Source organism: Drosophila miranda (genome assembly GCF_003369915.1).
Source record: "Drosophila miranda strain MSH22 chromosome Y unlocalized genomic scaffold, D.miranda_PacBio2.1 Contig_Y1_pilon, whole genome shotgun sequence".
In the NCBI taxonomy this organism is placed as follows: domain Eukaryota; kingdom Metazoa; phylum Arthropoda; class Insecta; order Diptera; family Drosophilidae; genus Drosophila; species Drosophila miranda.
Window position 1 is genome coordinate 49,630,454 of NW_022881603.1, and position 72,089 is coordinate 49,702,542.

Here is a 72,089-nt window from a genome sequence, read left to right on the forward strand (position 1 = left end):
CGTTTTCTCGGACAGCCAAGCAGCTATTAAAGCTCTAGGCTCAATATCGTCGAACTCAGCGACTGTAAATGACTGCCGCAGGTCTCTGCACGAGATCGCAGATCAGTTAGACCTTTTCCTTATATGGGTCCCAGGCCACAAGGACATCGAGGGGAACGACGCCGCCGACAAGCTAGCAAGGCAGGGTACTACAATTCCTCTCCTTATGGGGAGGGAGCAGGTAGCGATGCCTCTGGCTACGTGCAGGCTCCTCACGCACGAATTGTTCGAGCAAAATGCCAATAGGAGATGGCAGCAAACCGTTTCCTGTAAAATCTCAAGATTGATATGGCCATATCGATCGAAGAAGCGCTCAGCCGAGCTGTATAGGCTCAGCAGAGCACAGTGCTATGCAGTTACTCGAGCCATTACGGGACACTGGCAGATTGACACTCATGCCTCTAGACTGTCAATCCCTCATAACGACTTCTGCAGGAGTTGTCGCGACGAGGAAGAGGAGGAATCGGTCCCCCACTTCTTCTGCCACTGCCCGGCCCTTGGAAATCGTCGTCTTCGTATTCTCGGGGCCGCTTTCCTCACAGACATTTCGGACCTGTCCAGATTCATCCAAGCCTCCGGATGGGACTGCCCTTAATTTGCAACAGCCTGTTTCTCCACGGGTTTTTAGGCACTGGGAAGGGGCACACGCCCATGCGGCACCACAACGGACCTTTTACAGGTCCAAGTGAGCTTGGGAGGGTTTCATCACTCCCCCAGGCTACCGCCTGAACCTAACCTAACCTACTACTATAGCGAGGGTAATAAGTTCCAACATTCCTACGATTGTTATTTCCGTTTCTTGTGTGTTCGTGATTCTTGTTATCAGTTACGAAATTTTCGTAGATTCCTAACTCTTGAGCTGATTTTTCTAGATTAGCCATAGTAGAAACGTCTTTCTTTGCTAAAATGATGAACAGTTTATTGGGTAGAGCATCTTCTATGGTATGTCTGGTGGCATTTGCCAGAGCGTTTTTCAAGATTATCTTATTTTCTGGGCTAGTCTCCAGATATAGTTTACTTACTATAACATCTGACTTAAATTCTAGTTCCTCTACGAACTTACGAATATTCCCATTGAATTTGGTGTCGTGTAATTGTTGTAGCAGCGTTTCGTATGGAGTGTGGTTGTTGAATTTGCTTATTAGGGCTACTTTTAGGCTTTGTGATAAAAGTTGTGCTCGTCTGCTTTGTTGCCGGATGTCTTCTGTTGGGTACAATTCGGAGATGTACTCAATCCTGCTTATGAACGAGCTTATGCGTTCTTGGCATCCGTCGTATGGTGGAATTTGCCTGATTGACTTCAAGGCTTGGTTCAGGTGTATTTCTGTTAGCGGCATGTTGATTTCTTTTTATTTATTTATTTTTTTCTAATATTAATTGAGTTTTAATCGTGTGTAGATTCTTTGGCGAATCTCTTTAGTATTAGCGTTACTTTTTCTCTGATCACTGTAGGTTATTACGCACTGTAACTGTCACTACGCCAATTGATAGTCTTAAAAAAAGGATTCACTTTTAACTGAGATCCTACCGACTGCGCCAGTTAAATATGCGACACTTCAGTTTACGTTTTAAAAAAGGTTTTATTCTTTCACTTAAACTTAGCGTACATTGTTTAGTTATTTCCCCGACGATGACTGAGGTCTGATGTCTTGAACGGAATTAACTTTGGTTGAATTCTCCGACGGTGTCGCGATTGACGTTTGTCTTGAACAGAACTGAGTTGGCTTCTTAGATGTAGACTATTTATATTATGATGCTCGGTTTGGGATTCGGATTTGGATTCGTAGGCGTTGGCTTCGACTTCGGAGATGGAGTACGTGACTCGATCGATATGTGGGAAAGGCGGCTTTTGATGAAAGGCTTCCGCTGCGTATGAGCGGTGTTGCATTACTTGGGGGTGGCTGAGAACAAGGCCTCTGGTTGGTCAGCTAGGATGGTGTGATTCTTGAGAATCGATTAGTAATTGATCTCTGAAGAGTGGCGTGATTCTGGTGCGGCTGGATTCTAGTGCGGCTGGATTCTAGTGCGGCATCTATTGTTTTATGTTCAACTTCCAGTTTAGGGTGTTTGTTTACATTGCCTGCAATCGGCTACGCGTGGTCCATTTCGAGCGTGAGATTGTTTATGAGGGTTCGAAGCTGAGGGTGTCGTATTGTTTATAGTATTGTGGGTGCAGGGTAATAGACATAGACAAGGGTATGCGGAGCATGGACTATAGATATGTCACTATATATATATAATATACAACATGCTTAAAAATTTCGTAACAATTTAAACAACTTATTAATCATAGTCTTACAACCCTCAACCATATGTAGTTAAAGCAGCACTATTAAATTAATTAAAGTACCAAACAGCATGGACTGCGATATGCGTTCAAAATGTCGATGTAGACACATATAACACAATGTCATATGTATCGCTACTACTAAATGAGTATATTGGAAATATAATTAATATAAACATATAATATATGTAGGAAACGAAGGAAAGAGAGAGACACGAAGCGGTCGTGTTTTCGTCGTGTCGTCGGGATAGAGCAGTAATCGGCTCTGAGAGAGCCGATAGCAAGAGAGAGAGATCAGTCAGTTGTCAGTTCAGCCACGCATCAGACGTACACGCATATAATTATTCACAAACATACTTGTAAAACTTGGAGCTGTTATAATTTTAAGTCCAACATACTTATCAAATAAATGTTACTCGTTGCCATCAAGCAACTTAAACTACTACAAATTGGGGGCTCGTCCGGGATAAGCCCAAGACAACAACATTTGCAAGTGAGATTTGTGCGTGTATTTGGAAATTTTGGCGAACACGAGGCTAGAGCTACAAGGAGACAAGCGGCACAGAGACGACAATTTGAGCGCGTTCGTTCCAAAGAGAGCAGAAGCGACAAAACGACGGCAGACGGCAGCAAACACAGCAAGAATCAAAACCTTCGTTGTTGTTGTTGTGCATTGCGTCTGAGAGGCTAGAGCTACAAGGAGACAAGCGGCACAGAGACGACAATCTGAGCCCGTTCGTTCCAAAGAGAGCAGAAGCGACAAAACTACGGCAGACGGCAGCAAACACAGCAAGAATCAAAACCTTCGTTGTTGTTGTTGTGCATTGCGTCTGAGAGGCTAGAGCTACAAGGAGACAAGCGGCACAGAGACGACAATCTGAGCGCGTTCGTTCCAAAGAGAGCAGAAGCGACAAAACGACGGCAGACGGCAGCAAACACAGCAAGAATCAAAACCTTCGTTGTTGTTGTTGTGCATTGCGTCTGAGAGGCTAGAGCTACAAGGAGACAAGCGGCACAGAGACGACAATCTGAGCGCGTTCGTTCCAAAGAGAGCAGAAGCGACAAAACGACGGCAGACGGCAGCAAACACAGCAAGAATCAAAACCTTCGTTGTTGTTGTTGTGCATTGCGTCTGAGAGGCTAGAGCTACAAGGAGACAAGCGGCACAGAGACGACAATCTGAGTGCGTTCGTTCCAAAGGAAGCAGAAGCGACAAAACGACGGCAGCAAACAGCAAGAATCAAAGAACATTGATTGTTGTTGTGTTGCACTGCGTCGGACGGAGACTACAACTACAAGAAAAGACAAGCAGCAGTTCATTTTGTAACAGCAGAAGCAGCGACGATTCGGGAAGCGACAACGAGTTATCGGCGAACGGCGAGAGCAAGGCAAGGCAACAAAGAGAGGACGGCAACAGCGACATCGACAGGCAAGCGAGATCTGGATGTGGTGGTGTGTGTGCGTCAAATTTGGAGTCTGGGAAGTTCTGCGCAGAAGCGAGAGTTAACAAGGGTAAACCCATAGTAAGGTGAGCGTTAACAGAGAAGCGATCGTTAACAGTGACGACTTTAAAGGCGTTTTCGAAATCGATGTTAACTGGAAAATTGTTAACAGGCCAGCAGTAATAAGGTTGTTTAAGTTGATTTAATTACATTTTCTTAGATATAAGCTAATATCAATTATTTTGTATTTAAATCGTCACGATGCAAGTTGAAGAGATAATGACACTGAGAGTCGCAGATTTGCGAGAGAAGTTAAGAGAGCTTGCGTTGCAGACGACGGGACGAAAGCGCGATTTGCAAGATAGACTATTAATACATCACGGCTTTCCAGTTGAGGATGAAGAAGAGTCAGAGGATGAGTCCGTAGTAACAGCAGAGGATGATACCGTAGCAGTTCAACCAGGTACGCGACAGGCAGAGTATAAATCTTGGTTTACGCTAAAAGACGTGGAAGGTAGTGTGTCACAATTTTCTGGTTCTAATAACCCCGACATCAATCAATGGATAGAGGAATTAGAAGAATGCGCAGCTACTGTTCAATGGAGTCAATTACAATTATTCATTTATGCCAAGCAGTTGTTAGTTGGTGCAGCAAAATCTTTCGTTCGTAGTTTGCGTGATATTCGTAACTGGAATTCGTTGAAGGCAGCTCTGTTGGATGAGTTTAGTGTTAAACTGTCGTCCGTAGAAGTACATAGAATGTTGCAAAAGCGCCAGCAGAAAAAAGGAGAGTCGTTGCATGAGTTTTTATATGCGTTAATGGAGATAGCCAAGCCAATTAATCTAGATGATGAGAGTTTAATCGAATATTTTGTGGATGGTATACCAGACGCTAGGGCAAGTAAGGCAATGCTGTACCAAGCTAGAAACTTAAAGGAGCTTAAATTTCAGATCGATGTTTACCAGAAAGCTAGAGGCGGATCCAAGCCGATGAGTAAGAATTGGCCGCTGAGTAATAAAAGTGAGAGTTCGGTGAAAGGGTCGATGGCAGAGAATTTTAGGAAATGTTTTAAGTGTGGAGACAAATCGCATTTGAGGAAAGATTGTCCCAAAAATGATTTTTGTTGTTTCAAATGTGGCCAACCAGGACACCGTGCTGCAAGCTGTAATGTCAAGGTCGAAACCAGACAAGAAAAGAGATCGAATACGAACATTATTCGAGATAAGAAAGTCGTCAATAAGCCGTCAGGTATTTTCACTCCATCAGGTTTGGAATTAAAGGATATTAAGTACGCGAATTTGGTATTCCAAGGTTTGATTGATACTGGAGCAGATTTGTGTTTAATTCGCAGGAGCATATTTTTGAAATTTGGAAATCTTGAACTGATCGGCCAGGAGAAATGTTTAACAGGTATTGGAGATAGTCAAGTTGTAACTTTTGGTAGCTTTTCGATACCAGTGAAAATCGATGAGATTGGAATGGAGGTAGAATTTCATGTCATTCCAGACGAGGATATTGGTTTTGAAGCCATTTTAGGAAGGACTATTCTGGATCATGTGGACATGCAAGTTTCTAAGACAGGAACAAGATTTGTTCGTAGAGTTTGTGGCGAGGATAAAGATAAGAAACTTGATCAGGTAGCATCGTCCTCATGCGTGGAATTGTTTAATGAATATAAAGGCATTTGCATGTCAAGTATTGACGAAGTTGAGAAGGAGTTTTCAATTGATGTTGGTCATCTCAGTGAAGCACATGCTAGAGAGGTTAGGGGTATGGTAGGAAAGTACCAACCTCAGAGAAATGTAGATGCGCCGATAAAAATGAAAATTGTATTAGTGGATGAGATACCAGTTTTCCAGCATCCGAGACGATTACCGTTGTGTGAACAGGAAATCGTGGACAAGCAAGTGGAAGAGTGGCTGGCTCAGAAGATTATAAAGCCAAGTACATCGGAGTATGCATCACCAGTAGTGTTGGTACCGAAAAAGAACGGTAGCAAGAGACTATGCTGTGATTACCGAAAGCTGAATGAGAAAATAGTTCGCGATAACTTTCCAATGTCACATATGGATACAGTGTTGGAGAAACTGCAGGGTGCAAAGTATTTCCCCACGTTGGATTTAACGAATGGTTTTTTCCATGTGCCTGTAGAAGTCGAGTCTCAAAAATATACGTCTTTTGTGACTCAGAATGGTCAGTTCGAATTTTTATATGTACCATTTGGAATTTCAAATTCTCCAGCGGTGTTTACCAGATTTATAATGGCTGTGTTGAGAGATTTGGTAAAGAATAATGAAGCAGCAGTCTATATGGATGACGTTATTATTTGTAGTCAAGATATAGAAGAGGGTTTGTTAAAGTTGAGAAAAGTACTGAAGATAGCGGAAATGAATGGGCTACGTATAAATTGGAGAAAGTGTCAGCTGTTACGACAAAAGGTTAATTTTCTGGGGTATATAATAGAAAAGAACACGATAAGACCAAGTGATGAGAAGACGAGGGCAGTCGAAAAGTTCCCAGTGCCAGTTGATAAAAAAACAGTGCAGCGTTTCATAGGATTGACTTCTTATTTCCGAAAGTTTATTGAGGGTTATGCTGTTATTGCAAAACCATTGACAGATCTGCTGCGGAAGGATGTTAAATTTGAATTTAAGGAGATACATCAGGTTGCGTTTGAACAACTAAAGGTAGCATTGATTAGTAGACCTGTTTTAGAAATGTACAACCCGAAGTTGGAGACAGAAATCCATACTGATGCATCAAAATGGGGGTATGGAGCCGTGTTACTGCAAAAGAGTTTGGAAGACAGCCAATTCCATCCAGTTCAATATATGAGCCGTAGGACTAAGCCATGTGAAGAGAAATATCCTGCTTATGACCTTGAGGTTCTGGCAATTATCGAAGCTTTAGCGAAATGGCGTGTATACGTTTTGGGTATAAAGTTCAAAATTGTCACAGATTGTAATGCATTTACAATGACGATCAAAAAGAAAGACGTTCCTTTGAGAGTAGCACGTTGGGCCATGTACCTACAAGATTTTAATTATGTTATAGAACATCGCTCAGGAACGAAGATGAGGCACGTTGACGCGTTGAGTCGTGTATCTTGTTTTATGGTGACCGAAAGTATAGCTCATCGTTTGAAAGAAGCTCAGCTAACCGACGATTGGGTTAAGGCTGTTAAAAGTATTGTGGAGGACAAGGAATATGAGGATTATTATATTCAGAATCAGATTTTGTTTAAGGATCCGGATAAGGAGCTCATCGTAGTACCAGCTCAGTTGGAAAATGAGATTATATCAATAGCACATAAGCAAGGACATTTTTCAGTTAAAAAGACACAAGATATCATTGAAAAGTCGTATTATATTCCGAAGTTAAAAGACAAAGTATGGCGCGTAATAAATAGTTGTGTCGAGTGTATCATTGTCAATGAAAAGACAGGAAAACGTGAGGGTTATTTGCAACCAATAGACAAGGGTGATAGGCCGTTACAAACGTATCACATTGATCACGTTGGACCAATGGAAATGACTAAAAAACAGTACAATTATATACTGGTTGTCGTTGATGGATTTTCTAAGTTTGTTTGGTTATATTCTACACGTAGTACAGGTGTTGAAGAGGTCGTTAAGTGTTTGGAAATTCAGGGGACTAGTTTTGGTAATCCGAACAGAATAGTGACGGATAGGGGTGCAGCGTTTATGTCCAATTTGTTTCGTGAATATTGTGAGAGAGAGAAAATACAGCATTTAATGATTGCCACAGGCGTTCCACGTGGGAATGGTCAAGTCGAAAGGATGCACAAGATAGTGGTGCCTATGTTGTCGAAATTGTGTCAGGGTAATTCCGGTAGTTGGTATAAGCATCTAGGAAAAGTACAGCAAATGATCAACAGTGTTGAGCCGCGAAGTACCAAGGTAACACCTTTCAAGATATTGACTGGGCTAGACATGCGTATAGGAATGGATCCAAAAATAAAAGAAATATTGGAAGAATCACTTATCGAAGAGTTGAACAAGGACCGCGAAAAAATTAGAAAGGAAGTAGTTGAAAACATTGCACGGTTACAGCAAGAAAACAAGAAGAGTTTTGACTTAAAAAGGAAACTAGATAGACAGTATGAGGTTAATGAGCTAGTAGCTATCAAGCGTACTCAGTATGGTACTGGATTAAAGCTAAAAGGAAAGTATCTAGGGCCGTATAAGGTGGTTAGGGTAAAGAATCATGGAAGGTACGAAGTCGAGAAGATTGGGGATACTGAGGGTCCCTATAAGACCTCTACAGTTTCAGAATATATGAAACCTTGGCTAGACCCATCCGAGGCGAATGGTCCGTCAGGACAGCCGAATGTAGGAAACGAAGGAAAGAGAGAGACACGAAGCGGTCGTGTTTTCGTCGTGTCGTCGGGATAGAGCAGTAATCGGCTCTGAGAGAGCCGATAGCAAGAGAGAGAGATCAGTCAGTTGTCAGTTCAGCCACGCATCAGACGTACACGCATATAATTATTCACAAACATACTTGTAAAACTTGGAGCTGTTATAATTTTAAGTCCAACATACTTATCAAATAAATGTTACTCGTTGCCATCAAGCAACTTAAACTACTACATATATACAACTGAATATATTTTATTTTACAATTATGATTTTATAAAAACATATTTTGTTTGGTAAATTGGCAATATATATATATTTTTGTTTACGGTAGAAACATACAATAATGGTCCTTTCGCTGGTTCACCTACGGAAACCTTGTTACGACTTTTACTTGCTCTAAATACTCAAGTTCGGTCAACTTTTACGAAACAACCGTAACACGCAAGGCGTCACAGTGATCACGTCCGGATACCTCACTAAATAATTCAATCGGTAGTAGCGACGGGCGGTGTGTACAAAGGGCAGGGACGTAATCAATGCGAGTTAATGACTCACACTTACTGGAATTCCAAGTTTCAGTTCACAATCCCAAGCATGAAAGTGGTTCAGAGGTTTACCCGGACCTCTCGGTCTAGGAAATACACGTAGATACTTTCATTGTAGCGCGCGTGCAGTCCAGGACATCTAAGGGCATCACAGACCTGTTATTGCTCAATCTCATTATTGCTAGACGCAATTTGTCCATTTAAGAAGCTAGTGTCCTTATAATGGGACAAACCAACAGGTACGGCTCCACTTATATAAACACATTCAAACACAATAAACATTTTACTGCCACCATGAATGAAGGCTATATAATCCATAATCCTGAAGATTTCTATTTAATATATTTGAGTCTCGTTCGTTATCGGAATTAACCAGACAAATCACTCCACGAACTAAGAACGGCCATGCACCACCACCCATAGGTTCGAGAAAGAGCTATCAATCTGTCTTACACACTTATGTTCGGACCTGGTAAGTTTTCCCGTGTTGAGTCAAATTGAGCCGCAGGCTCCACTCCTGGCAGTGCCCTTCCGTCAGTTCCTTTAAGTTTCAGCTTTGCAACCATACTTCCCCCGGAGCCCAAAAGCTTTTGTTTCCCGGGAAGCGACTGAGAGAGCCATAAAAGTAGCTACACCCAATTGCTAGCTGGCATCGTTTATGGTTAGAACTAGGGCGGTATCTGATCGCCTTCGAACCCCTAACTTTCGTTATTGATTAATGAAAACATCTTTGGCAAATGCTTTCGCATAAGTTAGTCTTACGACGGTCCAAGAATTTCACCTCTCGCGTCGTAATACTAATGCCCCCAAACTGTGTAGTGTACCAGAGTTTAAATATATAGTTAAATATCTGCAACTCGAAATTTAGTTTTTAAAAAAGATTTTATTTTTAGTACTTAATTTCTTTATGTCATAAGATTGGTTGAATTCCCCGACTTAACTTTACGTCTGCTTGTCTCAAACGGAACTGATCTCTCTCTGCTGCTGGCTAGTTTCCATGAGCCCTTCTCTTGGAACTCCCGACTCTGGCTTCGGGCGTTGCTTGCCTCGGCTGCATCTTCGTGTCGGTGGCGTACGTGCCTGGATCGATATTTGGGGATGCGTCGGCTTTGATGAAAGTCATCCACTGCTGGCGATCGGTGTTGCATTACATGACGGAGCTAGGAATGTGATACTCCTTGGTTTTATGTCTAGCTTTGATTGGTCCTCATGAGTGGCGTGATTCTAAAGAATCGATTTCTCGAGAGTGGCGTGATTCTAATGTTCATGAAACAATGTGGTCCATTGTTTATATTATGGGGGGCCCTAGCTTGGAGTATGGGAAGAAACAGTTATTGATTCTTGAGTGGGGTCCTGTTACTTGTGTGGATGGGGTGGATGAATTGTACATAATCATAATGCGTATGGGATGTGGGGAATTATGGATATGTCACTCCCCCAACGTTTGTTATTAGCCTGTCCCTAGGCGATTACCCTCGGTTATAGTGACGGGGTGTCAAGTGCGGTGGCTGAGGTTGGTTCCTCTTCTGCTTCTATTATAGGGTTAATACATTTAACCGTGACTCTTTTAGAAGTTTTCTTAAATTTAACAGCTACATAACTTAGTAGTACTAATATAATTATGACAAATGAAATTAGTAGACTTATTTGTAATAGGTTACTATATTTGGTGTATTGCATAATTATTTCATTAGTTTGGACATACGACAGTGGTTTTATTTTAGTTATGTTGTTGTTGACATAAACATTCTGGGCAAAATCTAACATTGTGTTTGATATTGTAAATTCATTTAATTGGATTGAACAGTTGTAAATTTTTATAATGGTATTTCCTTCCGCTATGATTTCTTGGTTTACACAATTCTGGTTTAGCGTTTTTTTTGGAAGATTCCATGTGATTAGTATTTTGGGTTCAATAAAGTTTATTTGAAAGTTTTGAAAAGTTTTGGAATATGGACATTTAGTGGGAATTTGCATTAAAATTCCTTTTATACAATTGTCATTGGTTTTCAATCTAGTTTCTTTAACAAATACTTCTTCATTTTTTATGTAGTACTTGTCGTATGTCATATCTGTTAACATGTTATTTAATTCGTCTGGATACGGAACGATTTTATAGATTGGTACTTTTGTAATGTCTTTGGGAATGTTGGAAATTATTAGAATTTCGTTGGTATCGGATTTTAGCCATGTGGAGGTTTTTATATTTAGTATTTTCTCAGAATTTATTTGTTCCAGGTAGTCTTGTTTTAATAATTTTGGATTAAATATACCGAGCCTAGTTAATTGCATACCTAGTTCTATATCTTCGCTATATTCTGTGAAATGTTGTAGATTGAATATCAAAATTTCTATTTGTTGATTCCTGTCTTTTTCTTCATTTAGTTTGTTTATAACGTTTATTCCGCTATTAACTGCATCTATTACCAAATTTAGTTCATTCATTTGAATGCTATGGCTGGCTAAATTTTCTATTTTTTGTTCCAAATCGACTTTATATTTTCTGATCTAGTGTTCCAAAGAGATATTTGTAGGCTGTTCCTACTATATTGATTAGGCCTCTTTTGGTTATTTTTAGCCGGTTCATTTCTCTTTGCAATTTGTCTACTAGATATTTTATTTGGATTATGTCCTGGAATTTAGTGGCTTGCATTAATACATTTTGGTATAGTTCTTCGGTTTTAGTTACATTAACAGTTAGATAATGGTATTCGTAATTTATAGGTATGTTAATCGATCCAGTTTTGAATATCATATATCCGTTTTGGGATTTTATAGGATTTATTTCTATGTTTTGGCCCTGTGCCATTACGATGGTAATTATGAGGAAGATGAGGATTTTAATTGTGTTGAAGTTCGCCGATTCCATTAACTTCCTCGGTTTCTCTGGAATTATTATATTTGCTTCTATTAGATTTCTTCTTTTTCTTGAATTTTGATTTATAATGAGTTATTTTCCTATCCCTATTCTTTTCTTCATAATGTTTTTCGTCTACCTGTCTAATTTCGCCCGTCCTTTTGAAAGGATTTGTTACCTTAGACTTAACTAGAGGTGATAGTTTATAGCGGGTATCTACTTCATACTCTATGCGGTTTTTATTTAATTGAGTGATTTTATTCACTTTATTTAGTTGGGTGTCATAATCAGGTGAGCCTGCATAAATGAATATATCAGCTGGTGTCCTATTTGTGGTATTATGTTTGGTTTTATGATTATAAGTATAAAGAATTAATTCAAACTTCGCATATCTATCTTCTGGGTTATCCTCGCTAGATATTATTCTTAATTTTTCATTTACTGTTTTATGAAATCTTTCTACGTCAGATATTCCATTTTTGCTGGAAGTGATCTATATTTTGACGTTTTCCGCATTCAGCCATGCTTGCAATGCTGTGCACATAAAAGCTGAATCTTTATCGGCTTTGATTTCAATTGGTTTGCCCATCTCGTTAAAAACTTTCATGATGGCTCTTTTTGCTTCTAACCAGTCACGACTTTTTACTTCTACAAGAGTGGCAAACTTCGAGTATACGTCAATACATGATAGGAACTGTTGGTTACCAACCATATAGAAATCTATGACGTATTTCTCTCTGATGTTCAGTATTTCCGGTGTAGTTTCGAATGCCAACTTCGTATTTCTATGCTCTGTTTTGGCAATATTACAAGTGGGAAATTCGTTTATGATGTTTTGGATTAGTTTTTGATAATCCGGGTAATAGTATTTTCCCCTAAACCAATTGACGGTTTTCTCTATCCCTGGATGGAGTAAGCCTTTATGATTCTTAAATATGGTTTCTTTAAATTCAGCGTAATTCTGAATATCTAGGAGTTTCGTGCTTGATTTAATAGCTTTGGTTATATTGTTAGAATTAATGATTTCTAAATAGGCTTTTTGGAATGGAGAAAAATCTATTTCGTTATGGAAATATAATGCGCTCTTTTTGGTGCATAGTGTAACGGACCTGCTTCTTGGTTCGCTTGAGTTTGCTGGGCTCGCTCAGCGGTCGGCCGATTCGTCGCAACGTATTTTTATTGTTGCCCCCAACGACAAATAATAAGACCTTCTTTTTCTTTAATCGAATCTCTCTTTATTCGTACTTATATTAGGACTTAGGGCTAGATGCTACAATTCAGCTTATCTATGGATCTCCACCACGTGTGGGCTCTCGTCGGGTGTGACAGCGTTGAGGCTTTTGATTGGGGCAGTTTGACCTCCGCTATTGCTTTGGCCCGCCACGCCAATCCGCACTCTACGTCTCGCACTCCCCTCTTAGCTTCCGCCGGCAACTGTGGATCACCTCTTAACTTAGACTCACTCTGGGGGCAGGCGGGGCCTGTCTTCCTGTTGCTATTCACTTCACTGCACTTCTTCGAACCGTACCGGGTATTACTTTTACGTTTCGGCGGGGTTTCAACGTGCGCGCGCGATCACTTCTCCACGGAAAAAGAGACCCGCTTCGTTGCCGCAGCCTCCTTTTATAGCCCCTTGACGGGCCCCGGCTCGGCGTTGGTAGTTTTCCATCGCCGTCTCCTGGTTTCCACGGCCTTCGTAACGGGGCCTGGCCGGTGGCGTGATCCCATGCCCATATTTGGTCATGCGTCGGATCGCTGCCGGCCCGATCCCGCCGTCTCCTCTGCCTCTCGCGTTTCTCTTGCTCCGAGAGCGGGACACTTCTCCTCTCGGGGCCCTTGGCCTCTTCGCCGCACCCGGATATCCGTGGGTATCTGGGCTGACCTTCGCCTTATCCAGCCAGCCATCAGCCTTTATCCGGCCGTCCCACCGCCTTTATCCGGCTATGCTTTGGTCGAATTCGGCCTCTGGGAGCCACGGTTCCTCACACCCCCCTCTTTCTTCCCGCAGCGGAATACTCCCGTTTTCGAACGGCCCCATTTTACGCGCGCTCCTTACGGCATCTGGGATCACGGGCGCCCTGGCGCCCTCTGGCGCCTTTGCTCGGGCGGCGCTGCCAGCCCTTGCAATTTTCTGGCTGTGGCCGAATCCCCGCCTATCGATAAGGTGTAGGGGCGTTTAGGCGATCCACTCGATATCTCTCCCCAGTAAGTATTCCACTTTTCTCTTTTTCGTCTCTCTTTCTTCATTTTCTTCCCGCGTGTTTCGCCCTTGATTTTTTTCTTTTCTTTTCCTTTTGCTCTTTTTTTTCCTTTCCCCTTTTTTTTCCTTACTTTTGCTCGCGGAACACCTCCGTGCGTGTGGCCGACATCGCAATGCGGTACCGGGTACCCCGCTCGCTCTGGGTCTGCGCGCGGACCACCGCCGCCGGCCACTCCTCCCGCGGGATCGCCGTCCAGTGGACCGTGGCTGCTGGTGCCGAGCTCTGCCGTTGCAGGGCCGGTCGCTTCGGTCCTGCACAGGGCTCCGGGCAGGAGGCCTGCCGCTTCAGAGCCGGGCGCTCGGCCGCCGTCGACCTCTCCGGTGCGGGCCACACCCACGGTCCGCGCTCCCACGCCTCGAGTTCCACCTCCGTCGGTGCTGTCGCCGCCGTCGCCGTTTCCGCGGCCCGCGTCTCTGCTTCTGCCGCTGCCTCGGCCGTCGCCGTCTGGGCCGCCGTCGCCGTTTCCGCGGTCTGCGTCCCTGCTGCCGCCGTCGCCGCCTCTGCCGCTGCCTCGGCCGTCGCTGTCTGGACCGCTGTCGCCGTTTCCGCGGTCTGCGTCCCTGCTGCCGTCGTCGCCTCCACTGCCGTTCGCATCGACGCCTCCGCCGTCGCCGTGGCTGCCGCTGCTTCGGCCGTCGCCGTCGGGACCGCCGTCGCCATTTCCGCGGCCTGCGTCTCTGCTGTCACCTTCGCCACTTCTGCAGTCCGCATCGCTGCCTCCGCCGTCGCCATTGCTGCCACTGAGGTCGTGGGGGCGGGTCCGGGGTCCCTCCTCCGCGGGTCCCTGTTGTTGCTGCCGCGTGGACTCTCCTCCCACACCCGGAGGCCGGCCTCTGGCTGGGCTTCGCTCGTGGCGGGCCCCGAGGCCCACGTGATGTGCAGGGTCTGGTGGTGCCACACCATACCCTGGCGCACGTAGGTCCGCACCTCCTGCGATACATACGGTCCCATTACGGCCGCCTCCGGTCCCCTCCACTGTGGTTGCTGCTGCCAATGCTCCTGCCCCTGCTGCTGGTGCTGCTGCTGCTGGTGCTGCTGGTGCTGCTGCTGCTGGTGCTGCTGCTGCTGGTGCTGCTGCTGCTGGTGCTGCTGGTGCTGCTCCTCCTCGGCCTGCGGCTGCCGCCTCTCGGGGCCCTCGTCATCCTCGGCCGGTGGCGTAGGTTGCCACAGCTCGCCTTCCTCCTCCTCGGCCTGCTGCAGCCGCCGCTGCCACTCGGCCTCTGGGTTCGTAGCCTGCTTGCCCGTAGCCTGGGGCGGCGTTCCCTCGGTCTCCGCCTCGTCGGTCCGCGGCTGCATCGGCGGCAGCACCACCCGGAATGGTGGGGGTGGCGGCGCCTCGTCGCTCTCTTGGCCGTGCTCCTCCGTACTGGCGGCTCTTTCCGCCTGTCGCCGCCGCGCCTCCATCCGCTCGTCCCTCCGCCGCCTGATCGCCCGCGCCCTCTCCAGCACTTGGTGCATCCGGCGATTCTCCTCCGGCGTCGCCGCCTGAAACCTCCGCCTCACCGCCTCGATTTTGTCGCGCAGGGTCAGCGGCCTTCCATCCCTCGTCTCCGGCTCCGCCCTTTGCTGCCGTCTCCATCTGGCCTTCTCCTGAGCGGTTGGCGCGCGCGGGCCGTCGGTGCATATGACCTCGTCGTCGTCCTCCTCCTCCTCATCCGATGACACCGTCGGCGACACCGAGTCGTGCCCCGATGGCGCCGGTGACACCAACGGCGGGGCCAGCAGTTGAAGGAACTGGCAGCCATCGCACCAATCCTCCTCGTCGCTACGCGAGAGCAGAGACGCCCGTCGCTGACGAGAAGTACCGGCGCGATAGCCCCCTCTGCCACGATCGCCTGTTGCTCCTCCAGGAAGGCCCTCATATCATCCATCTTCTTCCTGCCATCCTCGTGGTTGAGCCCGCGTTTCATCTCCATTTTTTTTTTCTTGCTTTTCTTGCGTTCTTTCTGGTGATAATTACCTTCAAGTGTTCGCTGTTCCGTTTTCCACCCGCCTATATACACGCGTTGCATTGCCAATCGTTCCCTCTACCGGTGCCGGTGCTCCGTGTTTCGGTCTCTCCCGCCTGGTTCTAACGGTTGTTGCGTTTGTACTCATGGCCGTCAGCCTCGTCTCTCTGCCGGCCGCGCTCTCTAACGGCATCTTTCCCCTGGTTGTGTGAGTGCCGTCGCGCTCTCCGCTCTCTATCCGATTTCGCCTTATCCCTTTTTTTTGGATACTGTTGTGTTCTCGCCGCGTTTCTCTGTTGGCTCATGGATAAAACTTTTCCATCTTTGATGGACCCACCCCCTTCCCGTTCATGATTATTTTGCTTTTTATTCCCCCATTTTATTTTTGCTTATTCACAACTTTTATTTAGCCCTTTATTCTTGTTTATTTTAATTGCTATTTAATGGATTAATGGATTGCTAATTATTTACTTTTAATCGTTATAAAAATTGCTATTTATTCTTACCTGCCACCGCCGACCTGTCTTCTTCATCCCGTGCTGCTCGGACCCTCCTTGGCCTGGGTGAGTTATCCCGACCCGGATGACTTTTACTCCATCCTTTCTCCCTTTCCAGCTCGCCCTCTGCCCTCAATGCGGGCCGCTTGCCGCGGTTCCGCTCGTGAACAATGGGTCCTCCGACCCTCCGCCCGGGCTGGAATCTTGGGCTCACACCCCAGGGCAACTCCTATGCGCCACCGGCCGGACTCTTTTGACAGGTGTCTCCCTCACACAGTGGCTCGGACCCGAGGATCATCCGACTCCTCGCCCGGTAGTCCACGCATGAGCGGCACCCGTCGTTCCGGCCCGACGCTCGTAGTTGCCCCGTGAGTCCGCGTTGAGGCGTGAACCTGGCCCCTGGGTTTTTCCTGGTCATCCGCTGTCTGAGATTACACTCCCCGACCCTGGATTCGCCTCCCAGCTTTGGGTGACGCGTTTCCTGTTCAGGTTTGCTGAGCTTTTCCTCTTCTCGTTTTATTTTCCTTTCTTTTTACTAATTTTCGCTTTTTTTTCCCCCAGATTTCTCCAACCACAGTTTTCCTGTTCGCCTTTTTTTTTAATCTAAGTGCACAAGTCCATCACCCTGCGTGCTGACGAGTCTCGTGCGTGTCCTGCGCGGCACCCTTCCCCAGTGTCCTGCGTGGCACTCTACCGTTCCTGGTCCTGCGTGACCCTTTAGGGCGACCTATTACAGCCATTCTCCTTCACCCCTGTGTCTCTCGCTCCTCGGGTTGGGGTTTCAGATCTCGCATGTGTGCAGAGAACGGCCCTCCTGTCGCCCTCCTTTCTTAGGTTGCAGATAACCGGGGATATAAAGTCCTCTATCTGGTATGGCCCCTCGTACCTTGGTGCCAGCTTCGCGGCGAATCCCTCCGCTGCATTGGAAAGGTGGTGCTGTTTGGCCCACGCGACCTCTCCCACTTTGGGTCTCCACGGTCTTCTTCTCAGTTTGTAATGCCTGGCCTGATCCTGGGCGGCCCTTTCCAAGTTGCGTCGAACCAACTGAAACAGCTCCTTTAATTTCTTCGCATTTTCATCCGGCGTCTCTGTGCCTTGTCCCGTGCCTACCGTCTCCTCGTCATATAGGGCCTTTGGCAGCCGGGGTTCCCTTCCTTGCACCACGAACGCCGGTGAATATCCCGTTGTATCCGACACTCCCGAATTCATGGCCAGCATCAGCTCCGGCCATTTTTCATCCCAACACCTTTGATCACCCTCGGTGAACTGAGCTATCATGGTCTTTACCGTTCTGTTCGTTCGCTCTGTCGGATTCTCTTGCGGCGTGTATGGCGCCGTAAACTGGTGGCGAACTCCTAGCTGCTCCAGGAATCTTGTAAATGCCCTGCTTGCAAACTGCACCCCATTGTCCGTAATGAAGACTTTGGGCGTGCCAAAACGGGCTATTATGCGCTCTCGACAGGCCTTTATTAGTGCCTCTGCTGTGGCCTTCCTCAGCGGCACCAACTCGGTCCACTTGGAGAATCGGTCGGGGATTCTTTTCTGATCTTTTCTACCATGCCCTCTAACCACTTGCAGGGCGGCTCGCCTACTGGTTGTGTTCCCTCCTCACTTCTTATCCGACGGCCTCGCTCCTCCACCGGTTGTCCTGAGAGTGCGTCGGCTACCACGTTGAGCTGTCCTTTCCTGTACGCGACTTCAAAGTCGTACTGCTGTAGCTCTAATGCCCATCTCGCCTCTCTTCCCGACGGCCTTTCTATGCTATTTAGCCATTTCAGAGCCATGTGGTCCGTGACCACCTTGAAGCGATATCCTTCCAAGTATGGCCTCAACCGGCGGATGGCCCATACAATGGCAAGACATTCTTTCTCGGTCGCCGAATAGTTCCTTTCGGGTCCATTCAGCGTCCTGCTAGCATATGATATTGCCCGTTCGCCCCCTTCCGCCCCCTGCGTGAGAATCGCACCCAGCCCGTAATCACTGGCGTCTGCCTGCAGAATGAACTTCTTCGAGAAGTCGGGGCACGCCAGCACGGGGTCCGCCACTAGTCGTCTTTTCACCTCCTCGAACGCTTCTTGCCGTTCTTGTGTCCAGACCCATTCCGTCTTCTTCTTGAGGATCCCGGACAGGGGCTGCACGAGGGTGGCGAAGTCGGGCACGAACCTCCGGTCCCATGAGGCCACTCCCAAGTACTGTCTCAGCTCCTTGACATTTGTCGGCGGTTTCAATTCGGATATGGCTGCGACTTTCTCGGGGTCTGTACATATCCCCTCGCCGGTCACCTTGTGGGCGGTATCTACCGCAGCTCTTTCCTAAAGAACTCGCACTTGTCTGCGTTCAGCCGCAGGTTCGCCAAGCGCAGCCGTCGAAACACCTCTTTCAGGTTTCTTCGGTGTTCTTCCTCTGTTCGCCCGATGACCACTATGTCATCCTGGTACGCGAATGCGTGCGGCATCATTTCTGGCCCAATCACTTGGTCTAACGCCCGTTGAAAGGTGGCCGACGCGGAGTGTAACCCAAACGGCATCACCTTCCATTGGTATAGCCCCTTTCCGGGCACCGTGAACGCCGTGATCGGCCGGCTGCTCTCGGCCAGGGGGATCTGCCAATATCCATCCTTCAGATCTAGGCTACTTATGAATTTCGCTTCCCGCAGTTGATCGAGGATGTAATCGATCCTGGGCATTGGGTACGCGTCCTTTACTGATCTCGCGTTAACTTGACGAAAGTCCACGCACAATCTCCATTTGCCATTTTTCTTCTTTACCATCACTATAGGCGAACTGTAGGGGCTCTTTGACGGCTCTATGCATCCCATTTCTAATAGTTCGTCCACTTTCTGGTTAATCTCGGCCTGCATTTTGGGGTTCTTCGGGTAATATCTTTGCTTATCGGTTGCGGGTCAATCATGGTGATTGTGTGCACCGCCACATTAGACACCCCCTCGATCTTGGAAAATGACTCTAACTCTCGGGCTAAGAATTCCTCCACTGGCTCTTCCCTCGCCCCCTCATTCTGCCTCATGCCCGCTGACACCCCTCTGGCGACCACTCTTAGGGTCGTGTCCGTTTCGTTGTCGGACTCCGGAGCCGTGTCTCCAGCTTCGGCCTTCGCCACGGACAGTCTTTCCTCCTGGTCTCCTCGTTCCCGATCTTGGGCAGGGATCACCACCCTGTGCCCTGCACAGGTCACCACTGCCCCGACCGCGCGGAGAAAATCCCATCCCAACACTAACTCATCAATCACACCCGGCAATACGAGTAGCACCATTGGGATCTCCTTGTTCAATCTGGCACGTGACCTCCTGGCTATGGCCATCCGCCACCCTCACCCTTTTCCTTGCCGCCGCCTCCCGGCCTTCACCCTTTAGTCGGTCCGCCAGCTCGCGGCTCACGAAACTGCTGGTAGCTCCTGTATCCACCGTGGCTTGCAGCTCCATGCCCGCGACCTCCACTACTGCGGATAACTGTTCCTCCTCGCTGGTCAGCCTACCGACTAGGCTTGAGGGACCGTTTCTTGCGACCCTGGCACGGCCCTCCGCGGCGTGGGTCGCGGGGCGTTTCCCGTCTTCCTGCAGCATTGCCATGCCGAGATGCCCACTTTTCCGCATCTCCAGCAGTAGGTGAGAGGTCGGCCGTTGCACTCCCGGCTCCAATGATCCGCGCTCCCACACCTTCGGCACGCCTGGGCCGGATTCTTGACATATCCGTTCTCGATATTGCCGTTGGTCGGTGTCGGCATAATGACACGCGCTCCCCTCTCCTCCCGTGCTGCTCCGTCCAGCGGGCCGTCCTTGCGACCTGCTCCAAGAACTCGAGAGGCTTCGTCGTCCCGTCGAACCGGAACGACCACTCTCTCACCTGTTTTGCCACTCTAGCGTAGTCCAGGTGTGCTGGCCGTATTGTGGCTGGTTCGGTTCTCCCTCTTTCGGTCTCTCGGCTTCGATCCCTTCCTTGGTGGCGGGGCCTGCTAGGCGTCCCCGTGTGCGAGCGTTCCGGTATTGGCACTGAGAGACTCGCGATCAATTCTCTCTGTATGTCGACTGGGGACCTCCACAGCGCCGCCGCGGTTGCGCCGGGTGGGGGTGCCAGGTGCTCGTACGCGGCTTGTTTGTCGTCCGCCCGGGGTGTCGGCGAGGACCTGTCCGCCCGGGGTGTCGGCGAGGACCTGTCCGCCCGACACTCCCATACCTCAATCAGATCGGCCCACTCCGACTCATCTTCGTGTTCCCTCATCCACTCCTTAAATGTTCTTCTCATTTCGTCCACTGTGCCCTCCAGCCGCACGCCGAAGGCGTGGCAGCATTGGACAAGCTCCTCCTTTCTCACCCGGTGGATCCATTGTCCCTTCCCCATTCTCTCGTCTATATTTCTCCTCCCTTTGTCCTACTATTTGTCGTTGTAGGCCCCAGTGTGGGCGCCAGTTGTAACGGACCTGCTTCTTGGTTCGCTTGAGTTTGCTGGGCTCGCTCAGCGGTCGGCCGATTCGTCGCAACGTATTTTTATTGTTGCCCCGAACGACAAATGATAAGACCTTCCTTTTCTTTAATCGAATCTCTCTTTATTCGTACTTATATTAGGACTTAGGGCTAGATGCTACAATTCAGCTTATCTATGGATCTCCACCACGTGTGGGCTCTCGTCGGGTGTGACAGCGTTGAGGCTTTTGATTGGGGCAGTTTGACCTCCGCTATTGCTTTGGCCCGCCACGCAAATCCGCACTCTACGTCTCGCACTCCCCTCTTAGCTTCCGCCGGCAACTGTGGATCACCTCTTAACTTAGACTCACTCTGGGGGCAGGCGGGGCCTGTCTTCCTGTTGCTATTCACTTCACTGCACTTCTTCGAACCGTACCGGGTATTACTTTTACGTTTCGGCGGGGTTTCAACGTGCGCGCGCGATCACTTCTCCACGGAAAAAGAGACCCGCTTCGTTGCCGCAGCCTCCTTTTATAGCCCCTTGACGGGCCCCGGCTCGGCGTTGGTAGTTTTCCATCGCCGTCTCCTGGTTTCCACGGCCTTCGTAACGGGGCCTGGCCGGTGCCCCCCCCCATGATCCCATGCCCATATTTGGTCATGCGTCGGATCGCTGCCGGCCCGATCCCGCCGTCTCCTCTGCCTCTCGCGTTTCTCTTGCTCCGAGAGCGGGACACTTCTCCTCTCGGGGCCCTTGGCCTCTTCGCCGCACCCGGATATCCGTGGGTATCTGGGCTGACCTTCGCCTTATCCAGCCAGCCATCAGCCTTTATCCGGCCGTCCCACCGCCTTTATCCGGCTATGCTTTGGTCGAATTCGGCCTGTGGGAACCACGGTTCCTCACAATAGATATTCCTTCATTATATCCTTCGCTAAGTTGTTAGTCATTTCCTTATACGTGATCTTGATGATTAGCTTGTGAAAATAACGAATTGTTTCTACCTTATCTTCATTGCCTTTTATTAGCTCAATTTGCCGATTGTAATAGTTAATTGGTCTTTCCGTGATAGCAATGTGATTTAGATTGTCTTCCTGTGCGCTATGTACAGTTGCAACAACGCTATTAGAAGCTTCTCCAAGGAGATTTTCATTAATCTTTACCCTTGATAAGGCATCAGTTACATGATTTTCTTTGCCTGGTAGATATTTCATTTTAAAATCAAACTCATTCAGTTTTATTTTCCACCTTTGTAATTTCATATTTGGCTCCTTGAGGTTGTTCAACCAAATCAAGGGTTTATGATCGCTTTGTATCTCGAATGTTCTACCGAACAGGTATGAACGGAAATACTTGGTTGCCCATACAATCGCTAATAATTCCTTTTCGATGGCTGAATAGTTTATTTCATGTTCATTTAGGGTTCTGCTAGCGTAGCAGATCGGTTTGTGTTCTTGTGACAAAACCGCTCCCAATGCTATGTTACTAGCGTCCGTTGTTACCGTGAACATTTTGTCAAAGTCTGGGAACGCAAGGATAGGGTGAGGTGATGACTACTTTTAGTCTCTCAAATGCCTCGTCGTACTTTTCTTCCTTGGGGTCTATGACAGCTCCTTTCTTTAGTTTGAGTGTCATGGGTTTTGCTATGTTTGCAAAATTAGGAATGAATTTCCTGTAGAACCCGCACAGACCTAAGAATGACTTTATTTGTTTAGTCGTTTCTGGTATTGGAAATTTGACAATGGCAGAGATTTTGCCTGGATTTGGTACTATTCCTTCAGTAGTGACTACATGACCTAGGAATTCAGTTTCCTTTTTCATCAATTCACATTTATCCATTTGTAGCTTCAAGTTGGCGTCTCTCAACTTTTCAAATACTCTCCTTAGTGACAACAAGTGTTCTTCCAATGAAGTGGAAAATATAATGATGTCATCTAAGTATACAAAGCAATCTTTGAAGATTAACTCTTCTAGCAGATTGTTCATACATCTTTGGAAGGTAGCTGGGGCAGTGGTTAGCCCAAAGGGCATACGAGTGAACTCGTAATGTCCATGCTTAGTGGAGAACGCAGTTTTGGGGATTGAGCTAGGTTCCATGGGTATTTGATGGAAACCTTTTGCTAAATCGATTGTCGTAAAATACTGACATTTACCTAGTTTGTCTAGGATTTCATCCATTCGTGGAGTTGGTAATTTGTCCTTAACTGTTATTTCATTTAGACTTCTATAGTCTACTACCATTCGATATTTTTGCTTTCCTGAAGCATCTATCTTCTTCGGAATCATAGATATGGGCGAGCAGTAAGGAGAATTCGACTTTCGAATTATTCCCTGCCTGATCATATCTTTGATTTGCTGGTTTACCTCCTGATCATGTATCTGGGCATATTTGTATGGTCGTCTGTAGACCGGGTCTTCATGTTGAGTTTTGATCTCGTGCTTGATTTTACTTGTGAAAGTCAAATTGTCACCTTCTCTGTACTGCACATCCTTAAACTCATATAAGACCTTCTTTAACTCTTCCCTCTCTTCGTCGTTTAAGTGTTCCAATCTTAATTGATTACATTCCCTTAATTCACTGTCTAGAGCGGAAGCGAAGTATTGATCTCCCTCTGGAGATGGGTCAAGGCACTTAGGTGCGATCTTCTCTTCTTTTGTAGAGGGATCAGTGCACTTCTGTGCGGTCTTGCCGGCTTCAATAGCTTCTCCACTCTGAATGATTGGGTACGACCTAGCTCCTAGTGTTACAGTGTCACTTCTGTAATCGATGACGGCTTTACTTGCCATCAAGTATTCTCTTCCTAATAAAATATCATAAATTTCGGAAAAGTTATGTATGTAGAACTTTTGTTCGGACGGACATGTTTTGTTCGCATTCCTCATTATACTCTTAGTTAAACGGACAGGTCCATTGATGGTATGGACCGTAAGGTTATCGTCTTTTATCTCGGAATCTGTATAATTTTCTTTCATGATGTTGATCGATGATCCCGAGTCAGCGATACACCTTAATATTCTTTTATTAATGGTAATGTTTATATAGGGTCCTCCTCGGTTTCTTCCGAGGCGGCTTGATGAAAATTTACGTCCATCTTCGTTTGGCCACTCTGGCTCTCCCTCCCTCTTTTAGTAGGTTGGTTGGGTCCACTCCCACTAGCTTGGTTTTGAGATATTTGCTGATTGAATGGATTCTGAGCCCTACCTTGATTCAAGGAATTTTTGAGCTTATTGTATAATCCAGGATTTTGGGAATTTTGATTTGTTCGATTAGTCTGACCTGTTCCAGATGAACTCTGAGTTTGATTGTGATAGTTAGTAGTATTATAATTTGGATAATAGTTTCCAACATTCTTTCGATTTGATTGAGACGATTTCGATTGATCTTTATTTGTACCTGAATCTGTTGTACTAGCTTCGTACAATCCTTCTTCTTGTGCTGCCTTCTTAAGATTAGACAATGTGGTAATATCTTTTCTTGCTAAGGTCATGAACATTCTGTCAGGAAGTTTTCGAGTAATGACATCTTTAATTGTGTTGTTCAAAGCGTTTTTATAAATGACATTATTTTCTGGTATGTTTTCTAAGTTTAGCTTATTGTTTATTAATAATGCTTTTATCTCTAATTCTTCTATAAACTTACGAAGACTGCCGTTGAATCTGGTGGTGATAGTTGTCGTAAGAGTTCTTCATATGGTGTGTGATTTTTGAACTCGTTGATCAGCGCCGTCTTCAGTTCGAGCCACGTGTTGGGTTGTATCATTTGCGATATGCGTTGTGCCTCTCCTGACAGTTGGATCTCGGTCGCTCCAAATAGGATCCTTTGTTGGCGAAGATCTTCAGTTGGATATAATCCGCATACATATTCGATTCGTTTGATAAATGAGCTTAGCTGTCCAGATGAACCGTCATAGGCAGGTATTTGTCTGATCGACAGCAGTGCCTGGTTCAAGTGGATTTCGCTCAATGATGGTGGTGGTAACGCCATGTTGTTGGTGTTGATTGGGTTTTGTTTTGTTTTCAGTAGTTTTTAACTTTATTTTGGTTCACTTGTAAGTTTTTTGATTTTGTATTTAGTGTTTCACTGTTCTTGGTGGATCACTATCTCCGCTTACTTCAGTTCACTTAATTTTAGTTTTGAAAATCGTATGTGCTCGTAACACATAGGTTCTTTGGCGGATTTCACAATTTTATTAACGATTCCGGGATTACGTGATCACCGTAATTAGAAATTACACAAGCTGACCATTACCGAAATATAGGAGTTAATTTTAAACGAAATCCTACCGACTGCGCCAGTTAAATATCCGCAACTCGATTTTAAGTTTTTTAAAAAAGACTTTTATTTTACAACTTAAATATCTTTATGTCACAAGATTTAAATGAATTCCCCGACTTGACTTTGGGTCTGCTTGTCTCAAACGGAACTGATCTCTCTGCTGCTGGCTAGTTTCCATGAGCCCTTCTCTTGGAACTCCCGACTCTGGCTTCGGGCGTTGCTTTCCTCGGCTGCATCTTCGTGTCGGTGGCGTACGTGCCTGGATCGATATTTGGGGATGCGTCGGCTTTGATGAAAGGCATCCGCTGCTGGCGATCGGTGTTGCATTACATGACGGAGCTAGGAATGTGATACTCCTTGGTTTTATGTCTAGCTTTGATTGGTCCTCATGAGTGGCGTGGATTCTAAAGAATCGATTTCTCGAGAGTGGCGTGATTCTAATGTTGATGAAACAATGTGGTCCATTGTTTATATTATGGGGGGCCCTAGCTTGGAGTATGGGAAGAAACAGTTATTGATTCTTGAGTGGGGTCCTGTTACTTGTGTGGATGGGGTGGATGAATTGTACATAAACATAATGTGTATGGGATGTGGGGAATTATGGATATGTCACTATATATATGTAAACAGATATATAGGCCCTTGATATCAGCAGATGACTATGACTGAACTTAAGGACGGCGTACAAATAGGGTTGGTCGTGGGCACTCTTGCTAGGCTCGGGTCTAGCTCGCCGGATGGTCGGGGTTCTTCCTCACCTAATTGTACTATCGTACTTCACTACATTTAAATAGTGCACTTTACGGGAAACTAAAAGTGATTATACAAAAACAAAGTAAACTGAAATACTGATAGCGCCGACACGCCAAATAAAAGCCCTACTGAACCATTTCTATTTAGAGAGAACCTAGGTGTTGATTGTCCCTCTCTTCTGTACCCACCCTACCATGACAATGCGTTCGAGTTCTTGCATTGTCCCTTGATAAATCCTTCACTAAGATTTACCACATTTTATAAGATCCTGGCACGGATACACGACAGACCATTTTTATGATTTTAAAGATTCATTTCAATTCAAAATGATTCATATTTTAATATAAGGTGAGACTTCAATTTCAATATTCATTACGTTGCAGTTGTAGAAACACAACAATTGACTTAGGTTCTAATTTGTGCGTAATATTTCCTTAATCCTAATTAGTATATAAGTTTAGTTATAAATTCATTATTTTAAAGCATGAAAATTATTAGGGTATAGATATATATATATAACAAACGAGAGAATAAGAGTCGAAATGGTAAACAAAAGCTAGATCAGACTGGGGTGCATTTCACACACTGTGAAGACGGGTTTGAATCATTATACACTGTATGCATATCTACATGTTTAAGCCGATTGGCTCTTTTGACCAAACTACTTTTCGCTGTACATAATTACTCACTCCGGCGTTATTGTCTTACGCTGATCGTTGTGCCCAATGATGACGTAGATGTTGACCGCAGCTGTTTAAAATAGGAAAATCATAAATATATAAGGCATACAATACAATTACGCTACAAACACCGTCGCATAGTCATCAGCCAGTTGTTTTGGTTTTCATAATACAGACAAAAATTTAATTTGTATGCTCTATCGCGAAAATTGAACCAAAAGGTAAAAACCGAAAGATAATTTAGTGCATCTGCACATATTTATGTAGGTATGTACGCTCGTAACATCAAGGAGGGGTGTTAATAAAGTTCAGTTAAATAACGTTAAACTGCTGATGTTTATGCGTTGGGACTTGATAATGAATTAAATGTAATTTGGACAAAACTCGATCCCGTGCTGCTGCTTTGTAGACTCTTGCCCGCCTGAAGTTGTTTAGAGGTCACCAGGTGCGATGTATATGGTTCCTGGCCGTACTGACGAATCTTCCGCCAAGCCTATATTTGATTTGATTTATGACTGAGCAGCACTAAATACTCTTGGCGATTGAGGCTGATCTGTTCCACTTGGATCTTTGGAGATTCCGAACTCGGTGGTAATATAAGGTCCAGAAAAGATGAATTATGGTTGGAGTTGGAGAAACCTCGACAACTGTTCGCCTACGCCAGCTCCCAGGGTAGTCTTCTCGATACTATACCGCGATGGGGCAGCTTAGGTACACTTCCCTTTCTTCCTAAATATATCTGCACTAAATTCTTGTCATTCACTGACCACTGGACTGCGCGGCACTTGTAATTATATGCTTCCAGCATATATATGTGGAAGTATATATTTCCGGACAGCACTATATATATATGTGTGCACTGTGTATGTTGCTCGCACTCGGGAACTATCACGTCTTTACAGATCGATCAACTTTCTTCTATCGTTCAAAGCAGTAATATACGATGGACTGAGTAGCATGTGCAGCAGAGCTTTTGAGCTTTTTACTAACTGTGCAATCGTATGATCTAGAACATTCGCAGCAGCATAAAGCGATCGTCTAATGCACAGCATAGCTTAACTGTGCAATCGTACGATTGCCGTCTATGCTTCCCACTGTCCGTCGCTTGTATGCGTGCGTGGCGTTCGGACTTAAGAGCGGCTAAAGCTTTGATCCAACCTTAAGAGCGGCTAAAGCTTGATCGCTCGAAATATCACTAGGGGGTCTCACGAGACGGAAGAAGATATCCAATTCCCTATATTTTTTTGCTGGCTACTACACCACAGATAATTATACAAGACCTGCTCGACGAATAATTATCTGAAGAACTTGATTAGGAGAGATTATTTCCTGATTTGAATGTCTTTCAAATGATACACGCCGAGATATTTCTTGTTCTCATCGACCAATTCGTAATAGTACGGACTTCGCTTTTTAATTACCTGAGCGGGAATGAACACAGGGGCTAGTTTAGAACTAAACTTTTTTATAGCACTACTTTGTGTGAAATTTTTAGCATATACCAAATCTCCAATCTTTAATTTTGTATCACGGCAGCGTAAATTGTATCTTTGCGAATTTTCTTCGTGTGCCTTATTGACATTCGCTTTAGCCTGTTGCCGGATTAGCTGCAAGGAATCTGGGTTCTCTATTCTAGTATCGTCGTTCAAAAGGTCTAGTTTACTTAAGAGTGCGTAATCCTTCCCATTCAACATCATGTTTTGACCAAATGCTAGAAAATATGCAGAATACCCTGTACTCCTATGTAAGGTAGATCTCAATGAACCACTAATGGCATTCAGGTTACAGTCCCAATTGGAATGTTCGGTACCGATATAAGCTCGTATCGCAGATATCACGGATCTGTTCAGTCGCTCGCTGGCATTAGCTTGCGGTGAATAAATAGCTGTGCATTTTTATGTTGTGTTATACCGAAGCTATTTAAAAATGCCTGAAAGTAGCTAGATTTAAATTGGGATCCATTGTCTGTCAAGATGACTTCTGGCACCCCAAATGTATAAGAGAGAGACCCTTCCAGATATTCACAGATCTTAGGGGCTGAAAATTTCTTCAGGGGACACAGAAAATGGAACTTAGTATTGTGATCGACAACTAAGAGCAATCCTATGTTTCCTATGCACGAACCGGGTGCACCCTGGCGCCCTCCCTCGGCCTCGCCAAGTGCGGCAACACCGCACTCTCCGATGTGAGCGATCGATTCGTTTTCACCTTATCGATAGTTCGCATAGGAGCTCTTGTGATCCGCTCGATATAGGGTATGGTCGCTGTTCTGACCTACTCGATATGGCGTAGAGTTGCCTTTACGATCCACTCGATAAAGCGTTGGGGCGCTTTTGTGATATACTCGATATCTCGCAGCGTGCGTATTCTACTTCCGCATCGCGAATTCCTCAATGGACTCGGAAAAGTCCTATTTTCTCGTTGTTCCGGGTTTTTTTTTTTTGTTTTTCTTGTTGGTGTCCGGTTTCCCTTTCTGCCCACCGCTGGTGCGCAGGCCTTCCGGCGGCCCTCTGGATGCTTCGGGTAAGTTTTCCCCTGGGAACGACGTCTGTCGGCCTAGCTTTGGCCTCTTGCTCTGGCCGGGTTCCGGCCATTGCCAGGGACCTCGCTCCCATGGCTCAGGTAAACATTGTTCCGTGATTGTGTCCTCCATCGCTTCCGCCGTCGTCTTTGCGCCGTCGTCTGCTGCTGCCGCCCCCTGCGTTGTGTCGGGCATCGTCGCGTTGGCCTGCCTCTTCGCGTCGTCGTCGGTCGTCACCTTGGGCGGATCTTTGGGCACCACCACTGTGGGTGCCGCCGCTGGGCCTTCCGCCGTCGTTGGTGTCGTCGCGTTCGCCGGCCCCTCCGCGTCGCCGTCTGCCGTCACCTCGGGTGACTCCTCGGGCACCACCCCGGCTGTGGGTGCCACCGCTGGGCCTTTTGGCTCCTGTGGCCGTGCTCGTCGCCTCGGGTCCCGCTCGTTGCTGGCGCGTGGTACCTCCTCCCACAGTCGAGCCTCCTCCGTCTCTTGCCCGGGCTGCCGCGGCGCTGGCCCGGAGGCCCACGATATATGCAGCGTTTGCACGTGCCACAGCATGCCATCTCGCACCGCGGAGCGCACCTCCTGTGACACGAACGGCCCGATGGCGGCTCCCTGCGGACCGTGCCAGTGCTGCTGCCGCTGCTGCTGCTGCTGCTCCCCTTGGCCTGGCTGGCCAAGATCACCGCCAGCCCGTCTGCCGCGCTCTGCGTCCGCTTCGCTATCGCCACCTCTGTCTCCTTACGCAGACGCGCCATCTCCCTCTGCTCCACAGCGCTGCACCGGAGAGCACACTGCCACTGGTGCGCGACGTCTCGCTTGTGGCGCTCCGCCTCCGCTTCTTGGGCCGCCTTTTCGGCCTCCTGCTCTGTCTTCAGCCTCTTGGCCAGCGCCAGGGCGTCCTCCCATACGCGCCGTTGCCTCAGCTCCTCCTTCGCTGCGGCCAGCGCGATCCGACGGCGCCATTCCGCGAGGCGTCGCGCATCAGCGGCCGCGTCGTTTGCCGCGATTTCGGCCTGCGTTGTCTGCGGCTCCTCGACCGCGTTTTCGGCCTGCGTCGGCAGCGGCTCCTCGCTCCCGTTTTTGGTCTGCGCCAACCGCGTCCGTGCCTCCTGTGGGTTTGTCGGCCGCTGGCGTCTCCGTGCGCCTCCTGCTTCTTCCCTCCGACCGCTCTTCGCGCTTGCTGGCGTTAGGATTCTCGCGGTTGCTGGGGTGGGGCTCCTCACGCTTGCTGGTGCTGGGCTCCTCGCGCTTGCTAGTGCGGGCCTCCTCGCCCTTCGCCTCGCGTGCGCGTTTTCTCGTCGGTGCCGGCTCCCAGCTCACCAACTCCAGATCACCGGGGACACAGTCGGTCCCATGGATCCCGCGGTGGTCACCAGCGGTGAGGCCAACAGCTGCAGCTCCAGGGACTCATTCCTACGCACCCTTCGCTCCTCTCGCTCGACTCGGTACGCCTGCCGCCGACTTTGCGTATCGGCAGCATGATACCCGCGGCGCATCCGCTTCCGCTGTTCCGTTAGGTATCGAATTAAGTGCTGCTGCATCTTACCCTTTGCACGTTTTTATATTTTTTTAAGAGACCTGAGCGTGCGCTGCTCACGCCTTTATAATGGCTCGTGCCGGTGCTCACCGTTCCCTGTAACGGTGCTTTACATGGGCCCGTGGGACGGCTCTCTCTTGCCTTCCAGTTGGCTCTCTTGCTCGCTCGTTTTGAAAGTTATCCGCGCCTCTCGCCGCGTTAGCCCTAGGGTGCCCCGGGGTTTTGTTAGCTTTCCTTTTGTTCCCCTTTTTATACCCGATACTCAAAATGAGTATTGGGGTATATTAGATTTGTGGTAAAAGTGGATATGTGTTACGTCCAGAAGGAATCGTTTCCGACCCCATAAAGTATATATATTCTTGATCAGCATCAATAGCCGAGTCGACTGAGCCATGTCTGTCTGTCCGTCTGTCCGTCCGTCCGTCTGTCCGTCCCCTTCAGCGACTAGTGCTCACTTCCGCCCCCACAAAGGACGAAAATCTGTGGCATCCACATTTTTAAAGATACGATAAAACCCAAAACGCAGAATCGTAGAAGATGACTATATCTTCTACAGTGCAAAATCTGAACCAGATCGTATAATGATTATAGCCAGAATCAAGAAAACAATTTCATTCTTTCTCGCTCTGTTTCTCTCTAACACACAGGTTTCATGGTCGGTTTTGCCAATTGCAAAATATGAGTTCAAGGATCTCAGAACCTATAAGAGCCAGAGCAACCAAATTTGGTATCCACACTCCTGTGATATCGGAGCTTGACCGTTTCGTGTCCAAATTTCGCCACACCCCCTTCCGCCCCCGCAAAGGACGAAAATCTGGGGCATCCACAAATCTCAGAGACTATTAAGGCTAGAGTAACCAAATTTGGTATCCGCACTTCTGTTAGATCTCACTATAAAACGTATATCTCAGAATTTCGCCCCACACCCTTCCGCCCCCACAAAGGACGAAAATCTGTTGCATCCACAATATTGCAGATTCGAGAAAACTAAAAACGCAGAAACATAGATAACGACCATGTCTATCAGATTGCTGAATCTGGATCATTTTTGTAGCCAAAAAGAAGAAATCTATTTGCAGTGGCTACGCAGCCCCCGACGTCACGCTCAGACTGATTTTCTGTCTCTCTCGCACGCACTCTTTGCGAGCCATACTGACTAAGTATCGGGTATAACTGTTGAGTTGCGGTGTCCGCAGCAACTCACAACGTTCCCCCTCGTTTTTTTTTTTTTATTTTTAAAGGCCCTTTCTACTTCCAGGTCTGGAGGACATTCTCCGTCCGCTCGACATCGTGTTGTTTGGCTTCGCCTTGAATCTGGTAAGCCTCCCGAGTTCTTGGGTTCCTCATCACACCTTGCCTTCTCTTCCAGCCCGTCCTTGGGCCCCAGTCCAGGGTGCAGACCGATCTCCCAGCTCGTGATCAACAGGTCCTCCGACCTTTCGCCCGTGCTGCCAAACATCGGCTCGCCCCCTGGGGCCAGCTCCGCCCGTCTCCGGATTGGCTTGGACGCGGATGTCACCCCCCGTGCAGCGACTCGGACCCAGGGATCATCTGATTCCCCAGCCGGTAGACCGCGCACGGGCGGCATTCGCTTTTGTCACGCCTTCCCCGACGTTGGCAGCTGGCTCCAATGCCCTGGACTCGGACCCGAACTTCGGTTCATCATCGGAACCCCCTTTCCGGGGCCACCTCGTCCGTTGACGCACCACGCAACCCGCTCCCTGGGATAGTGGTGATCCGGGTATGTTTTACTTTCTTTAGTCAGTTTCTATTGGTTGATGAGCTAACTCTTATTTTTCTTTCCGTAGGTCCGGCTTTATCCGTCCGCCTGCCGCAGTCTGCTGCTTAGTTTTACAGCCTCTTGGCCTTGCCGATTTTAGTTGTAAGAGGATTCCGGGTGGCCTTGTCCTGCGTGACATTAAGTTGGGTCGCTCTTTCCTGCCCTTGTGGACGATTCCTGTCCTGCGTGACACGAGTGGTTCCTAGTTTTATTGAACCTTAGTTGTAAGAGTATCCTGTACGACCTTGTCCTGCGTGGCATCCTCTTGAGTCGCTCCTTTCTGCCCCTGTCGATTGTCTCTGTCCTTCGTCCCGTCCATCCTTCTCCGTCTGACTCGCCCGTTACCCCTCCTCGAGTGTTGGCTACGATTCGGTTCCAGGGCTTGTCCTAGGGGTTCCCTCACCGGGCTGTGGCTTCAGGTCACATATATGGGCAGTCCGCGTCCGTTTCTCGCTGTCCTTTCTCAATTTACAGATGACCGGGAACACGAAATCCATTATGGTGTAGGGACCGTCATATTTCGGGACCAGTTTTGAGGCAAACCCTTCGGCCGCGTTGGATAGATGGTGTTGCTTGGCCCATACCCTGTCTCCAATCCTGGGTTTCCACGCTCCCCTCCTCAGGTTATTATACCTCGCCTGGTCCTGCGCCGCTCTTTCGAGATTCCGCCTCACCAGTTGAAATAATTCTCTCAACTTGGCCGCGTTCTCGTCCGGTGTGGGCGTGCCCTGCCCTGTGCCAAGCACTTCTTCATCGTATAGAGCCTTTGGTAGCCTTGGCTCTATCCCTTGGACAATAAACGCCGGCGAGTACCCGGTGGACTCGGTCACCCCTGAATTTACGGCCAACATTATCTCTGGCCATTGCTCATCCCAGTTCCTCTGGTTCCCTTCGGTGAACTGAGCTATCATAGTTTTCACTGTCCGGTTAGTTCGCTCCGTCGGGTTCTCCTGCGGCGTGTACGGGGCCGTGAACTGATGCCGTACGCCCATCTGCTCCAAAAACTTCTTAAAAACTCTACTGGTGAACTGGACTCCATTATTCGTGACCACCACCTTCGGCACGCCAAACCGGGACACGATGCGCTCTCGGAACGCTTTTGTTAGTGCCTTTCTCAAGGGGACCAATTCGGTCCATTTCGAGAAACGATCCACCATCACCAATAACATGGCATTCCCATGCTTTAACCTGGGCAGAGGGCCCACGAAGTCGGCACACACCGTCGCCCCACGGCTCCTCTGGCACTTGTGTCAGCATTTTCCCGGCCGCCTTCAGTTGACTGGGTTTGTAGCGTATGCAGACTTCACACTTTCTCACATATGTCCTCACATCTCGGTGCATCCCCGGCCAGTAGTACCGGGCGGCTACTCTTGCCATCGTCCTTCTGCCGCCCGCGTGCCCCGCCTCTGGCGAGTCGTGGTTCTCTCTTATGACTCTTTCTCTTAGATCCTTTGGGACGTATAACTTCCATGAGTTATCTCCTCTTCTCCGGCTCAGTGCGGGATGTGCCGGTATTTCCGGCCTGCTTCCTCCACGTAATCAGGACATTTCCTCGGTTCCGTCCTCATCCTCTCTTTGACCTTTTTAATCCATCCGCACTCTGCCTCAGGTTCGTGTCCACTCTCTGTTTCCTCCTCGGTGGTTCTCAGGCATCGCTCCGCCAATGGCTGTCGGGACAGTGCGTCCGCCACTACGTTCAGCTGCCCTTTCCTATATGCCACTTTGAAGTCGTATTGTTGTAGCTCCAGCGCCCACCTGGCGATCCTCCCCGTTGGGCTTTCGATGCTGTTCAACCATTTCAACGCCATGTGATCTGTGACTACCTTGAACCGGTATCCCTCCAGATAGGGCTTTAGCTTTCTTATACATACAATGGACAGACACTCCTTTTCAGTCGCCGAATAGTTCTTTTCTGCGCTATTCAGAGTCCTACTGGCGTATGAGATGACCCTCTCGCCCTTCTCCGTCTCTTGTGTTAGGATCGCCCCCAGTCCGTAGTCGCTGGCGTCCGTCTGGAGCACGATCTTCTTTGAGAAATCCGGGCATGCCAACACCGGGTCTGCTGTCAGCCGACTCTTTACGTCCTCGAACGCTTGCTGCTGTTCTGTTGTCCATTCCCACTTCGACTTCTTCTTCAGCAAAGTGCTGAGGGGCTGCACCAACGTGGCGAATCCATTTACGAAACGTCTGTACCAGGAGGCCACGCCCAAGTATTGTCGTAGCTCTCTGACACTCGCCGGCGGCTGCAACTCCTTAATGGCTGCCACTTTCTCGGGATCGGTGCAGATTCCGTCTCCCGTCACCAAGTGCCACAGGTATCGTAGTTCCTTCCTAAAAAATTTACACTTGTCCACGTTTAGGCGCGAGTTTGCGTTTTTCAACCGTCGAAAAAATTTCTTCGAGGTTTCGCTTGTGCTCCTCCTCGGTACGGCCGATGACAATGATGTCGTCTTGGTACGCGAACGCGTGTGGCATCATCTCGGGGCCTATCACCTGGTCCAATGCCCTCTGGAACGTAGCCGACGCTGAGTGGAGTCCGAATGGCATCACCTTCCACTGGAACAGCCCTTTGCCAGGCACCGTGAACGCGGTGAACTTCCTGCTGCTTTCCTCCAGTGGTATCTGCCAATAACCGTCCTTCAAGTCTAAGCTACTGATGAACCGTGCCTCCCTGAGCTGGTCCAAAATTCTTGGCATGTGGTACGCATCCTTGATGGACTTCGCGCTTATCTGTCTGAAGTCCACGCATAATCTCCACTTTTCCGTACGGGCTCCTCGATGGCTCAATGCACCCTCTTTCCAGCAGCTCGTCCACCTGTTGGTTGATTTTGGCTTGCATCTTGGGATTCTTGGGGTAGTATAGCTGTTTGACAGGCTGGGCATCACTCATAGTGATCGTGCTCGCTCGGAGGACCCTCCAGTGGTCCCTTCAACCGCCACTGACAACTTCTCCTCCAACCGCCCATTGCGGTGGCCTCTCGCAGGGATCACAACCCTGTGTCCCGCACAGGTCACCTCTGCTCCGACCGCGGTAATGAAATCCCATCCCAGGACAAGCGCATCAATTACTCCGTGCAACACGAGAAGCGGGATTGTAACAATCTTGTCCCCGAAGGCCAGCTCCACCTCGATCTGGGAGTTGAATTCCCTGCTGCGTCCGTCATCCAGCCGAACCCGCTTCCTTGTCTCTTTCTGTCGCCTCTGCTCCCCCAGCCTGCTCGCCGCCTCACAGCTGATAAAACTGCTTGTCACCCCGGTATCGACCGTTGCTTTCCAGTCGCTGCCCGCGATCCTCACCACCGCCGACAGCTGGACATCCACCACCGTGAGTTCTCCTACGAGTTTTGGGGGGCTTCGTCTTGCGACCCTGGCACGGCCCTCCGCGGCTTGGGTCGCGGGGCGTTTCCCGCTTTCTGGCAGCACTGCCATGTCGGGGCTCCTTCCTTGCCGCACCTCCAGCAGAATGTTATCGGTCGGCCATTGCATGCTTGTGCCCAATGACGGTCACTTCCGAATCGTCGACACGCCTGGGTTGGGTTTTTCACGAACCCTCCCTCTATGTTTGTGTTGGGTTTGTCGTCCCGCCGCGTCGGGGCCGGCCTTTTGTCCGCTTTCGGATCAGAGCTGGCTGCCGTTTCGTCCTGGCAGCGGCGACAAATCTCCGTTACTGCCGGCCGAGTGAACTGATTGTTTGCTTTTGCTTTACTCGCCGGACACTCCCGCTGGAACTCCAGCCGATCCCTCTCCAGAGCCTCAAATTCGTCGGCCAATGTCATTATGTGATCCAGGTCTCTGCACCTATGCGGCTGGATGAACACCCTCAAATCGGGCATGCTGTTGTCTCTGATGAGCTCCAACTGCTCTTCAGGCGTGCATTTTAGTGGCCGCATGAGGGTCTGCATCTCCACCATGTAGTCCTTGAATGGCTCTCCCCACCTTTGCTTCCTCAATCTCACCTCCTGGAGTAATTTTTCAAAATACCCCCTCGGCAGGAAGTACGCTTGGAAGCTACGCGCAAATGCGTTCCACGTCTGCCACTGCCTGTTGTTGGCTACAAACCACATGAGCGCCCGACCCTTTAGCAGTTCAGGCATTGCTCGTGGAATTAAATTCAAATCCAAACCGTACATGTCGGCTGACCACTCGATTGGTCACCACTCGTGGTCTGTACATCGGCTCCCCGTCGACGATCCTCCCCTGCTCTCCCCTCTTCCAACCCATGTTGGTTTCTCGCGCTCCCTTGCTCTGGCTGTGCTGGCCTGGTTGGCCTCTCCCCACTCTCTGCCCGTGGTCGGCTGGGCGATCGGCTTTTCACCGGCACCGCCAGGCTCGCGATTAGCTCCTCTTGGGTCTCGGATGGCCGTCTCCACGCTCCGCGCTCGCCGGCAGCGTCAGGCGCTCGTATGAATCCGTCCCGTCCTCCATCTGGGCCAAGGTCGCGGCTCCTCCCGCCTTCATCTCCCAGGCTTCGAGCGCGTCCGCATACTCCGGTTCCTCTCCGTGCTTCTCTACCCACTCCTTGAAGATTCGGCGCATCTCGGCCAGCGTGCCTTCCAATCGAAGACCGCACGCCCGCGCACACTAGACCAAGTCCTCTTTACTCAACAAATGAACCCATCGTCGACTCCTCATTTTTGCGACCTCGCAATACCAAACTCAGTACCGCCCTTCCCAAGCGCACTTTGTCTTTTACTTGACGTGAGGCCCCACGCTGGGCGCCAGTTGTAACGAACCGTTCTATTCCGTCTGATTCAGCTGGGCTGGCTCAGCGGTCGGTGGGCTCGCTGCAACAATATTTATATGTTCCCCCACTGTGCAGCATTCCACTCGACGTTGTCGAAGGCTCCCTTGAAGTCCACGAAGACTCCGAGCACGTATTTCGACCGGCTGGCCGAAACAGTACTCACGACGTGTTTCCAAGCATCCTCCACACAACGTCCTTGGCGAAAGCCAAATTGCCATCTGCAGCCATCCGGAATGGTGTCCTTCAGACGATTCACCATGATGCCCTCAAGCACTTTGCCCAGCACTGGCAACAGACAGATACCCCGATATGAGGTAGGAGCGGTCCGGTCCTTATCGGGTCCCTTCAGGAGTGGAACCACCTTAGGATGCTTCCATTCCGTTGGAAAGTACCCTGTCTCCAGGCAGCGGGAATACATCGCTGTCATGTGCCGAGGGATGGCACGCTACAATGCCTTGCAAATGGCACGTGTGATGCCGTCCCTGCCGGGAGAGCGTCTGCTCTTCAACCTGGCGACGCATGCATCAATCTCGAAAGCTTCGGGGGCCGGTGGAGCCTCGATCGGGATGGAAATGTGTGCATTCGACTCCGCAACAGGAAAGAAGTTGTGAAGCACACCCGCACAGTCGCGCCATGTTGCGACCAGCCTACCATCTGTTCGAAGGCATCCAATCTCCGTGCTCTTTTTGCGGCCTCGGAAAATCCTTTAGACGTGCCCCCATGGATCATCTCTTTTCTCTCCCACGAAGCGTCGCCAGTTGTCTTCCTTCGATCTCAGGATGAGCTTCTTGTACTGCGCTGAGGAGATCCTCAACGCGACCACAAGTTCCTCTGCTGTGTCGGTCTCGTGCCGACGAGCGTCCTGGAGCCTTCGCCTCAGTCTCCTGACCTCTCGGCGTTTGGAGTGTAGTTCGGCAGTCCACCAAACTACTTTTCTCGCGGCTCTCGGTGTGCTGCGTCCCAGTACTATGTCGCACACACTGTGCACTACAGAGCGCAGTGAAGACACTTGGTTGTCCAACGGCGATTCGGCGATGTCTTCCGGTAATTCGGCTGTCTCCCTTACCACTTCCTCCTCGAACAATCGCCAGCGCGCATTGGAAAGCTTCCAGGACGGCACAGGAGCAATGGGCTCAACTACGTCGTTCGGGTCAGTCGTCACCACAACATGGATCATGTTGTGATCGCAGGTTTCCCATTCCTTAACTTCCCAATCGTATGTGGCCCACATAGTCGCAGCTTGGTTGACGATTGTCACATCGATATCGCTTTGGCCTCTACGGTTATCGAATGTAAACACCCGAATGGCTTCATTAAGCACGCCGGCTCTCATCTCGGTTATCCACTCAGACAGCAGCTCACCCCGTGCATAGTTAGCTTGCCCCCGAGCTTGCTAAGCCACGCTGGGGATACTGCGTTCGCGTCGAGCCCAAAGATGACAGGAGTGCGGCTGCCCAGCAGCAGCACCGCATCTAAGTACCTGAGGAACGGCGCCACGGCGTACACGGAGCATAGGAAGATTGAGCCGAATCTTCCCGTAACTCTGACGCATACTCCAAAATCCGTGGTAAGGGTCTCCATTGGCATGCAAATGGCGTCCGGTTCGTCGACGATGATAGCAGCTTTTACTCGGCGGTCCTGGAATACTCGAATTCCAGAAGAAAGGCCGGTAATCCGTCCTGCTCTATCGACGTACGGCTCCTGGACCAGTGCGAACTGACGGCCAGAGCTGCGCATGATGGCTCCGAGTTCCATCACAGCCGCTCGGCCACGGTCACAATTAGCTTGGATGAAGCTAAACATTAATGTCTAGCTTGCACCCTCGCCAGTACCGCTCCGTAGATCGGGCACGCCGCTGACAGCATGGAATGTGCTGCAGGGTACCCCTTGAAGCGGCAGTTGCGGCAGTCCACGGGGTTGGGACACCGTGCAACGTTGTGGCCGTTCTGTACACACCGGTGGCACACGTTCTCCTTTAGGCGAGATTGCGACACCTTGTGGTCGAAGCCTGCACATCTGTGGCAGGCGTATGTTCGGACCAAGGAGCGGCAGCGGCATCTAAACCACTTTATGTACACGCATTCGTGCAGCGCCTCCTGTGCCGTCGCGTCGACCTCTAGCGTCACGTTGATCGTGGCGCCGTCGGTGACCGACCAGGGTTTACTGCCCAGGTGAGCCGACTTTTTAAATTCCGCGGCAGTCATGGCCTCCTCCAGGTTCTTCGTGAAGAGCTCCTCCATGAACTCTTCAGGTGTGATGGACGTGTCCACGTCATACACCACGACCTGAGGCTTGGTCTCCGGCCTCTTCTTAACCTCCAGTCCTGCTTCGGTAAACTGGCTGCTGGCCACTTCCTTCCTCAGTTCGCTCACTGAAGGGGTGGGAATAATCGCGCCTCCGCTCTTTAGCTCGCGAACGTCTTGGACGCGGACCCCAAGTGTCGGCACCACGGTCTTCTTTACTCGCTCCACAAGCTCCTTGCTGGTCTCCTCCTGGTTCTTGCTCTTTAATAGAGCAGACCAGGTATCCCTAGGCTTTGGGATCGGTGCGACGGCGATCAGTGCGGGCAGGCCTGGGAAGGCTGTCGCATACGCAAGCGTGGCACCGTTGGTTCAAGAGATTGGGACCTTTGGCTCTTGGCTGTATGCTCGAGTCCGCCTCTCAATCCTCACACAACGCGTTCGCTTTCCAAAGTTCTTCGCCCTTTGCTCGGTCTCACTCTTGTTGCTCACTATTCACTTCACACTCAATAGCTCCGCTCGCTGACTGTCCCTTTTCCTGGCCGCGGACGCCGACGCCACCTGGCGCTAGCGGCACTTTCCGCCATGCGGTGCCCGTACTTTTCCATCGGTGTTTCCTTCATTCTCTGATCGCTTTACAACGGGACCTGGCTGGTGGCGTGATCTCATGACCATATTTCGTCATGCGCTGGGCCACTACCGGCCCGATCCCGTCATCCCGCTGTTCTCTCTCCGGGGGTCCTCCCCTCTCATCTTGGGTCTCCGGGAGAGCTCTCCTCGGGAATTCGCCGCCTCCGGATATCCCCGGATAACGACCGTTAGCCCTTAACCCTGTACCGCCCCCTGCTTGTGGGAATACCTTTCCTAACAATTTGTTATCAACAGTTTACGAAAATTTGTTAAACGATTGTGGCCATTTTTATATAGCATTCACATTCGCCATTTTTCTCTATTTAAATATATATATTTTATTATATAAATATATAATTTTTTTTTCGTTCAAAAATATTTTTTTATTTGCACTTAATATATTATCACACGTATATAGGCTTAAACCAATATAAATTGTGTTTTAACTATGTATTTTGACAACAAATTTAAAAATAATCCAATTTCGTATGCGTTTTTTGTGATATACATTAAATAAAACCAAACACATGAGTTCATGTGGAATGGAATTTATATATTTTGGCAATATTTGAATTTGCATATAAATCGCATTGATTATATGCTGTTACATTGTTGAAATGGTACTCATACAATATTTAATCATATAAGACCATTTCCAAAAATTCACGATAATAATTCGAAACAGAAATGATATATACTAATTAGTATATATCTTGGTTAGTTTCACTAAATTATCTTTATTAAAATCAATTTGAAAACAAATATCTCCTATTAAACACTACTTTGAGTATAATGACAACATATAATAATACCATATACAATACTGTCCCAAATATTGTATACAATACCGATAAACATCAACTGTCCATCATGTATAGGTTTTCTGCCACGCTTTTCGCAAATCGGGTATTTTTACTTGAGAGTGCCTCTTAACAATAGTTTCTTTTCGTATTTTAATCCAATTACTAAACTAACACTTCAAAATTATTCATATATATTAAGAAACATATATATACTCATATAAAATATATATATAGACATTGCCGGCTTAGTATGTTCCCCATATCATATGAAATTAAATGAATTATTTTTCATTACATTCATCATTCATTACATGAAAAATATCATATCAGCTGGTATCTTTGCTTTAATTTCACATATACACGTAATAGATCTATTTATATTAAATACATTTTTATATTTTCTATATATATAATCGCATTATGCTTATGTTATAATGTTATATTATATATGAGAAACATTCCCATACCCAATATTTATCCATATCCATATCCATATAAAACCTAATATTAATATTTTATAGTACACCTCAAAGTTATTTGTTATTTTTATTCATCATAGCACAATGTCAAAAATATACATACATTTTTGTAAATATGTATATAAATTATATCTTTATATTTTCTCTATTCAAAATCAAATCATGTTATAATTTTTAGGATATGGGGAAACATACCCCATATCCATAATATTGTCATTTTATATACCAAACTATTCAATTCTTGCCTTTATATCACATATCATTAGATTCCAATATTAGAAATACTTCAAAGTTCCACATACGATCACTCCAAATATACATATATTTGTACATATGTATATAAAATATATCTTTATATTTTCTGTATTCATAATCAAATCATACTCATGTTATAATTTTTAGGATATGGGGAACATTCCCCATACCCATAATATTGTCACATTTTATATACCAAACTATTTAATTCTTGCTTTTATATCACATATCATTAAATTCCAATATTAGAAGTTCTTCAATGTTCCAAATACGATCATTCCAAGCAATTTGCATTCATATTATTTCATATATATATACATAAACATTGGCACATATGCATATATCTATGTTTCGTTTGTTCATATAATACAATTTTTATAAGTATCATTTCATATGTAATTAAGTACACCAAACTTATAATGTTATATCATATTCAAGCCAACGTAATTTATATAGGATAAATAATTTATCCATATTAAAGTTCGAGCAGTTAAAGGCTGCACTGACCAGTAAAGCAGTTTTGAGGTTGTATAACCCTAAGTTGCAAACGGAAATACACACAGATGCGTCCAAGTTTGGATTTGGTGCAGTATTGCTGCAGAAAGACCCAGAGGATAGTTTGTTGCAACCAGTATTGTTTATGAGCCGAAAAACAAGACCTTGCGAAGAGAAATACCACTCGAACGAACTAGAAGTGCTTGCAGTGATAGGAGCGTTGACAAAGTGGCGTGTAAATGTCCTGGGAATGAAGTTTAAAATCATCACTGATTGTAATGCGTTTGCCATGACGATGAAGAAGAAGGAAGTACCGTTGAGAGTTGCGAGATGGGCGATGTTCCTACAAGGCTTCGATTTCGAGATAGAGCATAGGTCAGGCTCAAAGATGAGGCATGTAGATGCATTAAGTAGAGTATCGTGTTATGTATTGACAGAAAGTGTGATGCATAGGTTGAAAGAGGCGCAATTGGCGGATGACTGGACAAAAGTAATTAGAAGTCTTGTTGAAGATAAAGGGTACGAAGACTATTACATTACGAATCAAATTTTGTTCAAGGACCCAGATAGAGAATTGATCGGAGTTCCATCGCAAATGGAAAAAGAAATCATGCAAATTGCCCATAGGCAGGGACATTTTTCGGCAAAGAAGACTCAGGACTTAGTGGAAAAGTCATTCTTCATTCCAAAATTTAAAGAGAAAATATGTCAAGTCGTGGAAAGTTGTGTAGAATGTATATTGGTAAATGCGAAGGCTGGAAAGCAAGAAGGTTTTTTGACACCAATAGACAAGGGCGATAGGCAGTTAGTTACATTCCACATAGATCATGTAGGTCCAATGGAGATCACCACAAAGCGATATAACCATATTCTAGTTGTTGTTGACGGGTTCTCGAAGTATGTGTGGTTATACCCAACGCGCAGAACAGGAACTGAGGAAGTCATAAAATGTTTGGAAAGGCAAGCCAGCAATTTCGGTAATCCATGTAGAATTGTATCCGATAGAGGAGCCGCATTTACAGCAAACGCGTTTAGAGAGTATTGCACAAAGCAGAATATACAACATTTAATGATCACCACAGGTGTGCCACGGGGTAACGGGCAAGTGGAGAGAATGCACAGAATCGTAGTTCCTATGTTGTCAAAGTTAAGTGGAGAACGAAAATCACACCGTTTAAGGTTTTGACAGGTTGTAATCAAAAGTATAATTCTTTGTAAACTTTCTCTGATCTTGCGGGAGTTAACCCTCCGATCTGTTTTATTGGTTCGTGTTTTCTGAATTTAACAATTGTGTTTGGGCTTTCATAAGCCAAAAGCCGCGGAGCTGCGCTGCCAGTGACGCCGGCAGCGGAGCGGCAGAACTATGTGTTCTTATCTCTTATATGTTAGTATGTATATGTGTGAATATGCTCAGCGCTGTAGGCAGCGAGAGCGCGAGGAAAGATATATGTGTGTATGCATGTATATTAGTGCCGTCAAGTCATGGGAACATGCTGACGCTGCACTTGGGTCGCTCGAGGCATTCTTGAGTGGATCGTAATACGATCACCCAGAATGTCTGGGACTTTATTGTTACGTAAACACTGAAACAAAGTGTTACAGTGTGTATTCTTTAAGTACCGTCGGTACAGTGGGTATTCGAAATAATGAATACTTTATGTGAATGTGTATATTATATTTAATTTAATATGAGCATACTACATCTCCATCCTTTTGAAAAATAACGTAATCTAATGAAGTTATTTTATTTTTAGCTTTTACTATATATGTAGTTATGTGTTAAGACCTTAAAAGAAAAGTCTAGACATTTACGAGTTGAGTTGTAAATTCAAACTGAATTTTATTCTTAAAATCAGAGCCTTATATGTGATTTGACAATGAGGTAGGAGGTACAATTTGGTAGTCTATAATTATCGTTAGACCTACGCAGAGGATACACTTTACTGAGGGTGTCTTTTTGAGTACATGCTTACATTAGTTTTATTTTAGGACCGCATTTGTTAAGTGTTTTCTCCACTTGTGTTTTGTTGTCGTATTAATGGGTTACAGATCTCTGTTTACACCAGTGCAGTCATAACTTGTCTACTTTATGTTATTTCTTTAGAGATCGGTGTTGTTACATGAGTTTATGTGTACAATAATCTATTTATATTTAAACATTCTGCAAGGGGCCGAAAGTGGCATTGTATTGACGATAATATGTTCATGTTTGAACATTCTGCAAAGGGCCGAAAGTGGCATTGTTTGTATTTGGATTCTTGTGAACCTTTTTGTGTACATTTTCTTTATAGCTATAATTACAAGCACAGATAATCATTTACAGTCAATTACAGTGGGTAGGGAAGTGCTAGCGCTTGCAGTTTTCGTGCTACTTTAATTCTTCTTATGGCATAGATTATTAATATTATCATTATTATGATTCCGATAATCAAGGCCGCATGTCCAGATACATGATGGAACTTAAGTCCTCTTAAGTCATGATGACCTTCCTTTAGCAATTTTATTTCGTTTCTTAACTTATCCATTTCTTCTGTATGGTTAATTAATGGTACTGTTAATGGATTCCAAACAATTTTTGGTTTTTTGTTTATATTACTTATATAAAAGGATGAAATTGGCTCGTAGCTTTCTGTATAAATACTGTGATGAGGTACTAGTATTTTATCATCGGTTCGCACAGTACAACCATGTATTATTGTTAAAATTCCTTGTTGCGGAAGATCTATTAGTTCTTGATTTGAGTTACTACATTGAATTCTAGCATTAGTGTTTACTGGAACTTTGAAGATCCAACTACCCTGTCTTTCTAATTCGACCCAAAATGACCTTGTCTCTGCTATCTTCCTATAAGCGCAATTTGAATTACCCTTTGGTTTGAAAGGAGCTATCTCACAAACATTATCATTGGCATTGCTCCAAGGCCAATTACCTTCGCATACTCTTCTATTCGTTTGCCATTTTTGGCATTTGTTCAAGGTAGCTTCAGTCATCGAATGATAGGAATCAATTTCGAAATTATATACTAAATACCTGGAGCTCAAATCTACCTTGACTAATTCTTGTTCATGCTCAACTGGCATTGGAATTATCCTAAACAAATGGGATGTCTACCAAACAGGGGAATCTTCACGTTCAGAATTAATTTGTTATCAACAAAAATTCCTTTCGCTGTTAATAGGCTGTAAATTTCCTTCAATTCTGTTCCTGTTCTTTTTCCTGGAAGCACCAATGTTTCTAATAAGTTATCTTTTATATTTGCTATTTCTCCCTTTAATTGTATAGGTTTTAAAATGTTTGGATTTAGTCTACCACGATTAATATCTATCAGTAGATTAATAACTGCTGTAATGTGCCAGAAATTCATATTCGTAGAGGTGTGAGATTGTATGTACGGATGGAGGTTGTACATACTTTTTTTTGACGGTCAGACACCAATAGTACAGCAGGATTTCGGAACGTGTACCTGTAGCTATGCTCTAACTAGCTCGCCGGAATGTCGTGGGATCTTTCCTACTCTCCTATCTGATATACGAACACATTCGCAAAGATGTTTTAGGTACACTTGATTTAATGTTCAAAAGGAACTCTACAAAAGAAATCAAAAAGAAAAGAATGTGAATTTTAACTAACTGGTTAACCGACTACCGACAAATAGTCAGGCTATATTCCGTCGCTCTTGGGGAACTCAGATGACTTTGACCCCTTCTCTACCCTCCCTACCTTTGTATGCCGTTTAATCGACAGCATAACCCTAATCGAGCGCATCTCTATTTGATCATCGGACTTCCTCAGGCTCTACTCAGGACAAACACGAAAGGTTTAATGTTCCATTATTACCTACTAATTATTATTTAATAATTCAAAATTTAAGGGTTTGGACTTCATGGTTTTCCAGATAAGTATAAACTTAGCATAAAGTAATTAAATAAAGAAGGAGGAAATAGTAGCAGGTTATACCTAGTTATGTGTATATGAATATAGGACTTATGTGTAGAGAATATGGCGTAAAAGAAATTAAATTGGAAAGAAGAGAAAAATATGATAATTATATAACTAGAAGGCAAACGTGAAAGTAAAATTAGTAGCCGATCCGCTTTAAATTATGGCACGGATATGGTTGTTTTATATACCGGAATATAAGTTTTATAAGACAGATATATATGTAGTAGTTTAAGTTGCTTGATGGCAACGAGTAACATTTATTTGATAAGTATGTTGGACTTAAAATTATAACAGCTCCAAGTTTTACAAGTATGTTTGTGACTAATTATATGCGTGTACGTCTGATGCGTGGCTGAACTGACAACTGACTGATCTCTCTCTCTTGCTATCGGCTCTCTCAGAGCCGATTACTGGTCTATCCCGACGACACGACGAAAACACGACCGCTTCGTGTCTCTCTCTTTCCTTCGTTTCCTACATTCGGCTGTCCTGACGGACCATTCGCCTCGGATGGGTCTAGCCAAGGTTTCATATATTCTGAAACTGTAGAGGTCTTATAGGGACCCTCAGTATCCCCAATCTTCTCGACTTCGTACCTTCCATGATTCTTTACCCTAACCACCTTAAACGGCCCTAGATACTTTCCTTTTAGCTTTAATCCAGTACCATACTGAGTACGCTTGATAGCTACTAGCTCATTAACCTCATACTGTCTATCTAGTTTCCTTTTTAAGTCAAAACTCTTCTTGTTTTCCTGCTGTAACCGTGCAATGTTTTCAACTACTTCCTTTCTAATTTTTTCGCGGTCCTTGTTCAACTCTTCGATAAGTGATTCTTCCAATATTTCTTTTATTTTTGGATCCATTCCTATACGCATGTCTAGCCCAGTCAATATCTTGAAAGGTGTTACCTTGGTACTTCGCGGCTCAACACTGTTGATCATTTGCTGTACTTTTCCTAGATGCTTATACCAACTACCGGAATTACCCTGACACAATTTCGACAACATAGGCACCACTATCTTGTGCATCCTTTCGACTTGACCATTCCCACGTGGAACGCCTGTGGCAATCATTAAATGCTGTATTTTCTCTCTCTCACAATATTCACGAAACAAATTGGACATAAACGCTGCACCCCTATCCGTCACTATTCTGTTCGGATTACCAAAACTAGTCCCCTGAATTTCCAAACACTTAACGACCTCTTCAACACCTGTACTACGTGTAGAATATAACCAAACAAACTTAGAAAATCCATCAACGACAACCAGTATATAATTGTACTGTTTTTTAGTCATTTCCATTGGTCCAACGTGATCAATGTGATACGTTTGTAACGGCCTATCACCCTTGTCTATTGGTTGCAAATAACCCTCACGTTTTCCTGTCTTTTCATTGACAATGATACACTCGACACAACTATTTATTACGCGCCATACTTTGTCTTTTAACTTCGGAATATAATACGACTTTTCAATGATATCTTGTGTCTTTTTAACTGAAAAATGTCCTTGCTTATGTGCTATTGATATAATCTCATTTTCCAACTGAGCTGGTACTACGATAAGCTCCTTATCCGGATCCTTAAACAAAATCTGATTCTGAAAATAATAATCCTCATATTCCTTGTCCTCCACAATACTTTTAACAGCCTTAACCCAATCGTCGGTTAGCTGAGCTTCTTTCAAACGATGAGCTATACTTTCGGTCACCATAAAACAAGATACACGACTCAACGCCTCAACGTGCCTCATCTTCGTTCCTGAGCGATGTTCTATAACATAATTAAAATCTTGTAGGTACATGGCCCAACGTGCTTCTCTCAAAGGAACGTCTTTCTTTTTGATCGTCATTGTAAATGCATTACAATCTGTGACAATTTTGAACTTTATACCCAAAACGTATACACGCCATTTCGCTAAAGCTTCGATAATTGCCAGAACCTCAAGGTCATAAGCAGGATATTTCTCTTCACATGGCTTAGTCCTACGGCTCATATATTGAACTGGATGGAATTGGCTGTCTTCCAAACTCTTTTGCAGTAACACGGCTCCATACCCCCATTTTGATGCATCAGTATGGATTTCTATCTCCAACTTCGGGTTGTACATTTCTAAAACAGGTCTACTAATCAATGCTACCTTTAGTTGTTCAAACGCAACCTGATGTATCTCCTTAAATTCAAATTTAACATCCTTCCGCAGCAGATCTGTCAATGGTTTTGCAATAACAGCATAACCCTCAATAAACTTTCGGAAATAAGAAGTCAATCCTATGAAACGCTGCACTGCTTTTTTATCAACTGGCACTGGGAACTTTTCGACTGCCCTCGTCTTCTCATCACTTGGTCTTATCGTATTTTTTTCTATTATATACCCCAGAAAATTAACCTTTTGTCGTAACAGCTGACACTTTCTCCAATTTATACGTAGCCCATTCATTTCCGCTATCTTCAGTACTTTTCTCAACTTTAACAAACCCTCTTCTATATCTTGACTACAAATAATAACGTCATCCATATAGACTGCTGCTTCATTATTCTTTACCAAATCTCTCAACACAGCCATTATAAATCTGGTAAACACCGCTGGAGAATTTGAAATTCCAAATGGTACATATAAAAATTTGAACTGACCATTCTGAGTCACAAAAGACGTATATTTTTGAGACTCGACTTCTACAGGCACATGGAAAAAATCATTCGTTAAATCCAACGTGGTGAAATACTTTGCACCCTGCAGTTTCTCCAACACTGTATCCATATGTGACATTGGAAAGTTATCGCGAACTATTTTCTCATTCAGCTTTCGGTACTCACAGCATAGTCTCTTGCTACCGTTCTTTTTGGGTACCAACACTACTGGTGATGCATACTCCGATGTACTTGGCTTTATAATCTTCTGAGCCAGCCACTCTTCCACTTGCTTGTCCACGATTTCCTGTTCACACAACGGTAATCGTCTCGGGTGCTGGAAAACTGGTATCTCATCCACTAATACAATTTTCATTTTTATCGGCGCTTCTACATTTCTCTGAGGTTGGTACTTTCCTACCATACCCCTAACCTCTCTAGCATGTGCTTCACTGAGATGACCAACATCAATTGAAAACTCCTTCTCAACTTCGTCAATACTTGACATGCAAATGCCTATTTATTCATTAAACAATTCCACGCATGAGGACGATGCTACCTGATCAAGTTTCTTATCTTTATCCTCGCCACAAACTCTACGAACAAATCCTGTTCCTGTCTTAGAAACTTGCATGTCAACATGATCCAGAATAGTCCTTCCTAAAATGGCTTCAAAACCAATATCCTCGTCTGGAATGACATGAAATTCTACCTCCATTTCAATCTCATCGATTTTCACTGGTATCGAAAAGCTACCAAAAGTTACAACTTGACTATCTCCAATACCTGTTAAACATTTCTCCTGGCCGATCAGTTCAAGATTTCCAAATTGCAAAAATATGCTCCTGCGAATTAAACACAAATCTGCTCCAGTATCAATCAAACCTTGGAATACCAAATTCGCGTACTTAATATCCTTTAATTCCAAACCTGATGGAGTGAAAATACCTGACGGCTTATCAACGAATTCCTTATCTCGAATAATGTTCGTATTCGATCTTTTTTCTTGTCTGGTTTCGACCTTGACATTACAGCTTGCAGCACGGTGTCCTGGTTGGCCACATTTGAAACAACAAAAATCATTTTTGGGACAATCTTAATCTTGGGACACTTAAAACATTTCCTAAAATTCTCTGCCATCGACCCTTTCACCGAACTCGCACTTTCATTACTCAGCGGCCAATTCTTACTCATCGGCTTGGATCCGCCTCTAGCTTTCTGGTAAACATCGATCTGAAATTTAAGCTCCTTTAAGTTTCTAGCTTGGTACAGCATTGCCTTACTTGCCCTAGCGTCTGGTATACCATCCACAAAATATTCGATTAAACTCTCATCATCTAGTTTAATTGGCTTGGCTATCTCCATTAACGCATACAAAAACTCATGCAACGACTCTCCTTTTTTCTGCTGGCGCTTTTGCAACATTCTATGTACTTCTACGGACGACAGTTTAACACTAAACTCATCCAACAGAGCTGCCTTCAACGAATTCCAGTTACGAATATCACGCAAACTACGAGCGAAAGATTTTGCTGCACCAACTAACAACTGCTTGGCATAAATGAATAATTGTAATTGACTCCATTGAACAGTAGCTGCGCATTCTTCTAATTCCTCTATCCATTGATTGATGTTGGTGTTATTAGAACCAGAAAATTGTGACACACTACCTTTTACGTCTTTTAGCGTAAACCAAGATTTATACTCTGCCTGTCGCGTACCTGGTTGAACTGCTACGGTATCATCCACTGCTGTTACTACGGACTCATCCTCTGACTCTTCTTCATCCTCAACTGGAAAGCCGTGATGTATTTATAGTCTATCTTGCAAATCGCGCTTTCGTCCCGTCGTCTGCAACGCAAGCTCTCTTAACTTCTCTCGCAAATCTGCGGCTCTCAGTGTCATTATCTCTTCAACTTGCATCGTGACGATTTAAATACAAAATAATTGATATTAGCTTATATCTAAGAAAATGTAATTAAATCAACTTAAACAACCTTATTACTGCTGGCCTGTTAACAATTTTCCAGTTAACATCGACTCCGAAAACGCCTTTAAAGTCGTCACTGTTAACGATCGCTTCTCTGTTAACGCTCACCTTACTATGGGTTTACCCTTGTTAACTCTCGCTTCTGCGCAGAACTTTCCAGACTCCAAATTTGACGCACACACACCACCACATCCAGATCTCGCTTGCCTGTCGATGTCGCTGTTGCCGTCCTCTCTTTGTTGCCTTGCCTTGCTCTCGCTGTTCGCCGTTAACTCGTTGTCGCTTCCCGAATCGTCGCTGCTTCTGCTGTTACAAAATGGTCGTCTTCTTGCTGCTTGTCTCTTCTTGTAGTTGTAGTCTCCGTCCGACGCAGTGCAACACAACAACAATCAATGTTCTTTGATTCTTGCTGTTTGCTGCCGTCGTTTTGTCGCTAATGCTTCCTTTGGAACGAACGCACTCAGATTGTCGTCTCTGTGCCGCTTGTCTCCTTGTAGCTCTAGCCTCTCAGACGCAATGCACAACAACAACAACGAAGGTTTTGATTCTTGCTGTGTTTGCTGCCGTCTGCCGTAGTTTTGTCGCTCCAGCTCTCTTGAATGTCTGCTCACACTAATGCGCCTTCTTCGACAAGTGTCTCTCTCGCACTTTTAGGCCAGACTGCAATTCAATTTCGCACCGCGACCGATCTCTTGTGTCACCAGTCTCGTGTTCGCCAAAATTTCCAAATACACGCACAAATCTCACTTGCAAATGTTGTGGTCTTGGGCTTATCCCGGACGAGCCCCCAATTTGTAGTAGTTTAAGTTGCTTAATGGCAACGAGTAACATTTATTTGATAAGTATGTTGGACTTAAAATTATAACAGCTCCAAGTTTTACAAGTATGTTTGTGACTAATTATATGCGTGTACGTCTGATGCGTGGCTGAACTGACAACTGACTGATCTCTCTCTCTTGCTATCTCTCAGAGCCGATTACTGGTCTATCCCGACGACACGACGAAAACACGACCGCTTCGTGTCTCTCTCTTTCCTTCGTTTCCTACATATATTTCGAAAATACTCGAGAATTCCGTTTAAGGAAGTTCGTAACTCACTCATACTTTATACGAATTATCCGGCGTGTCCGTTGAGCTCAAGGGGCGACGTAGGAACATATTCTGAGGAAGGAAGAAAAATTATGAATATACAGGTCTTCACTTCTACTTCGGATGAAACACCGATTTTCTTTCCATTTCCATACCCGTACGACGACGATTTGCCACTCAACTGCTGATCTTAAAAAATGTGGTTTTCATTTGCGCTAATTTCTAGTTACGGGTAATTATATACATTATTGTTTTTTTTTTTCTTTTTAATCTATACAATACAAAAATAGTTAGTGCGTAGCCTAATCTTTAATAAATGGAAAATCTCATGACGAGACTCAAAACTAATACTTTGGTACATTTTCACACGACGACTATTAAACGGCAGTGTGGATCGCCGCAGAATAATGTTTTATTTTCACAGTTTGAGACCCACTCCACACAGTGCGAAGAACTACATGCGAAAGCCTTAGCCGCGCGCTTGATTCATAAGCGAGAAGGGTGACGAGTGCGGCATATTAGTTTCTCCGAATTCGCAAGAAAACCATTCTTCTCGTCTTACTCCAAAATGTACTTCAGCTCAAGTATGCATCCACATAACTTCGGGTTTCACTCTAGTATATCTTCGGACGGCTCTTTCTGGTTTATTTGGTTGTAGTTATCGTTGGTTTATGTAGATGCTGGTTCCTGGGAAACCCGAGGTCTTTCCCAGATCTACTAAGAAATCGATGGACTTTGACGACCTCTTTCTTGGAGGGTCAATTGGTTTTTCTTTCCCAGTGTCGAACGCAGTAAGATTTCCAGCCCTATGATACGAAACTGTTAAAGCTGTGTCACTATTGTAAGGTCCAAATACCTTTTATTTTTCTTAGTCCAAAAGGAATAATGTAGTCCACCAGAACTTCAATTTACTTGGCACGTGTTTGATTGCACAACGTTTTCAAATTCACTTGGATATATATATTTGTATAAAAAGACACATCCGAATTCGCACAGCTTCACTATAGCAATGATCTAGCCAGAAGTTCTATAACTTGCATTAGTCCCTACGATCGGAACTTTACCTTCCACAACCAACGGGGTAATCGTACGATTTTAGACAAAGCTTACAGCTTGCTTCCCTAGATAACGGAGTAATCGTACGATGCTAAGCAAAGCTTACACATAGCTTCCACGACTAACGGAGTAATCGTATGATTTCTAGTAAAGCTTTAAAACATAACTCCCACAGATCCACGCTGCTTCTCTAAATTATACATTAAGCTCTTCAATGGAAGCTTTAACTACTGCTCTCTTGTTATTGATCTCTTATCTTGTTTTTGTAAAGAGCGGAGTTAATGTTAAACGCGAGGGCCGTACTTCCCAAGCTGTTCTCTGGAGTTTTAGAGTCACAACTGGCCACTACACCACAGTTGAGGAAGCGCTAGTTTTAACTGGCGAAGCCTAAACGGAAAAAGGACAGTTTCCTAGTGTTTCACTTGTATGTCTTTGAGGTGAAATATTCTTAAGTTTTTACCCTGTTCGTTCTTCAGTTGATAATAGGATGAGCCAACTCGTCTAGATACCACGGCTGAAATAAAAACCGGCGCTAACTTTGCATTCAACTTTTTAATAGCATTGCTTTGGCAGAAATTGCGGGCAAGTACAGGCTCTCCAACCTTAAACTCTTCTTTCCGACAACGTAGATTATATCGCCTAGAATTTTGTTCATGTGACTCTTTCACCTTTTTCTTTGCCGATTCGCGAATAATTTGTAGTGCTTCCGGATAACTAATGCGGCTATCCTCCGATAAGAGTCTTAAGCGGCGAAGTAACTCATAGTCTTTGCCATTCAGAAACATATTTTATCCAAAGGTTAGGAAATAGGGCGAGTACCCGGTGCTTTGGTGAATGTTGGATCTGAGAGCAGCACTGATTTCCGGTAATTTGGTATCCCAAGTGGAATTATCCCAGCTTATGTAAGCTCTTATAGCTGCTAACACCGATCTATTGAGTCTCTCACTGGCATTCGCCTGTGGTGAATATATCGCCGTACGAATATGTTGTATCCCAAAGCGGGTTAGAAAAGCCTGAAAGGCTCCAGAAACGAATTGAGATCCGTTATCTGTTAATACCTCCTCGGGGACTCCAAAAGTACAGAACAAATAATTTTCGAGGTAATCGCACACCCGATTGGAAGTAAACACCCTAAGGGGCATAGGAAATGAAATTTTGTGAAGTGATCTACGATAATAAGTAAACCAATATGCCCTTTCTTGGATCGGGGATATGGACCCAGCAAATCCATATAAAGCTTTTGAAACGGACGATAAGACACCATTGGTTTTCCCAAGGGTGGTTTCAACACGGTGTTCGGGTGTTTGGTGCGACGACACACTTCACAATGAGTTACATACTCACGTATTTGCTTGTTCATTTTTGGCCAAAACAAATATCTTTTAATCTTTTCGATGGTTTTCCCTACTCCACTGTGAGCGGCATTGGGCGGATCATGGGCCCGCGAAATTACACCTTGGGTGAGTTCCCTAGGAATCCATAATTTCCAAGATAGATTATCTACACCCTTATTTCCCTGATCAGGTTCGGTTCTTTTGTAGACAAAATCATTGAGAATCTTCAAGTTTGGTAATTTGTCTTGCTTAGCGCGAATATTATCAATTAAGGTCATATATTCTGGTGATTTAAATTCTGCGGCAGATAGATCAACTATCGGACCCTGCTCTTCCATTTCAGAAACAGTAATTTCCTCTTTACGCGATAGGGCATCCGCTACCACGTTTAGTGAGCCCTTCCGGTGCGTTATCTCAAAAGAGAATCCCTGTAGTTTTATGGCCCATCGAGCTAATCTACCAGACAACTCCTTCTGACGCATAAGCCATTGTAATGAGGCATGATCGGTTATCACCTCGAATGCCTGACCTTCTACATAAGCACGAAACTTTTTAATTCCCTTTATCACCGCTAAACATTCTAATTCCGTGACTGAGTAGTTTTTCTGAGCTTTAGATAGCTTCTCGGACATGAATGCTACGGGTAATTCTTCTCCTTCTTCGTTTTTCTGAGCTAACACACAACCAATTCCTACAGTACTAGCATCACATAACAGCAAAAAGGGTTTTGAGAAATCAGGAGTAGACAAAATGGGAGCTGACGTCCTTCACTGTTTAAGTTTTTCAAATGCCTAATTGGCCAAAGGGTTCCACGCATACGCTTTCGGTTTCCTTAATAGTTCTGTGAGGGCGCAACTTACCGTTGCATAATTGTCGACGAAACGACGGTACCACCCAGCAAGACCAAGGAATCGTCGCAATTGTTTCACCGTCTTGGGAACGGGGAATTCTTTAATAGCTTCAATTTTACTCGGATCCGTCTTTACCTGTCCGTATCCAATGATGAACCCCAGATACTTAATCTCACGCATGCAAAAGTGCGACTTGGCAATGTTTATCGTAAGATTAGCCTTTCGTAAGTGTACTGCAACTTCTCTCAGTAACATTAAATGGGATTCGAAATCGTCTGATAAAATTAGTAAGTCATCGAGGTAAACAAACACTCTTGTACGCAAGTTAGCAGGTATTACCTTATCCATTAAACGACAGAGGGTTTGTGAGGAATTGGTTAGACCAAAAGGCATAACTTTGTATTGATACAGCGGTCGGTTAGGTATGGTAAACGCGGTGTATTGGCGTGAAGACTCCTCTAGGGGAATTTGCCAATAAGCATGCTTCATATCGAGTCCCGTTATGTATTTGGCAGGTGGCAATTGACTGAGTATCCCATCTATATGGGGAAGGGGGTATGCATCTTTTCGGGTATATTTGTTGATCTCTCGAGAATCAAGGCATAACTTATTCTTGTTCCCTTTCTTTACTAGGACGCAATTGCTACTCCATGGACTATTTGAAGGTTCTATCACGCCCAGCTTAATCATCTTCTCTACTTCTTTGAACATCACTTTCTCTTTCGCGGGGGAAATGGGCCAATGTCGTTGTTTGACGGGTACTTCGGCATTGATTACCATAGAATGTTGTATTAGGTGTGTACGACCTAGTCCGTCGCATTCATATGACGGGAAGGTTCTTATTACCGCCTCTAATTGGTTCCTCTGTTCTTCATTTAGGGAATGCATTTTAGGCGTTTCCTTCATAATCGTGTCGTCTCTATTCTCCAAACAGCTCACAGTTGCTTCTCGGGTCAATAATTGGGATAGAAGACCGAAATCTTTCCAAAAGTCAACTCCTAAATAAACAACATCTTGCTTTAAATCTGGTATGATAAAGAACTCTACTTCCTTAACTATTTTACGGAATTCAATCGGAACCACCAATTTGGACACTACGGTACAAGCTTCGTTGCTGGCAGTGCGTATGGTTCCCAAACACTTCTGAGATTGTGGGTGATGTGCTAAAAAGGTTGCTGCTCTCCCACCCAAACAACTAATGGTTGCTCCTGAATCCAGCAAAGCCTTATAAGTTTGCCCTTCGATCGTTACCTCCGTGTACAATCGGTTATCTGAACTCAGAATAACTGCTGAGACTAAACGTTTTCGAACAGATTGGACCTTTTTCCAGAACGCTCGTCTCCGGACCGTCGATCGTTTGGGCTTAACTATCAATTTAAACCACGTATTCACATTTTCTGAATCTAACTCTTTGCTCTCCATCGTTTGAGTCGCTACATCTATACCTGTACAAATTTGGTGTAGTATCATATCCTGTTTTACGTCAACTACCCTTTCGGAAAGCCCTCTTAAGGTAGTTGGTTTACTTTCGTTTAGTTGCTGTTCTTGGTCGGATGTACTGACTGGGCTCCGGTCGGTACATCCCGTTTCAAGTTTTTCGCTGGGTTACATTTGACGCATCGAGGTTTATAAATATCCTTAGCACCACACCCATAGCAGAAAATTCGCCTTTCTCCTAAACAATCATCAAAACGATGCCCTTCCTGGTCGCAGTTCCAGCATACTAGTTTCTTACGATAAATCTGCGAAACGTCTTCTTCCTCCGTTTCTTCATTGTCCGTAAGTATTTCTGCTACATTCGGTTTGCTGAATTTACCTCGTGGAAAAGGGTTATGGTTGTCTTTACAGAAGTTTTCATGCTAGCGAACTTCTTCTCTCAGGCCAGTTCGATCGCTGATTTTGAGATGCAAGAGTTCATATCTGAGGGCCGTTTTTGCGTTACGTTTTAAAATGTCTACTAACTTATTTTCGCTAACCTCGTGTGAGAGCCTGGACACTAATTCTTCGACGGCCGTCTGGTAATCGTCAAACGATTCACCCTCTCTCTGACGACGTTTCCTAATCAACTCCCACAAGTCGAAATCATCTTTAGCATCATCGAATCGTTGTCTAAACGAGGCAGAAAAAGTTTGCCAAGAAAACTGTGGGTTCTTTCTATGGAAGTTCCAAAACCAATCGCTGGCTTTAGACGAGAAAAGCAGATGCATATTGTCACAGAGTAATTCGTAATCGTTATTTAAAGTGGAGGATGTAAGTGAACGAACCCTGTACAGGAATTCGTCGACGTGCATAGCGTCTTTGGATCCGTCAAACTTTAGTCGCCAACTGGCTAAGATATTAGCGGCCTTCCCAGGAGCTATTGCCCTGTTAGATACATTTGGATGTGGTTATCCCCTTTCTCTTCCATTTTCTGAAGACAACGAGTTTCCTGTTATATTAGGCTCGTGATTTTGCCTTATCGCTTGCACAGGCGTGCTATATGAAGCTATAGTCATCCTACCTAATTGTCCGCGTAGGTTTTCTTCGATCATATTCTTAACGAATGAACTTAGCTCCACCATCATATCTTTCTGCTCACCTTTTATCAGGGCTTGTATAACCTCAATGGTTCTTTCCGGCATATCTCCTTCGCCCGACCTATGGCTGATACTGCCCAAATAATTATCCCGAAATTGTTGAGACTGCAACCTAGTATCCCTGTTTAGGCCTAGCCCCTCTTGACTTTTGATGTCCTCTCTCTGAAGCGTTTGTCTCCGGGTTGGATCCCCCTTCTAACGGCACTATACCCGAACCCATGTCGGGTGGTAATTCGGCTGCTAGAGTATTCTCATCAAACGAAAGTTCCTCCGGATTCAACTCCGCCCTACATACGGGCAATTTCTGTTATTTTTCACGAATTCTTTCATGCAAGTATCATGATACCGGTGCCCACAAGACGCAGTACATATTAGTTGACTTCTTCTTATGGCTTCTTGACATATACCACAGATCTGGGCGTCCACGTCACCCGACGCCTTGCCCCCTGGGGTACGTTGTACTGGTGACATGTTAAGGTAACCCAGTAATACGAGTTCTGATCACTAAATGTGGAAATCCCTAATTATAGGACCAAAGCTTCAATAAATTCTACAAAATTTTCCTAAATACCCAATATTTCTCCTTTTCGAGCTAGACTCCGTCCGATATACGCTTTCTCTTGTCGCCGGAATATAACCTCAATGAAATCTAACTTGGTCTATGGTATGTTTATGTGGTCAGTAACCTTGGCAATGGCTAATTTCCAAATCTATATCTAGAAAATTAGACTTCCGAAAGCCATCGATACTCTTCCTTCATAAACTCTTTTGGGGTTATCCAATTATAATTTGGCCGACCTATCCGCCTTTGTGAATAGCTGTCGTATATTCGCAAATTAATTCTGGTAACAAAAAAAATATCAGTTTCCATCCCTTGCTACCTGGCGGATTCTATTTGGTTAGGTATTCCGAAACTCAGAATCTTAAACCCAAAATTCCATCAATATCCTCCGTTACAGTAGTTGGACGGGAAGTATTAATTTTAATGTGGAATTTAAAATTGCAACGAGTAAAGTTTTTGGGGGTTTTAACCAGTAGTAACTCGTACTCGGGCCCCACGTTGGGCGCCAATCTATGTAATGTGCCAGAAATTCATATTCGTAGAGGTGTGAGATTGTATGTACGGATGGAGGTTGTACATACTTTTTTTGACGGTCAGACACCAATAGTATAGCAGGATTTCGGAACGTGTACCTCTAGCTATGCTCTAACTAGCTCGCCGGAATGTCGTGGGATCTTTCCTACTCTCCTATCTGCTATACGAACACATTCGCGAAGATGTTTTAGGTACACTTGATTTAATGTTCAAAAGGAACTCTACAAAAGAAATCAAAAAGAAAAGAATGTGAATTTTAACTAACTGGTTAACCGCTCTTGGGGAACTCAGATGACTTTGACCCTTTCTCTACCCTCCCTACCTTTGTATGCCGTTTAATCGACAGCATAACCCTAATTGAGCGCATCTCTATTTGATCATCGGACTTCCTCAGGCTCTACTCAGGACAAACACGAAAGGTTTAATGTTCCATTATTATCTACTAATTATTATTTAATAATTCATAATTTAAGGGTTTGGACTTCATGGTTTTCCAGATAAGTATAAACTTAGCATAAAGTAATTAAATAAAGAAGGAGGAAATAGTAGCAGGTTATACCTAGTTATATGTGTATATGTATATAGGACTTATGTGTAGAGAATATGGCGTAAAAGAAATTAAATTGGAAAGAAGAGAAAAATATGATAATTATATAACTAGAAGGCAAACGTGAAAGTAAAATTAGTAGCCGATCCGCTTTAAATTATGGCACGGATATGGTTGTTTTATATACCGAAATAGAAGTTTTATAAGACAGATATATATTTCGAAAATACTCGAGAATTCCGTTTAAGGAAGTTCGTAACTCACTCATACTTTATACGAATTATCCGGCGTGTCCGTTGAGCTCAAGGGGCGACGTAGGAACATATTCTGAGGAAGGGAGAAAAATTATGAATATACAGGTCTTCACTTCTACTTCGGATGAAACACCGATTTTCTTTCCATTTCCATACCCGTACGACGACTATTTGCCACTCAACGGCTGATCTTAAAAAAATGTGGTTTTCATTTGCGCTAATTTCTAATTACGGGTAATTATATACATTATTGTTTTTTTTTTTTTTTTTTAATCTATACAATACAAAAATAGTTAGTGCGTAGCCTAATCTTTAATAAATGGAAAATCTCATGACGAGACTCAAAACTAATACTTTGGTACATTTTCACACGACGACTATTAAACGGCAGTGTGGATCGCCGCAGAATAATGTTTTATTTTCACAGTTTGAGACCCACTCCACACAGTGCGAAGAACTACATGCGAAAGCCTTAGCCGCGCGCTTGATTCATAAGCGAGAAGGGTGACGAGTGCGGCATATTAGTTTCTCCGAATTCGCAAGAAAACCATTCTTCTCGTCTTACTCCAAAATGTACTTCAGCTCAAGTATGCATCCACATAACTTCGGGTTTCACTCTAGTATATCTTCGGACGGCTCTTTCTGGTTTATTTGGTTGTAGTTATCGTTGGTTTATGTAGATGCTGGTTCCTGGGAAATCAGAGGGCTTTCCCCGATCTCCTAAGAAATCGATGGACTTTGACGACCTCTTTCTTGGAGGGGGGGTCAATTGGTTTTTCTTTCCCAGTGTCGAACGCAGTAAGATTTCCAGCCCTATGATACGAAACTGTTAAAGCTGTGTCACTATTGTAAGGTCCAAATACCTTTTATTTTTCTTAGTCCAAAAGGAATAATGTAGTCCACCAGAACTTCAATTTACTTGGCACGTGTTTGATTGCACAACGTTTTCAAATTCACTTGGATATATATATTTGTATAAAAAGACACATCCGAATTCGCACAGCTTCACTATAGCAATGATCTAGCCAGAAGTTCTATTACTTGCATTAGCCCTTACGATCGGAACTTTACCTTCCACAACCAACGGGGTAATCGTACGATTTTAGACAAAGCTTACACCTTGCTTCCCTAGATAACGGAGTAATCGTACGATGCTAAGCAAAGCTTACACATAGCTTCCACGACTAACGGAGTAATCGTATGATTTCTAGTAAAGCTTTAAAACATAACTCCCACAGATCCACGCTGCTTCTCTAAATTAGACATTAAGCTCTTCAATGGAAGCTTTAACTACTGCTCTCTTGTAATTGATCTCTTATCTTGTTTTTGTAAAGAGCGGAGTTAATGTTAAACGCGAGGACCTTACTTCCCAAGCTGTTCTCTGGAGTTTTAGAGTCACAACTGGCCACTACACTGCTGATTGAATTTTATCGCACTCTTCAATCAAGGAGCTTAGTTGCTTTGTTACCATAAATAAATTTATGGATTCTTTGTACACATAGAAACTTTCCTTTAATGCTTCCGTTATGTTTTCTACTCTAGTCCTCATACTTCTAAAGTTCAAATTTATTTCCTCGGTAGTTCTTTTGAGAATATTTATCGTTGATTCTACCACCGATGTTTGTTTTTTAATTAAATCATCTAGGTTATGTTGGTTTTCTAATAAATTTTTCATATTTCCTTCCAACGTTTCCCTATCTTCGGCGTCCATTATCGCAAATAATATATGATAAAGTGAGCCCATAAACTCAAATGGTGCTCGCTTCTTTCTTTTATTATCCTTAGTCATGAAAAGTTTATTATTTTCCTCCAGGTCTGCAATTTGTCTTTCCGTATTATCTAAGACATTATTGCATTGATCTTCAAAAGTATAAAGTTTACCATACACAACTCTCATTTTCCCAATCAATTCTTTCCCCTTTTTTAACATTTGGAAATACGGGTCCATGTTATAATAAACAATTAAATCCCAGGATGAGGCGACTATTTCAACATCCCCCATCGGGTCCAAATATATCGAAGTGGAACTGTTCATTTTTTCAATTGACCACTTCGCCGTTCCTCTAGCAGCAATGTTTGCATTTGAAACTTGGCAACATAACACAAGCATTAACAATGCTGCCATCAGTCCTAGCTTGGACACTCGAGGTCTACTACACGTACTTCTGGTCTCTTTTGGAGTCATTCCTGAGTCTTGCTCTTCTGACTCAATTCCAGCTAATGGACAAATTTTAGTTATAGGTCGTTTTATCAACCGGTCTTGATGTTTTATAGTTACTACTCTGACTCTATCGTCCCTACCTTTATGTATTTCTTCTGTTTTTCCCAAGGGCCATCTAGCTGGGTGACAGGTTTCATCTTTTATTAATACAATCTGTCCTGTTTTAATATTCTGCATTCCTATTTTCCATTTATTTCTTTGTTGCAGTGTGTGCAAATAATCTTCTTTCCATTTAATCCAAAATTCTCTTTTCATTTTCTGAATTAATCTCCATCTATCCAGATTCCCGATTTTTTCCTCTGAAATTGTCTCCATCGGGCCAAATATTGGCCTTCCAATTATAAAATGAACTGGTGTTAATACATCAAGATCGTCAATATCATTTGTAGCTGTATACAAAGGGCGTGAATTTAGTACCGCTTCAATTTGACATAGATAGAGTTGCCATTTCCTCATAGGTTAAATTATTGTCCCCAATTACCCTTTTTAAGTGATATTTCACTGATTTTACCCCAGCTTCCCAAATACCTCCGAAGTGAGGTCCTGCCGGGGGAATAAAATGCCACTCGATCTGTTCTCTTTCTAATAAAAGTTTATGTTGTCTTTGAGGGCTTTTTGGTATTCTTCGTCTAATTTGCGCGAAGCTCCCACAAAGTTAGTTCCATTATCGGAAAAATTTTTTGCACATTTTCCTCTTCTTGAAAAAAATCGTCTAAGTGCAGCTAGAAATGCATCTGAAATAAGATCGCTGACTACTTCCAAATGAATAGCTTTTGTCGCCATGCATACGAATACGGCAATATATCCCTTATAGGATTTCTGCCCCCGGTTTTTAGAGCATCGGATATGGTAAGGCCCGGCGAAGTCTACCCCTGTATTTGTAAAAGGGTGCGACATTGTAGCTCTGTGTTTCGGCAGATTTCCCATAATTTGTTCTGCAGTATTCTGTCGATACCTAGCACAGGTGACACACTCTTTAATTTTTTTTTTTTAAGCAATTTCTTAGCCCGAATATCCAAAACTTTCGCTGGATATAGTTTCGCATCAGATTAATTCCACCGTGCAATGTTTCTTTATGTGCATTCTTGATAATTAAAGTCGTCAAGTGACACTTATCTAAAATCAAGGGATGTTTAACCTCAAATTCCGCGTTGGAGTTTTGCAATCTACCTCCAACTCGTAACAATCCGTCTTTATCTAAGAACGGATTTAAGCTTAATAGTTTATTTTTTGTTTCTATTTCCTTTTTATTAATTAGGCTAGCTATTTCGGAACCGAAAGGGATAGCTTGTTGTTGTTTTACTATTAATACTTTGGAGCTCTTAATCTCCTTCACTGTCAAAAATGAAGGAAATTCTTTCTTTTTGGTTTTGATTTGAATAAACCTCAATACATATGCAATGACTCTTTCTAGTTTATGCATACACGAATATTTTTGTAATAACTTACAAAAAATGTTATTTTTTGTTATTACCATTGTTGCGCTCACAACTAATTTTTCTTCAATTTCCTTAGATTTCGCCAACCATTGAGGCCCTTTCCACCAAATCTTAAAATCTTTTAGCTTATCTGCACTAATGCCCCTTGATGCTACATTTGCTGGATTGTCTTCAGTTCTAACGTGTCCCAATTTAATTTCCTTAATCTTTCTTACTTCGTCAGTTCGACGCCTGATAAACTTGTCTTTATTGTCTCCATTCTTTATCCAGGCTAGAGTAATAGTAGAATCACTCCAGGCATAACACTCTACATTACTTCCAACCGCTACTTTCACTCGTTGAATTAATTTTGCCAGAAGATGTGCTGCACAAAGTTCTAATTTTGGAATAGTTTTCCGATTCTTCTTTGGATTAACTTTGCTTTTGCTGGCTATTATAATTGTAGAACTATCTACCTTGGCATACACTACGGCAGCATAAGCCTTTTCGGATGCATCGGCAAACCCATGAACTTGCATCGTCTTATTGTGCTGAGAATTTAGCCATCTCGGTATCCGATTGCTCTCTAGGTTAGGTTAGGTAGAGACGGCCGCCAAGCTCGCTCGGAGCCCAGCACACTTAGGCCGGTTTCGGCCCGTTGTGATACCGCTTGGGATCATTCCCTCCCTGCAGATGAGACTTCATGTCAACAGTTGTCCCATCCAGATGCCCTTATAAAGTTGACGATCTTTCTGGGACATAGCGTGGACATCTCCGAGATGTAGTTCAGAAAGGCAGAGCCCAAGTGATGCAGCCTCCTTCTGCTGAGAGCTGGACAGGAACAGAACAGGTGTTCCACTGTTTCCTCCTCGTCCACGTCTCTGCAGCTGCGGCAGAAATCATTGTATGGGGCACCCAGCCTGTTTGCGTGGGTGCCTACTAGCCAGTGTCCTGTGAGGGAACGTATGACTGCGCTGCACCTTTCCCTGCCTAGTTTGCAGAGCTCTGAGGTGCGCTTCTTATCTATGGTCGGCCATGTTTGCCGAGCTGTGCGACAACGTGGCCCTATTTTCCACTTGTTGTCTATCAGTCGCGTGTACTGCTCCTTAATGATGAGCTTGCAGGGTGCCATAGGCATACAAATATCCTCCTTATCTTGGAGAAGGGGGGTTGTAGTGCCAGATCTGGCCAGCTCGTCCGCTATGCAGTTGCCCTCGATATCCCGGTGGCCCGGGACCCATATAAGGCTGATAGCAAATTGCTGAGCCATCTCGTGAAGAGATCTGCGGCACTTCGCCACAGTAGCCGAGTTCGAGGAGATCGCGTTAAGTGATCTGATCGCAGCTTGGCTGTCGCTGTAGATGGTTAGATTGGTTGCCGTGGTGGTAACCGTGTGAAGGCAGTACAGAGCCTCCCTGATTGCTGTAACTTCCGCTTGGAAGACGCTACAGTGATCCGGAAGCCTGAAATATTGCCTTATGTTAAGTTGTTCAGAGTAGATTCCTCCTCCAACCCTGCCGTCCAGTTTTGAGCCATCCGTGAAGATGCTTATGGCCCCGTCTGGGCCGGGGAGTCCCTCGAGCCAATCGTCTCTATGAGGGATGATTATGCTGAATGGAGTCTCCGTGTGCTCCATTGGAACTTGATAGTCCGTTCTTGCTGGGACCATGTTGTTATACCCGATACTCAAAATGAGTATTGGGGTATATTAGATTTGTGGTAAAAGTGGATGTGTGTAACGTCCAGAAGGAATCGTTTCCGACCCCATAAAGTATATATATTCTTGATCAGCATCAATAGCCGAGTCGATTGAGCCCTGTCTGTCTGTCCGTCCGTCCGTCTGTCCGTCCCCTTCAGCGCCTAGTGATCAAAGACTATAAGAGCTAGAGCAACGATGTTTTGGATCCAGATTTCTGTGATATGTCACTGCTACAAAAATATTTCAAAACTTCGCCCCGCCCACTTCCGCCCCCACAAAGGACGAAAATCTGTGGCATCCACAATTTTAAAGATATGAGAAAACCAAAAACGTAGAGTTGTAGAGAATGACCATATCTTTAAGACTGCGGAATCTGAATTGGATCGTAATATTATTATAGCCAGCATCAAGAAAACAATTTCATTTTTTCTCGCCCTGTCTCTCTCTAACACACACGTAGCATAGGCGGCTTTGCTTAGAGTAAAACATTAGCGCCTAGATCTCAGAGACTACAAAAGCTAGCGGAACCAAATTTGGTATCCACACTCCTAATATATCGGACCGAGACGAGTTTGTTTCAAAATTTCGCCACACCCCCTTCCGCCCCCGCAAAGGACGAAAATCTGGGGATATTCAAAAATCTCAGAGACTAGTATCCGCACTCCTGTTAGATCTTACTATAAAACGTGTATCTCAAAATTTCGCCCCACCCCTTTCCGCCCACACAAAGGACGAAAATCTGTTGCATCCACAATATTGCACTTTCGAGATAACTAAAAACGCAGAATCATAGATAATGACCATATCTATCAGATTGCTGAATCTGGATCAGATCAGATCATTTTTATAACCAATAGGAACAAATCAATTTGCAGTGGCTACGCAGCGCCCGACGTCACGCTCAGACTGATTTTCTGTATCTCTCGCACGCACTCTTTGTCGTGTCGTTTAATATTAGCGGCGTCTGCCGGAGGAGAGCCATACTGACTAAGTATCGGGTATAAATTTAGAGTTGCGGTGTCCGCAGCAACTCACAACGTTCCCCCTCGTTTTTATTTAGTATAGATGAGTGACCTATGTTCTGGGGTACCCATTGTTCAGAGTCCCTAAGACGTATTGCTGCCATTTCTGCCTGCCATAACATGGCGCTTAGCGCATCATTTGGTGTAGTTCGAAGAGCTCCACTGATGCAGAGAGCGGCTGTTCGCTGAACCTTGCCCAGCTGATTGGTGATTGTCCTTTTTGTTAGGGCAGGCCACCAGACAGTAACTCCGTAGAGTATTATAGGTCTGACTATTGCCAGATATATCCATCGGACTATGCTTGGGTTCATGCCCCACTTTAGGCCGATAGCTTTTTTGCAAGTATAGAGTGCTGTCGTTGCCTTCCTCACTCTATCCTTTACATTCAGGTTCCAGCTAAGCGTTTTGTCAATTACCAACCCTAAGTAACTGGCACTGTCGCTGAAGGAGAGCCTGTATCCGTTTAGTGTTGGGGGGTTGAGGGACGGGACCTTGTATTTTTTTGTGAATAACACGAGTTCCGTTTTCGAGGGATTTAGTCCCAATCCGCGCGATTCTGTCCATTCGGACAATCGAGCAAGCTTTGCGGTCATTAGGTCGCATAGTGTTTGGGGGTATTTCCCCGCAAAGATAATTGCAACGTCATCCGCGTATGCCACTACTTTACACTTTATTTTACACTTTACTTTATTGACTGCAATGTTCCATAGAAGAGGAGACAGAACTCCCCTTGCGGGGTTCCTCTGTTGACATACCTTGACTGGGTGGACGATCCCATCGATGATGTCACCGTCCTGCGTATGAGCAATTGATCAATGAGCATCACCAAGTGACGGTCCACCCCCAGGTCAGTCAGGGCTTCTGTAATGGCGCCCGGTGTGACGTTGTTGAAGGCTCCCTCGATATCGAGAAAAGCTATTAGTGAGTATTCTTTGAGATGCAGGGATTTTTCTACACTCGAGATCACTTCGTGAAGTGCCGTTTCCGTGGATTTTCCTTTCCGGTAGGCATGCTGCGCACTTGAGTACAGCTGGGGACTTATGGTAGTCCGTAATTGTAACCCGATAAGTCTCTCAAAGGTTTTGAGTAGGAAAGACGATAAACTGATTGGTCTAAAGTCTTTCGGGGTTGAGTGTGAGGCTTTGCCTGCTTTAGGGATGAAAACTATCCTAGCCTTAAGCCACGCTTGCGGTATTGTACATACCGCCAGTATCTTCCTGAAGATACTATGTAGCCAGTTGATGGCCGTCTCCCCGGCCTTCTGAAGTTGGGCCGGGATTACCTGGTCCGGGCCTGGCGATTTAAACGGGTTGAAGCTGTTTACTGCCCAACTTATGTTCCGTTTTGTAAGGATATGGTCCATCGATTCGGTGGATGTGCATCCGGGGAAATGCGTGTCGAGCAGAATGTGTAGGGACTCCTCACTAGAGTTGGTCCACGTGCCATCATTCTTTTTGAGGTAACCTACCGAGGGGGTAGTTTTTGAGAGAACTTTCCGGAGTCTTGCGGCCTCCGAAGTTTCCTCGATTTCGGAGCAATATTTTTGCCAGGAGGCTCTTTCAGCCTTCCTCGTTTCCTTTTTGTATAGTGCTAGACTGGTTTTATAGTCTGCCCAGTGAGTATCCTCCTTAGTTCTTGTGGCTCTATTGAATAGAGTCCTACAAAATCTACGAAGGGTGTCTAGTTGCTTAGACCACCAGGGGGGTTTCTTCTTCCCCCTTCGTCTGGTAGAAGGGCATGCCTTCCTCGTTTCCTTCTTGTATAGTGCTAGACTGGTTTTATAGTCTGCCCAGTGAGTATCCTCCTTAGTTCTTTTGGCTCTATTGAATAGAGTCCTACAAAATCTACGAAGGGTGTCTAGTTGCTTAGACCACCAGGGGGGTTTCTTCTTCCCCCTTCGTCTGGTAGAAGGGCATGCTGCCTTGAAGGCTTTGTTGCACGCATCCGTAAACCTGTTCACAAGACGGCTTAGGTTGTCTTCAGTGTTCGCGCAATTAGGGGCGTTAGTAGGGAGTAGCTCCTCCAGGGTTGTGTTATATTTTTCCCAGTTGGCTTTTCTGGGGTTGATATAGTCGGTTGGTTTGGGAATATCGAAGGATAATATCGTCTCGATATACCTGTGGTCCGAGAAGGAGTGGTCTCCTAGGACTCTCCAGCTCTTGATTGTGTCCAGCAGTTTGCTTGACACTAGAGTGAGGTCAATGATCTCCTGCCGATTTTTAATTATAAATGTGGGGTCGTTACCCCGATTGCATATGAATAAATTTGAGTTCAGGATGAAGCTGAACATTGACTCACCCCTTACATTCGTGTCCGTGCTCCCCCATTGTGTGTGGTGGGCGTTGGCATCGCAACCTATAAGTAGGTCTTTGTCCGTCCTTTCGCTGTCGCTGGCTATTTTGCGAACAAGGTCGTTCGGAGGATCATCCTCCTCGTGGGCCATATAGGACGCCACCAGCCTGAGATGATTCCCTTTTAGTTCTAGGCTTACCGCCGTGCTATCGCCATCGCTATAATTATGGAGCAGAAAGATATTTAGGTGCTTTCTAGCAAGTATGCAGATACGGATTTTACCTTCATTTTGGGATACAATGATCTTGTATTCCCTGGTCCCCAATCCACAGACCTTGCTTCCTACCACCCAACGCTCCTGGATCAGGACTACGTTGGCTCCGCTTGCGTCTAGGCGGAGTATGAGAGCAGCCGATGCCGCTTTACAGTGGTGGAGATTTATTTGAAGGATCCTTAGGACCATCTTCAAGATTCTCCACCACCGTGATGTCCGCGTCCGAGCCATCTGAGTCTCTCTCTCGGCACATTGACTCAAAGTCGAGCATCAGCTCTGTCTCGGAGGAGAAGCCTTCCTGGTCTGGCTCCAGCTCGTCGTCAGGCGCTTCGATCTCCGCAGCGACATCCTGCACGTCTGGGTTGACGACAGGAAGCGCCGCGGCCGCCGCGTCCGATTTGTACACCTTGATGGTGACCGAGCTGAAGCCGAAGTTTAGCTCTCCTTTTGCTGCCTCTATCGGGGCCAGCGACTCTTTATTGAGAACGAGCACTGCCTGGTTAGTCGGCCCTTGTGTCGTCTCAACCTTGGCTACCTTCCAATCTGAGGTTGGTAGTCCTGGGTTGCATCTCTGCAGCATCTTGAGGATGCGTTCTGGCTCCTTAAAGGTAGCTGGCACCCAAATTCTGGCCCTCGGTCTGCTGGGCACCTCGCTCCAGTCGACTGCGACGAGTTTCGCCCCAGCATAGACCTCGCCGACCTGCGCTACCGCCGCTTTATAAAGCTTTACAGAGCGCTCGTCTTCGCAGGCAATTATCTTAACATTGCCCTGGAACCACCCCATGTCCTTGCAGACTGGCGGAGGTCCAGGGTCTTTGTCGAGGAGTTCGAAGCAGCGGTCGGCCAGTGCCGCTTCCACCCACTTCCACTGACTCCTTGGGATTCTACCCTCTGCGCTGCCTCTGTCGAGGACACCAATTAGCGTCCTCTCCTTGGCAATCTGCGCAAAGGAGACATTTGGCAGCACTCTGGAGCGCTTTGCTACCGGTCCCGGTGTCTCCTGCGAGCGCTGCCTCTTGGCTTGGGGAGCCACCTTTTTCTGTTCCAAGGTGAACTCCGGGAGCACGGCCGAAGCCCATTCCACCTTCTTCAGCCAGTCGGCTGATGGGCTGGCTTCACTGCTGGCGTGTTGCCGACGGAGTATGTGCCCTGCACTCCTCTTTTCGGCATATGTGTAGCGTCTGGCTTGGGCGCTTGTCGACGGCAAGTCAACCCCCTCCGCTTTACCAGAAGGTCGGGAAGCCGCAATATTGCTTAGCTTTCCTTCCAAGGTGTCAGCTTCGGGAGTTACCTTGCCACCCACACCGGATTCGGGATGGGACCCCCTCGGGTTCGCACAGGCCCCTTCCACCTTGCAGGTATTCCCTACTATAGAGCCGGTTGGGCCAGGCCTTTGGGCCGCTGCCTTTCCGAGCTTGGGATTGCTCCCCGTTGGCATTTGGGGAGCGCCGCACTCATTTGTTTTTTTATTTGTTTTTTTGGTTTTTGTTCTTGTTATACATCCTGTTCCCACGAGATGCAGAGAAAGGGAAAGGTCAGCCCGGGCAGAGATCCACGTTGCCCGGGTAAGGCATTATTAGAACAGGGGGCTGCCAAGTCCCTGAGCCCTCCGTTAGCGACTGGGCTAGTTTTTATACCGGGCCCCCAGCCAGGCTGACTCTCGGCACGGGTCGAGTAACACACTTAGTCCGGCCCGGTGTGAGGTGGGTGTGGGGGTTGGGATGTGGGTAGGTATTGTGTATGGATGGGAGTGTGTGAGCTACTTATTGAGGCGGCACCACAAGCGCATCGTCAGTGCTGCTACCTAGCTAACACCCGCTGGCTGTCCGGGACTGCTTATTTCGGTACTCTCCCGTGAGGGATGCCCGCTTATACGCAGCTGACCTACCGAGGTAGGCCGTTCGCTATCCGCAACCCGCGACCCGTCCGGTGGCCTCAGCTAGGCCCCCTTTGAGCTACCTCACGAGCTCATCAGACCAGAGAATGCTCTCTAACTCTGTTAAACTATTTTTAAACGAATTCCATTCTCGAGTATCCTGTTCTAATAATTCTTCATCCCAATATTTGTCTGCTAGCCAAAGTTTTTGAATAAACAATTTTCCGACAAGTGTCACTGGAGACAACCAGCTTAAGGGGTCATATATCTTGGCTAAGGTAGATAATACTATTCTTTTGTTATTTTTCTTAATTGGCTCATAGTGGAAACTGAACCTAAACTCGTCTTTAACCGGTTCCCATTGTAGTCCTAATGTTTTGACGGATTCATTCTCCTCAATGGTTAATACTTTCTTGGTCATCTCTAATGCCTTCTATAATTTCTGGGATATTTGTTATCCACTTTCTTAAGTTAAACCCAACCTTATTAAACTCCCGGGTAACTTCCTTTACATGCTTTTTAGCATCCAGTATAGTGTCGGCACCTGTCATCAGGTCGTCCATATAAAAATCATTCTTTATGATTTCCCTAATTGCTTGATTTTTGCAATTATCTGCTATTGCAACAAGCACCCTGGTTGCTAAGTAGGGTGCTGAAGCTGTACCGTACGTAACGGTTGTAAGTTTATAATCTTTTAACTTTTCGTTTGGATTATCTCTCCAAGTTATATGCAAATATTGTTGATCGTCTTTATCAACATTAATTTGCCGGTACATTTTTTCAATGTCCGCAGATATTACAAATGGCCAAATGGCCACCATAATATCGAAGATATCTTTTTGGACCCTTGGTACAACCCACATGATATCATTTAAACTTTTATTGTTTGTGGTTTTTGCTGAAGCATCGAAAACCACCCTCAGCTTTGTCGTCAGACTGGAATCTCTTATGACTCCTTGATGGTGTAAATAATATTTCCCATCTTCTTTGGACTCTACCATATGTCCTAAGTTTTTATATTCATGCATGAACTTTACATAATTTTCTTTTAATGTTTTATTATTGCTGAGCTTTCTTTCTAAACTATAAAATCGCGCTATAGCTTGGTGTATTGAATCTCCTAGATCATTTTCTTTTTTAAATGGTATTTTCACCACATACCTACCATTCTCATCTCTTCTTGTTGTTTCCATCTTCTTCTACGTCATTGTTTTCGCTTTCCAATTCCCAGAACCGCTCTAAGTCCCCAAATTCAATTGTTGTCGCCACAATAAATTTATCACCTTTTGATTTGGTGCAACCGGATATAATCCATCCGAATTCTGTATTTTGTCCAAGTTGTCCGTCTATTTTACTACTCCGTCTTTTAAAATATGGGTATACAAATCTATCCCAATTATTACATCTACCCTACTTGGTTTGTTAAAGTTAGGGTCTGCCAACACATAATCTTGCCACTTAGTTTTATCAATATTGAAAGACTTTAATGGTAAAGCTTTCATCAATTTCGGAAGAATAATTGCTTCAATATTTAGAGGACCTTTATTATAATCACGAGTTTTTACCGATAAAGTAACTTTGTACTTTGAAGTGCAAGAGTCTGTAGATGACACTCCACTTACCTCGGTGTTCGCTCTTTTTCGTACTAAGTTTAATATTTGCGCAGCTTTTTCTGAAATTATGGTACATTGCGACCCACAATCAATGAGAGCTCTAAGGTTTTGATAGCCACCATTCCTTGCCCTTACTTTTATAAGTGCTGTGGCTAAGAACGCTTGTTCTTTTGTCAAGCAAGTGTTAACATTTTCCCTCTTTTCGTAGGGAATATGGAGCATCGTATGATGAGGTTTTTTACAAATCCCACATAAAATTTCAGAAAAGCATTTCTTATACATATCATGCCTACAGCATTTTGTGCAAAGGCGCTGTTTTTTAATAAACTGGCCTCTATCTATCGGACTCATTCCCTTAAACTTATAGCAGTGAATTATGGTATGTCCTGCCATTTTTCATAACGGACAATTTTCTTTTATTTTACCATATTGCACTCCTTTTT